We start from the raw sequence: 72,089 nt of genomic DNA on the forward strand, positions 1-72,089 counted from the left end.
GGATGATTCTGTCTCCTCCTTTTAATGTGACATTCATCTGTGGTCAAGCATACCCAGTTAATAAAATAAACTAGCAGCAAAACAATTCAAGAACTGGAATGGATTCTGTTCTCCAAATGCTGGCAGTGGGTATCTGGTTCCCAGACAGGGCAGTACTGGAAATAAGGATTGAAGATGGAGTTTTCATGTTCACAGCAAGGCTCCCATCTCCCTCCCAACATCTCTGTGTCAGTTCTGTCTTCCCCCCATGCTCAGTGCTATTCCAAATATTATTTTTCAGCTTAGTTTTTCCAGTGTTACAAAAATAGGATTTTGCTTGCAGCACTGAATTGCTGTGTGTGATAATTCCCTTCTCTGTTCTCTGTTTAACTAACCTACTCATATACAAGCATTTGTTTTTCAACCATAAATATATATAAGAAACGCCATGCAGTTAAGGAGTTTATAACATGGCAAATCTCTTAATGTTTACGCTGCCTTTATCCAACCATGTTTACTACGGGTATTATTTGCTGTTTGTATTTGTAGTTCTTAAAAGAGGTCAATACCATATCACTTTACAAACCATATGATGGAATTGTTTAAGTAGATTCCTTAATCCTTTTGGAATTGTCTCCTGAGTTTTAAGTTTGTTTTAATTTTGGCTTTAAACACTAACTACAAATGTCCCTTCCAAAAATTTCACAGCTGTAAGAAAATTATCAGGATCATGGGACTCAAAATGACTTTACAAATAGTGGTAATACAGCATGATGGTATTTACACATTACTCAGATTCCCTTTACAATCCCCATATCGGTGTAAAATATCCTCAATTCAAAAATTGTATTTATCAAAATGTATTTGTTTGGTACTGTTTTAATCCCAATTTACCTTGCATTCAAGTTTGTTAAACCCACTACCATGGCAACTACCTGTCATTGTTAATGTGCTATTAATTGGTTTATAATTCCATTATTAACAGCATCCTGGCCATTGGATTAATTATCTAGAGTCCTGGAACTATGGTGATTATTGAATATTCTGTTTGGCCATACAGATATTCTGGATTTCATGTTATGGGGCAGCTGATTGTTCTACAAACCACAATCCATCTCTAGAGAAGAGTGAAGAATCACTGGCTAAACCAGAAGCTCTGCAATAAGGAGATAAAATTAGTGAGAAAATGTCCATGCAGAGCTTTGAACACTGAAAAGCCCTGCAAAAATACATAATCATAACTGTAACAGCAATCTATCAAGATAGTCAAAGTGTCTTTAAAGTCAGAAATCCTGCACTTATTAATATATCAATTGCTTAGTGAAATTTCTTGTGGAGTGCCAGGGATTACACAACTGGGGGAGTCTGACCCGGGGTCAGATCCCAGCCTCTGTTCATGCCTTTTAACCCACAACCTTTAAAGCCTTACACGGTCTGGGACCCTCGTATCTTGGAGACCGCCTCTCCTGGTATACCCCCCGAAGAGCATTACGCTCTGCTGACAATAATCTGTTGGTGGTCCCCGGCCCGAGAAATGTGCGGCTATCCTCGACCAGGGCCAGGGCCTTTTCGGTCCTGGCCCCGGCCTGGTGGAATGCTCTGCCGAATAACATCAGGGCCCTGCGGGACCTGAAGGAGTTCCGCAGGGCCTGTAAGACGGAGCTATTCCACCAGGCCTATATGGCTGAGGACGGCCACAGGTGAGATTAAGTAAGATCTGCGCTGGCCTCCCTACTCCCCACCCTCAGTTTATGACCTATTTGAGGGTGGATAGCCGAACCGATTATATGCTATGGTTGGCCTTACCTGCTACAATATGCACTTATATACGGCGACCATCTTTTAAATTAATCGGGTTGTTCTGTGGTTTTATGGTTGTTATATATTTTATTGTTATTGTTAAATTGGAAATTTTGGTGTTGTAACCCGCCCTGAGCCCAGCCTCGCTGGGGGAGGGCGGGCTAGAAATACAAAAATAAATAAATAAAATAAAAATAAATAAACCCTAATTCCCTCCAGGATGTTCTCTTTCTCTACATGTGTTCATATGTTGCCACATGGATCAATCCAGCTCTTTTCTCCTGAGGCCACTGTCAGATGCAGATCCTAAAGCAGATCCTCAAGTACTTGCATTAATTTGGATTTGCACAATTGTGCCATAAGGCTAGCAGAGAGACCTTGGTTTCATAAAGTATAACTTGTAGACAGAAGAAGAAGAAGAGGTATTTATGTGCTGACTTTCTCTCTCTTTTAAGGAGAATCAAACCAGTTTACAAACTCCTTCCCTTCCTCTCTCCACAACAGACACCTTTTCAGGTAGGTGGGGCTGAGAGAGTTCAGAGAGAACTGTGACTAGCCCAAGGTCACCCAGCTGGCTTCATGTGGAGGAGTTAGGGTTGCCAGGTCCCTCTTCGCCACCGGCAGGATATTTTTGGGGCAGAGCCTGAGGAGGGTGGGGTTTGGGGAGGGGAGGGACTTCAATGCCATAGAGTTCAATTGCCAAAGCAGCCATTTTTCTCCAGGGAATCTGATCTCTATCGGCTGGATATCAGTTGAATTAGCAGGAGATCTCCTGGTACTTCCTGGCAGTTTGTAAGAACAAAACAGGGTCGGCTCAAATATCATATAACAACAGCTATTTTCAAAGTTAACAAATACAAAACACAAGCAATAGTGCAACTATATACATAGATACATGGATGTAAGGCTGTGCAACAGGACAGCAATTGCAAACAAAAGCTCAATGGCAGTCTCCAAAAAAGGAACGAGAAGCAAGTCAAGAATTGGAATGGGTCGAATATCAAGTCCAAAGGTGAAAACCACAATCTTGCCACTGCCAAAAACGAGCAAGGCGACACAACAAGGATGGAGGTTCTTTAAAGAATTTCATGCTCCCACAGGAAGTGGGCTGCGACTTCGAGTTGGCGCTGTCGACTGTAAGGGTGTATAAAATGTTTCCTGTTTTAAATCACATGATAGTATGTGCATGGATCGTCACGAAAATTTAAAGGGGACAAGTCAAATTATAAAAAACATGATAAATCAACTTCGTTATTCAAGCCGTGAGGGGTCATGGTGTTAAATAAATGGATAAAGCGCATCTCGTGTTGTAAAAGAGTTTTTTGTACGTCAGTGGCATTATGTGGACGGTCTTTGAAAGTCCACAGAACAAAAAATCTCAAATCGTTTTCAGAGTGCTTCTGTTCTAAAAAATGGCTTGTTAACGGGGCTTCTAAGTTCCGTGCGCGTATGCGGGACCTGTGTTCACTTATGCGCACTCTAATTTGGCGAATCGTGCTCCCGATATAAAGTTTTGCGCACTCACATGTGACCGCGTAAACGACGCGGCTCGTTGCGCAGTTGGAAAAGTGGCGCAACTTAAATTTAAAGTTGGAGGTGGTCGAGCTAAACTCTTTCACAGGTAAGCTTAGCGGGCATACAGAGCATCGTCCACATTTAAAATGGCCATAAGTTGAGGAGTGCTGTATAGGTCTAAGGATATCAGTGTGCACAAGGCGATCACGGAGAGAACTAGTTCTCCGCAAACCAAAGGTAGGTGGAGATTGGCAACCAGGAATTCCTTGAACAATGTGCCAATGTTTCTTAATTATTTGTTGTATTTCATTTGAGTGTTTACTGTAGGTTAAAGCACAAAAAATAGTATTGGGTTTATGTTGTGGCTTGTTCACAAATAAAGAAGCTCGATCTCTCTTAATGGCTTTATCTTTCGCTTGTAAAATTACATCTAAAGGATAATTCCGTTGGAGTAAAGAGGATGTCATTTTAACAGAGGCGGTTTGAAAATCAGATTCGTTAGTAGCATTTCTCTTAAGACGGAGACAATGACTGAATGGCAAATTCTTTTTCAGAGTATGTGGGTGATTAGAGGTAAAATGCAGCCCAGAATCTTTGGCTGATTGTTTGCGAAAGGGTTGTACATCTAACTTGCTGTTAGATTGAACAAAAACTTCAAGCCACCTCCGTGCGCAAAACTTTATATCGGGAGCACGATTCGCCAAATTAGAGTGCGCATAAGTGAACATAGGTCCCGCATACGCGCACGGAACTTAGAAGCCTCGTTAACAAGCCATTTTTTAGAACAGAAGCACTCTGAAAACGATTTGAGATTTTTTGTTCTGTGGACTTTCAAAGACCATCCACATAATGCCACCGACGTACAAAAAACTCTTTTACAACATGAGATGCGCTTTATCCATTTATTTAACACCATGACCCCTCACGGCTTGAATAACGAAGTTGATTTATCATGTTTTTTATAATTTGACTTGTCCCCTTTAAATTTTCGTGACGATCCATGCACATACTATCACGTGACTTAAAACAGGAAACATTTATACACCCTTACAGTCGACAGCGCCAACTCGAAGTTGCAGCCCACTTCCTGTGGGAGCATGAAATTCTTTAAAGAACCTCCATCCTTGTTGTGTCGCCTTGCTCGTTTTTGGCAGTGGCAAGATTGTGGTTTTCACCTTTGGACTTGATATTCGACCCATTCCAATTCTTGACTTGCTTCTCGTTCCTTTTTTGGAGACTGCCATTGAGCTTTTGTTTGCAATTGCTGTCCTGTTGCACAGCCTTACATCCATGTATCTATGTATATAGTTGCACTATTGCTTGTGTTTTGTATTTGTTAACTTTGAATATAGCTTTTGTTATATGATATTTGAGCCGACCCTGTTTTGTTCTTACATTTCTGGTTAACAGTGGTGTGAGTCTTTTTGTAGACTACCTGGCAGTTGGCAACCCTAGGAGGAGTGGGGAATCAAACCCAGTTCTCCAGATTAGAGTCCACCGCTCTTAACCATTACACCATGTTGGCTCTCTCTCACTACAGTGAGGCCACGTTCAAGGAAACAACGGGCAGTTTAAGTACCACCCTATACCCCATTCATATTTAGATGAAATTATTTATACTTTGGGGTTGGGACTTGGGAGCATCCCTCTATGTTGTTTATCCACATCTGCCATCTCTGTTTTCATGGCAACTGCTAGAAGAAAGGCCAGTAATGCAATTTCCAAGGCCACCATGGCGAGGATTGTAATTTTCAGAGTCAACAGCTCCATCTAGACCAAAAGAGTACATCATGAAGAGAACAGCCCTTTTGTATACTGCAGTGGTACAGCATTTGCTAAAATAACACAACCCTGGCCTTCAGGGAGTGCCTATAATATTTTACTTCAAGAACAACTGTGATCAAGTGTTGTGACAAGCTGGCACTCTGTTGTAGGCTGCCTCAAACAGCCCGTTTCTGTCTGCCCTATTATTCAAGGCTTTGCCTTCTTCTTTTTTTAAAAAGGGTACTGATTTTAATGTATTGGGGGGGGGGATGCAGCATGGCAGCAAGAGGAGATTGGTTCAAAGGAAAAAAAGAATGTTTCTCTGTGGACTTTCCTCTCGGCAGGTATTTATTGGGAGACTTTTGCTATCTTCGATTCTCAGAAAGAGCTCAGTCTGCCCTCTAGTTCCCTAGGCCTATCTCAGGCCAGAAGCAGCTTTCTGAAGAATACAGCACTTGTGTCGTGAAAAACAGTTTCATCGTCTAGATTTGTGGACTGTGAGCAAAACCATCTGGTTTCTTCACCCGTCAGCAAGCATTCTTCCCACAGATACCAGACAATGAGGCAAGATCCTGCAGGTGGAGGAAGCCAAAGTCAAAGGATTATGGGGAACAGGAAGTATGCAAAGTTGGCTGCTTATAAAAGCTGGTAGATGCATATGAATCACAGTCTTCTCTTTCTGCTGACGCTTGAAATTGTAAAGTTGGCAACATATTGGTGTTTGAGGCATGAAGGTACTCTGAAAGATCCCCAACTGGTATGTTATTCATTCATCTGTATTTTAATCTTGCCGCCATACTTAAGGATTCATGATCTGTAATGAGGCAGCCTGACTAGGTCTGGAAAACTCAAAAGACAAGTAAGGATTGCTGTTTGAAGAAAACAGAGTGGACTTTGAAAGAGTATGAAGGAGAACGGTAGATTTCACTGATTTTTTATCAGCCATGCACTTGGAGTTATTATCTTTGCCAATTTCTTTGTTTTACCTTGGCCAAAATATAAAATCAATGAGAAAGTGATGCTGCCTTCTGGACACTTTCCAGAGCTCTCAATCATTAACTCTTCCTCTGATGTCTTCAAAAAATTAGGTCTCTTTTTTGCAGTGGTTTCAAAGCATCGGTATTTCTCGTAACAACATCCTAATCTATAGTGTGCCCCACACCCATCATATCTTGATGCCAGAAATATGCTGGCCCTGGTGGTCCCTTCCAACAGTATGATTCTATGCAGTCTAGTTACCAAGACATTACAGTATTCAAAGATTATGCTGGGAGCCAGTGTGGTGTAGTGGTTAAGAGTGGTGGACTCTAACATGGAGAACCGGATTGGTTTCCCCACTCTTACATATAAGCCAGCTGGGTGACCTTGGGCTAGTCACAGTTCTCTTAGAGCTCTCTCAGCTTTGCCTACCTCACAAGGTATCCATTGTGGAGAGAGGAAGGAAAGGAGATTGTAAGCTGCTTTGATTCTCCTTAAAAAGGCAGAGAAAGTCAGCATATAAAAACCAACTCTACTTCTTCTTCTTCTTCTTCGTAATGCTGTTTCTTTCCCTCCATTACTGTATTCCAGGTTCTGATTAGAGGAAACGTTTGGTTTAAAAAAGTAGAAATGGTAGTGCTGGACCAAGGGATGTAACAAAAAGATTATTCGAGAGGGGTGTTGAGGGAAAGGTTGGGCCCACCAGTCAGTTTTGACACTGCAGAAGAACTCAGAGCATTCGATGCTCTCAGGGGAATTTTAGACCAGCTACTTCGGGGCTTAATTTTCTATCCTTAAAATGGGGGTAAAATTGGACAGCATTGAGATTCCATAGCTCCCCAAAGCAGGGATTTGCAGACATTTCAGCGCTATAACTTTTTATTGTACAGAGATCTTTTCCTTTTGAAAAGCTTTGCGGAGCTAATACCTAGTGAAGACCTGACATAAATCACAAACAAACAGCCAAGTAAAGGCTGTTGACTTTTCCCTCTTTTTCTTGGAATTGTCTCTTCGCAGCTCATCAGTTTTTATAGCCGAGATTTAGGAGAGTTAAAGACCTAACTCCAGATAAAAGTTGTGGATATTGTGTTAAATCAAGGGAGCTACTCTTACTGTACCCTTTGTTGGCTGAGAGTCAAACAGAGGGGATTTGGATACTTTATTTTCATCTGAAGGGCCGGTTGGCTTGTTGTTCAGTTATAATACAAGACAACTATTGAAAACATTTTCCCTACACTATCAAAAGGCTTGAAATAAATCCTAATAAGACATCCATCCTATGTTAAATGTCTGTTTTCCCATCAGGAATTTGGCTGACCTCCCCGACAGAGTAAGCAGCAACCTCAACACCCTACTAAATGTGCAAACATACACTACCCCACAATTTGCAACAAACACACAAACTACACATGTAAATGAGGCATAATTATTAGTGTTGCCAACCTCCAGGTATTAGCAGGAGATCTCCTGCTATTACAACAAATCTCCAGCCCATACAGATCAGTTCACCTGGAGAAAATGGTTGCCTTTGGCAATTGGACTCCATGGCATTGAAGTCCCTCCCTGCCCCAAACCCCGCCCTCCTCAGGCTCCACCCTAAAAACCTCCCACCGGTTGTGAAGAGGGACCTGGCAACCTTAATAATTATAGGCAGAGCGCTTTGTTTCTTTTAAGTCAGATATGTGTTTATGACTAATGCGAGTTGAATGGAAAATCTGAATAAAACAACTAGCTATTGTGTATATTTAGGGCTGTCAAAAAAAAAATCGGTACAGTTCGGATTCGGCCGAATTTGGCCCTTGTGGGTTCGGTACGTGCCGAAGTCCGAACTCCCCCACTTCGGATCCGTTCAATTCGGCGGGAATTCAAAGTTCGGAAACAAATTCGGCCGAATAAAGCCATTAAAAACACAACCGTGCCTTTCCGTGGCTCTGGGGGGGGGGCATTTTTAGGCTTAGAGGTCCCAAACTTTTGGCAGAGCTTCAAAGGACGTTTATTGAAAGACTCCCCAAGTTTTGTAAAGATTGGGTCAGGGGGGGCTGAGATATGGGCCCTGAAAGGGGTCCCCCCACCCTTAATGTTGTGCATCTCTCAGCAGAGCTTGCCGCCCACGCACAAAGCTCCCAGCCCGACAACAGCGGAGAAATTAGCAAAACAACTGCAAACACAACCTTGTTAAACAACACCTTTGCAGCACACAACTGAAACCTCCCCCCTCAAACCAGGGAGCGAGAGACTCGAGGGGGAACACACACCCCAGGCAGAACCGACGAAAGCCCCCTTTGGCTTCCCCCCCACCCACAGAAACTGCTCCCTCCCCACACACACACAGACTCTGCTTTCCCCCACACACACACACATACACAGGAGAAAAAATATAGATTAAAGCCCCCAAAGGGGTCTTACTGTGGCTGTCTTCTGTTCCATCAGGACGGGCTGTAATCCAAGATGATTCCAATTAGGCACGGAACGTTTTGCTCTGGAGAGATGCACACAGGATCGGATCGGCTGCCCCATTCATCCCAATAGGGGAAAGGGGAAAGGGGAAAGCCCATATCTTGGGACCCCCTGACCTAATGTTCACAAAACTTGGGGGGGTTCCTTAAGAAGCTTAATCTAAAGTTCCAGTGAAAGTTTTGTGTCTGCACCCCCAAAAATGCGCCCCCTGCAGCCATGGAAAGAGAAAAGGGGGGAGGTGATATTTCTGCCCCCACTGAACCCATCTTTACAAAACTTGGGTAGTATCTTAAGAATAATTCACTGAAGCTATGCTAAATGTTTGGGGGCTATATCCCCAAAAAAGCGCCCCCTGCAGCCACATAAATGGAAAGGGGGGGAGGGAAAAGGGGGAGAGCCCATATCTCGAGACCCCCTGACCCAATGTTTACAAAACTTGGGGGGTATCTTAAGAACACTGGTCTGAAACTCCGCTCAAAGTTTGGGATTTGTACCCCAAAAAATGCGCCCCCTGCAGCCATGGAAAGAAAAAGGGGGGAGCCCATATCTCGGGACCCCCTGACCCAAAGTTTACAAAACTTGGGGGGTACCTTAAGAAGCTTCATCTGAAGTTCCAGTGAAAGTTTTGTGTGTGCACCCCAAAAAATGCGCCCCCTGCAGCCACAGAAAGGAGCGAATGTGCACAAGCACCCCACACACACACACGAGGATTTCGCTCGCTCTCTCTCTCTCCCTGGCCGGGCCGCACATCAGCTGATTCCTCCAGTACTCAATCCTGACTGATTGGCCAGAAGAAGACCCAGCTTGCCCACCGATTGGCCGGGGGAGGAGAATGCTGCTTACTGACGGTTATGCTGCTTACTGACGGCCGAATTGGCCGAATTTATTCGCGAACTCCCGAACTCGCTGAATTCGCCCCCCCCCCCGGTTGCCCGCCAGTTTTGAGTTCGGATCCGTCCGAACAGAAAAGCAACGAATCAGGGGAAATTCGGTTGATTTTCAGTTCGGACTGAACCGAATTGACAGCCCTATGTATATTGAGTAGACTTTGGGGAATGAACACAAATAAATAGCACAAGATAGTTGTTTGCATACTGGCTGGTCAATGTGTATAATCTCTGAATCATGCTAGGCATTATAAAGGGCATCCAAGAATCAACAGGATATTTCATATATTAAAGACAATGTATATTAATTCGTCAATGTGCACAATGTAAACATTGTCCAACATGAGATGGAGATTACATGGATTGACCAGAGAATGTTCATAATTCTATTCATTACCCCAATATATGCACATTCTCCATAATGTCCAGTGGAAGTGCAGTTCCTTCCGGTATTGTCTGTCCTCTTTCTTTCCAAAAGCTTCTTGTCGTCCCTAAAATATTAATGAACAGTTTTACAGCCGGAGTCCTCCTGAGGCAAGCTAACTGCTTCTTCAGGCCCTGCAATCCCTCTAGGCTGAATTTGTTTTTTCAAACTTCTATGGAATCGCTCAACTCTTTAGCCCCCAGGTGGAGTCATGTTATACTAGCAGCATGCAACAGCAGCACAAAGCAGTGATGTCACTGCTCTATGTGAAGTGTTACCAGCTACAGTCTGGGGGCACCCTTGGCCTGCCTCCGGCTACCATCAAGATGTGGCTGCACGTAAGAAAAAGGTCTTCTCTTCCCTTCCCTTCATCACCAACTGGAGGCAGTGGCCAGGTTTAGGGTTGCCAGGTCCCTCTTCATAACCGGCAGGAGGCCTTTGGGGCGGAGCCTGAGGGGGCGGGGTTTGGGGAGGGGAGGGACTTCAATGCCATAGAGTCCAATTGCCAAAGCGGACATTTTCCCCAGGTGAACTGATCTCTATCGGCTGGAGATCAGTTGAAATAGCAGGAGATCTCCAGCTAGTTCCCAGAGGTTAATAAATCAAAGACAGTCACAAAACTGCACAAACACTTAGTTTTTAAATAATAAAGCATAGAAAACGCCAAAGATACATCCAGTATCTATATAGCCATAAACGATTTTTCAAATTGGCATAAATGTTAAACGAAAGTTTATACAATCCTGGCGTAGTCACTAGGAACTCATCCTTCTCATAAGGAGGTTCAACTTGACGACCATACAAGAGGTAAGATGAAATGCAACAGACTTCCGGTTGTTTTTCTGTTTCGGCTTAGATATAGCCTTCCTCAGGGGCCACTATATTGATAACATAAATAAAAAAATGCAGTACAACGGCATAAACATATGATATAGAATTTAAAAAATATATATATATATACTATATACTATAAAGATAATTACTTACACGCTTGCTGTTAATAACAAAGCTTCCGCGTTGGCAAAATAGCCATGTCACCGCCCCAATTAAATACAAAATATCCACGTGATACACTGATTCAGTAATAGACATATTCTTAAAGGTACAATGACCCAATGTTACAAGGCATAATAGAACATATACAGAATTACAATTATAAATAGCAAGACAAATCTAATGTGGTAGACTTATCTTTTTTTGTATTATGGCGCTTTGAAAGCTTACACAACCATGACAGGGTTGATCTGGAATTGTTGTTGAAGCGACAAGAGTCTAAATACATCCAGCTCTTTGACACTGTACATCCTAAAGGTTTAAATACCACATTAGATTTGTCTTGCTATTTATAATTGTAATTCTGTATATGTTCTATTATGCCTTGTAACATTGGGTCATTGTACCTTTAAGAATATGTCTATTACTGAATCAGTGTATCACGTGGATATTTTGTATTTAATTGGGGCGGTGACATGGCTATTTTGCCAACGCGGAAGCTTTGTTATTAACAGCAAGCGTGTAAGTAATTATCTTTATAGTATATAGTATATATATATATATTTTTTAAATTCTATATCATATGTTTATGCCGTTGTACTGCATTTTTTTATTTATGTTATCAATATAGTGGCCCCTGAGGAAGGCTATATCTAAGCCGAAACAGAAAAACAACCGGAAGTCTGTTGCATTTCATCTTACCTCTTGTATGGTCGTCAAGTTGAACCTCCTTATGAGAAGGATGAGTTCCTAGTGACTACGCCAGGATTGTATAAACTTTCGTTTAACATTTATGCCAATTTGAAAAATCGTTTATGGCTATATAGATACTGGATGTATCTTTGGCGTTTTCTATGCTTTATTATTTAAAAACTAAGTGTTTGTGCAGTTTTGTGACTGTCTTTGATTTATTAACTATTCAACAGCACGCTAACTTAAGTTTACTATAGTTCCCAGAGGTTGGCAACCCTAGACAGGTTGTGTGCACTGTTACTGGAGGGAATCATTGGGCAGGATGATATCAGGGAGACAGCAACATGGAGAACTGACAGCTTGTTCCTCAGCAAACATAGGTTCAACATAAACCTTAAATGGGCAGAATATACTATTTCAATCTGTTTAGGGGATACTAGTGCATGTGTTTCGCACTTCTTGGGGTTAGAAGGGCATAGCATTAGAAAGTGCATATCCAGTCACTGTCTGAAGGTGGTGTATTGCTCATTGTTTGGCAACTTATCTGTCATTTTCGCCAAGCCTTGAAAGACCATTAGGATAGTAATTAGTTTCAACATAAGAATTCTGCGTTTGAGATATTTTATCCAGTAACAGGGTACTTACCCCCCCCAAAAAAAAATTAACATGGAATTCAACAGGTGAAAGTGGAAACCAAAGCACCTCAGTAACTTCATCATAGTTCTCTGGTATGATAAAATGGACAGAGGGGAGAAGGCTGTAGAATTAGCAGGGTTTCTCGGGGGCAAAATCTGCATTTAAAAGACAACCATTGTTTCATATAGAAACCTGTGATGTTAATGGTGATTTACATTGCAGTGCAGAACTAGACCAGAGTTCAAGGTGCTACAGAGAAGATGTTCAGGCTTTGGTGGCAAGCCTTTGCATCTGCCTTGGGACTTGTGTTGTCCTGCAACCTCCTCCACTGGATGGCAGGAAGACAGTTGACCTGGCAACCAGTTCCTCACACATTAGGATTGACAGGACCCTCCCCAAAGGCATAGCAAATTATCTCTTCTTAAAGCCCCAGAGAATATGAGCTGTGCACTTTTCTTCTTACCAATGACAACCACAACCCAGCCCCTTACACACCTGACAATGCGGAGAGGTAATTCCTCCTCGACATATTTTTCAGCTGCTCCCTTTTCTGGATGTGGGTGTCCTAGATAGCTTTCATTAGCTGTTTTTGTTGGCATGTGTGGCACGTGGCTGTGCTGGGGCTAGGAGGTGGGGGCTGGTGAGGATGAAGGCTCTCAACAAGCTGGGCGTGGGGCAGGGTCAGGGTTGGCTTAACCATTAAACAAAACAAGCACATGCTTAGGGCATCAAGGGAAAGGGGCCCCCACATAAATTTTCCATTGCCGGATTTACCATGGACTGTATGGTGCAAAACTGCAAATGGGGCAGCTGAACTGGGGTCCACAAAAAGGGACCCCCACTATAAACGAAAAAATTACATATGTACATTGACTTAAAGAAAAACTCTGAACATCACAGTTTTTACTGCTATTCTTTAAAAAACACACATAAGGATGAAGACAAAGTGGGAACTGAGAATAATCACACTAGGCTCAATATACTTTTTATGGTTTATTATTGTTTATATTTTGAATTACATATGTATGGGGGCACCAAAACCTTTTAAGTGCTTAGGGCTTCTAAAGGTCTTAATCCAGCCCTAGGTGGGGTTCCATCCCCCTTCCTTACTGTATCAAATTGCTGACTTCAGGCTCAAGGGCAACAACAATAACTTTATTCTCCAGGCAGCTCACTGGTTACATGGCTGCAGGTCCCGCTACTCCCGCCTTCCTGTGCCTCTGCCTTGGATCCAGTCATCCCTTTGCTCTGGACTGGCCATCTGCCGAGTGCCTCAATCCCATGCTTCTCCCAATACCTCTGAACACCCAGCCTAAGATTTTTCCACAAGAATTAGTCTCACCCCCTCTACCGCAAGTAGGGTTGCCAACCTCCAGGTACCAGCTGGAGATCTCCTGCTATTACAACTGATCTCCAGCTGATAGAGATCAGTTCCCCTGGAGAAAATGGCCCCTTTGGCAATTGGACTAGGGCATTGAAGTCCCTTTACTCCCCAAACCCCGCCCTCCTTAGGCTCCACCCAAAAATCTCCCGCCGGTTGTGAAGAGGGACCTGGCAACTCTAACCACAGGTGCTTGGGCTACCTCTCCGGTTCCTCTTAAATCTCAGCAGTATCTCTTCTCCTTTAATGGCCGCCATGTGAATCAGCCGTCCTCTCTGTACCTTTGCTGTTCCTGGCCAGACCTATCATTTCGTTAAAGTAAGGTATATTTTTTTTTCAGTTTCTCCTTATGTTGTAGTTGTTACGGTATTCTTTAAAATAAAATAAAATATATATATTAAAAAAAATTCTAAATAAATTATTTCCAGATTAGAGAGTGCTTTAACTCTGGCACATTTCACTTTAGAAGTTACCCATGTACTTCACTTGGGGACTAACTAAATTTCTTATGAGGTTGCTTTCCCTTTCTCTCCTTTTACCCACCACTAAGGCCCCCTACTGAGCCTTATCGTTGGGTCTTGTATAATAATAATAATGAAAAAACTATGCAGGATATTGAGATTTAAATCTAGCTGAACTGTGTTGTGAGGTAGTGACCCACAGTATGAACTCGCTTGCCATTTACAGCTATCTATAAGATGTACCCATCAGCTAACGCACTAGCAACCTGCATGACTCACACGCCTGATTGGGACTGACACTTGTCAAGCATCACTCTTCACCTCCCGGCAAGTCAGCACCCCAGCCAAACACTCAGCCATCTGCACGGAGCACTTCATACAGCCAGTACCTTTGCCCTGCTCATGCAGTGCCTTTCATTTAATTGCTCTCGGCTAGTTAATGGAAAGGAGGCAAGCAAGATCTGTGCTCCAATATTGCCAGTTTCTTCAGAAAATATAGGAGGTGGGAATGAAAAAAACTTCTTCCTTTGGCACCTGCTCAGTTGCACAGTTGATTTACTAGGATAGAAGACCAGCACCAAATCCGTTGTTGATGTACGTGGTCAAAGTTTTGTCCATTCTTTCTATTAGGTAAAAATCAGGTCATTTTTTTTTGTTTTGGCATACGTCTCTGCATTTTGAGAAATCAAATGGCTTATGGGCAATCCATTCCTGAATGGGGAGGTAGATCCGCAGCATCCGGGAGTAGCCCAGCTGCGCTGCCTCCTCAGAGACTTACCGGCTGCCGAATAGAAAATAAAAGCAGTTACAAAAATAAAAAAGGGGAAATGCCCCCATAACAGACAGCGAGGCTACGCCACCAAAAAAGATGCTGCTGCTCAAGGGGGTGTTCCCAGGGTGAAAGAGGTTAGGATGCTGACTGACATCAGCTCCTTGGAAAGCCCCTTGGAAAGCCCCAGGAATGCCCCCCCCCCATGCCGGCATGGGCTCCCAATTTTGGGATTTCACTGCTGGTGTAGCAGCGGTGGTTGTGAAGTCCCGCACAGTGGCATGGCTTGCCAGCACCAGTGTGAATCCCCCCCCCGGCATAACCCAGGATAAATGGGCATTTATGTCAGCGTGGGGTCACGCCAGCTCCTAAACCGATTCAACCCCCCCCCTTCAAGATCGCAGCCATAAAACTTTCTAAATGTTGTTATAATATGTGTATTTTTGCATTCATCTATTTCCCCTTAAACTGGAAACATCTTTACTATGTAGTAACACAAATCAATCTGGTTCAGATGGCAGATTCCGGACCAGATACTGTTTTCCTAGTTCCAGTTTTCATTACTACGTGTCATAACACTTGAAACTTGTCTCATTTTTTAAAAAACAAAATCCTGCAATTTTTAATACTGCAATTCTAGCCATGTTTGTTTGTAGGTAAGTCTTACTAATGCGACTCATTCCTCAAAAAGTACATCTCTGTCTTAGTTGAGTCATCATCTGGCTTTAAATCAATTTTATGCTTAATGTTTCTTTTTATATGCCTAAAATTGTTACATTTTCCTGCATAAATCTTACTGTTGCTTCACAGCTCTCCCCATATTATACTAAGTTCAAATTAGGCATGAACTACATTGTTAGGCTTGCCAACCTCCAGGTACTAGCTGGAGATCTCCTGCTATTACCACTGATCTCCAGCCAATAAAGATCAGTTCACCTGGAGAAAATAGCCGCTTTGGCAATTGGACTCTATGGCATTGAAGTCCCTCCTCTCTCCAAACCCCGCCCTCCTCAGGCTCCGCCCCAAAAACCTCCTGCCGGTAGTGAAGAGGGACCTGACAACTCTATTGGAAATGGGTGTGCTATACATTGCATAAATACATAGTGTTTTCTGGACAGGATAACAATATATGCCTCCATTTCCTCTTAATGTAAAATGTTGATAATCTGCTTTTTGTATCTCTATCCTCGACATCTAATTGGCACATGCCTCCTGATTTCACTTGTGTCCAGCCATATGTTAGTTTTTTTTTTCCTGAGGTTACCTGTCACAGATAGATCTTTCAAATGGAATCTGCAGCACATATGGTTTTAAGCTAGACATTAATTGGAAATGTTTAGAGTGTCAAGCATGTGATTAATGCTCAGGATTTTAATTGAAATGAATCAGATTTCCTACAATCGCCTTTCCTTCCCTGGTGTAAGACTTTGGGATGGATAAAGGGATTTAGGAAATCGGGAAGGGGGAATAAAATAAAACTCGGGCCGCACTGTAACTAGGTGTAAAAGAGCATAATTAAATTGAATTCATCTTATTTACATCTCGTGGAGAAGTAGTCTAAATACAGCAGGCTATGATAAAAATAATAAATAATACTGTAAGAGTGACCTCGCATGGCTCCTCATTAACAAACATTGCTGCAAGGATTTAACAAAGACGATTAACTCTGCTCCCTCTTATTATTCAGCATCATGTTTAATGTCATTTTAATTTTGCTAAGAATAATCCTAGTCAAAAATTTCTTGGCTAACTCCTCCATCCTTCTGCTTTCAGCGTGGGCTTGGATTATCTTTTAACTATTTCTAACCTTTCGTGAATTTCTATCCTTTCACCACTGGGTCATGGCTCATGGCCCAGGCACATCATTCCCCTATTTACCACAGCCTCTGCAATCCCAGCTGCGTGACTGTGAAAGAGAAAAGCACAGACTGGAGAGTCTGTTTGGCTCACTTGTACATAAGTGGTGTGCATTTCTTCATTTCCGTCCATAGTAGAGGAAGGCCTAGTGTTCCTGAGCCTGTAGGGTTGCCAACGTCCAGGTGGTGGCTGGAGATCTCTTGCTATTACAACAGATCTCCAGCCGATAGAGATCAGTTCCCCAGGAGAAAATAGCCGCTTTGGCAGTTGGACTCTCTGGCATTGAAGTCCTTCCCCTCCCCAAATCCCGCTCTCCTCAGGCTCTGCCTAGGCTTGTCAGGCCCCGTAGCACCACCAGGGGGAGCTTTCCGGGGCTGTGGCTGCAGTGCGCGATATGCGCTTGCGCACCCCACACGATGCGCCTACGTCACTTCTGGGTTTACCTGGAAGCGATGCGGACGCTCTAGCGATCTCAGCCAAAACTCTATGGTTTCCATCAGCTGACTGTCGGGCAGCCCGGTGGATCGGCAGGATTTTACCCGCCACCACCGGGCACGTGGCAACCCTAGCTCTGTCCCAAAATCCTCCTGCCGGTGGTGAAGAGGAACCTGGCAACCCTATGAGCCTGGGATCTTGGTACATGCACTCTTGGTACATTGCCATACTCATGAACGCATCCCAGGATGGGCTCACCAGATTCATTCAATTATGGTAAATTCACCTAGAAGACTCAGGGCATCTCTAGTGTTCATCCGTATGGAATAATTATTCTCCTCATTCTCTGCCTGCTTACCCTCTAGCTCGGCTAAGTGTTTGATCTCTGCGTGGATGAACAGCCAGGCCAGTGGGTGAGCGGTTTAAGCACAGCCTGAGATCTTTACAAGGGAAGAAAAGATCTTTATTTAACTAGAAAACTCTCCTCTCTCTCAAAACACAAAAGCAATAGGAATACATACAACAAGGCTACAGGTGTTACAGAAACTAGGAAAAGAACGAAAAACAAGCACCACCTAGAATTCTCTGGTCACTGAGTTTGCCTTGGCATTTCTCTCTATGAAATTGTCATAAGACAGCTGGAACTTTGCAGACTTCACTCAGTTTTCCTATCAGTTACTGTCCCCCGTCCTGGTTTGCATCCCTATCTGGATATTTAAATGGTCCATTTTTGTATTTAAAAAATATTTTTCTTCTTTCCTTGATGAAGATGTTTTTGGAATTTTGTTCATTATCATGTAGTGCTTGCATGCCATGGTATAAAAATGTTAAATAAAGATTTTAAAAAATGGAACACAGAGATATTGGTATTCTGCCCACTTGCATCTGTTTGTATGTATCTAAAAGGGATATTTTACAGCTCTTTAGAAAATGCAGTTATTTTAAGGAACCACAATCTCTCAGTACTGACTACCTTCAAATTACTATAATTGCAATAGCTGAAAAATTTCCCGTTTTGACTACATTTAGCCCAGCATTTTTGGCTGGAGAAGTATACCTATAAATTCATGCTAGGAGCCCAGTACTGTAGGCTATAAAGTGTTGTGTTGACAGGCCAGAGTGACTGCATAATCCAGTTGCCAGGATCCCTTTTTCTAAATTCTGGGTCAAGGATATCAGGTACAGTGCTTTATATCAAATCAACAACATAGAGCCAGTGTCGGTATTGGTTAGGGTGTCGGACTGTATATTGACATCCCCAGACTGCCACTCCCTCTCTTCCAGGCTGATCTAACTCAATGAATTGTTGTGAGGATGAAATGGGAGGAAGGGATACAACTCAGTGAATGTAAACTGAGTGTGTAAAATACAACTCAATGAATATAATAATCAAAATACAACTCAGTGAGTTTAATAACCAATCAAAGCTATGATTTATAATATTTTTAGGAGATAGAAGTTTAGCCATAGTGGCTGCAATATTCTTTACCAACCTCCAGGTAGTAGCTGCTACTACCTGCTATTACAACTGGAGATCTCCTGCTATTATCTCCATCCGATAGAAATCAGTTCACCTGGAGAAAATGGCTGCTTTGGCTATTGGATTCTATGGCATTGAAGTCCCTCCCAAAACCCTGCCCTCCTCAGGCTCTGCTCCAAAACCCTCCCACCTGTAGTGAAGAGGGACCTGGCAACCCTAATCCTCCACGATATTTGCTTGCTACTATTCCAAACTATCTCCTCTTTCCTGCTTACTTCCATTTGTTCTTCTGGCATTGTAATTCTTTGGAACAGTGGTTCCCAACCTTTTTGGTATGGTGACCCACATGTCCAAATTTTCTTCATATGCTGATTCATCCAGGGCTGGCCCAAGGTACTTTTGGCACCCTAGGTGAACTATGACCTTGTCACCCAACTAGTCCAACATTCAATTTTCTATAGTGCCCAACCAGATGTTTGTGAGAGAAACCAACAAACATCACAGAAAGGGCATAGCTGCCCCTACTATGAACCCCAAGCAAGTGGCATTCAGAACCACACAATCTTTACATGTAGCAGTTTTTTTTCAGACCCTTTATGCTGTTTTATAAACTATAGCATTACTTATTTCACTACTCTCCCACATCTAATCTCCCATTTTTTTAAGTATTCAACTTTTTTCCTTAACAGCACATTATATATTTGTTTATACTTTATAAGTTATAACCCTATACCGTAAGCATGAAATTAATCAAAGGGAAGATAACTAAATCCTGTTACTAAAACATATATGTGTTCTAATTGCAATATTCTAACTCAGGGGTGGGGAACATCAGGCCCAGGGGCCATTTAAGGCCCACATAATCATTTGGTCTGGCCCTTCGTAGGTCCTGGCAGTTCTCTAGCTCAGAAGGATCTAAGACTGGCGATCCGCCCCCTCCCAAGGACAGGAATAGCCTCTATTCAAGGCGGATGTGAGTTTGTTTTGCTGAGAAAGGAACCATTTTCCCCCTTGCAGAAGAGTTGTTAGCTATGGAGCTACTAGGACTGCCCAAGAAACTTTGTTAACCCTTTCCCACCCGGGCCATGGAGAAACGTATTCCCTCTGTACTACAAGAGGGCTGGGGGCGGAAGTGGTGGCAATGGAGGGGTTAAAGGGTGCAGGGCCAGAATGCGCGCGGGGGGGGGGCAGTTCTTAGCCAGTGTGTCCTCATTTCACCCTTGCAGGCAGAGGTAGCAGGAGCCGGCTGTAGAATCCAGCCCCGACCATGTGGAGCAGGAGCAACTCTGGTGTGTGGCTGGAAGGCTACACCTGGCTGGTGCAACAGACCATCCTGTACCACCAGGTGGGCAAGTGCGCCACCGGTTGGATGCCTGCCTGTTTGCCTGCGCCGGGGGGGTCATCTGGGGCAGCTGCCTGCTTGGGGCTTGGTCAGCTAATTTTAAAGTTGATAATATTGTATGGCCCGTGAATGATGTTATAAATATCCAAATGGCCCTTGGTGGAAAAAAAGATTCCCCACCCCTGTTCTAACTTAATCCCTTTCCAATTGTTCTGCTACAAAATACTGAAGTTACATTTACGCATAAGCATAGTGGCGTTTCCATTTCCTCTGCCACTCCCCAACAGGTCTTCTGTTCAGCAAGTTAGTTAGCTTTGCCATCACTGCATATCCCGCCATTTTATCTCTCCATCTTCCCAACTCAGGGATTTCATCTGCATTTGACGCCGCGTGACTACCTAAATCGGGTATCGCTTACTGATTCACCAAGCCACTCTCAATCTTTCTACTATTTCAGCACAAAAAAGCTCAAACTAATTCTTAAATTAGAAGAGAAAGGAACAAGAAGGTTCCCCTGCTGCCTTTTACCCTCTGTCCCTTGTCGTCTTGGCTCTTTGTAACCGGTTCTTTGTTTCATTAACGCAAAAATCACGATCAAAGCACAGATTTTTTTAAAAAGGCAATCGTGCCAATCTGTAGCCAGCTGAGTAGCTCATGGGGCAGCTCTCTCTCTTGCCTTCCCCTTTTTCCTGGGAAGGAAGGATAAACATGCGATACGCCTTGAGAAGAAGCATATGGTTTAAAGCAGCAGTTTTAATTTAAAACAAATATGGTGTCAAGTTTGTGATTAATATCTTTTCCCAGTGAAATGAATATGAAGGCTGGTTATTATTTTTTGGTTTCTCTCTGTTTAGATGAAGCTGAACCTGCACCGTAAGTGAATGAATAATGGTGATGACGGAAGGCAGTTAAAATAGCTGAATGAAATGGTTTGGATTTTGTCCAGGGCAGGCTCCTAGTATTCTGACCTGAAACGTGAGCTTTATTTATACTACGGACTTCCGAACCTTTCTTGTGATTGGCTACTGCCATCCCACCAATGAAGATGTTTTGCATCACTGCCATGTTACAATCTGGACAGCTACGGTAGGATCAGGTTACGACTCTGAGACAGGCTATGCGACACATTCATCTCTAGGGAGAAAGGAAATGCCAAGTTGGGGACTGAGTGGGTTACAACAAACCATTCTGAATGCACTGTCATGGTTGCACGTTACAGCTTGTAAACATCTTCCCCAGGACATGGGGAAGTCTGGACCCTGATGAGTGGTCTAATAGTAACAGCCATTTCTTCGGAGCCCAAGGACAATGCACGTTTGCTGAATCAGCTGAATTTATATAATGTGTTCACATTGCTTGGAATTAGTGCTGTACTGTTTGAACCAGGATAAGGGTCGATGATAAAAACAGAGGAAAGGGTTAAAAACAGAGGAAAGGGTTAAAGTTTAAGAGCTGAGGTGAGAAAGAGATGGAAACAAAATGTGGACATCTGTAAGCCCTTGGCCCACTTGAACCAAAAACCACATCAGAGACAGTCAGGTCCAAAGAAGCTGGTTTTACTGGTCAAAATAGGTTAACAGAGCATAAGGAAAAGGTGACAGCAATGGCTTTTGCTGGCTTGAACTTGGTAATATAAAAGCATGGAAAAAAGCAAGAGATTACAAAATACAAACAGCGCTGTGGTTCACACAGCTTCAAAGGCATAGAGGTATGCATAACAGTTCTTGAGTCTGATCAGTGAGAACATGAAATGAAACAAAAGCAACTGTGATACAGGCCTGACTACATCTTGCAGGGGCAATTGTAGCTTGCAAAGCCTCCCTGGTCCCACTTTTCCAGGAGATCTAGCAGCCCATCTTAAACATTTCTCATTCCCATTGACTTTAGTGGTCAAGCAATAAAAAACATGTTCAACTCTCTCATTAAAAGCAATGGGACTTGGAGGGGCTTTGATTTGGCTGGGTTGTTCCACAGTACATGTTGTTATTGTAGTTTGGACACTGCATTAATCTAATCTAGATGTTACCAGGCCCCATACCACAGTGGCAAGATCTTTTTTTTCCAAGAAAGGGCTGCGGCTGTCTCACCAGGTGAAGCTGATGAAAGGCACCCCCAGCCATCACTGCCGCCTGTTTATCTAACAGGAGGTCCAGGCCCAGCAACACTTCCAAGCTACAAACCCGCTCCTGTAGGGGAGTGCCACCCCATCCAGAACAGGAGACATCCCAGTTCTACGGTCAGACCTTCCCCCCACCAGCAACACCTCTGTTTTGTTGGGGTTAACTTTCAGCTTATTAGCCTTCATCCATTCAAAACTCCCTCCCATCCCTTGTTCACAGTCTCCACAGCCTTCCTGGGATCTGCTAGAGGTGCAAGTCAGAAATGACTATCATCCACACATTGGTGGCAACTGAGCCCAAATCTCCGGATGACCTCTCCCATCTCCTTGATGTAGACGTTAAAAAGCATGGGGGGGGCAAGATGAAACTATGGGCAAAAACGCATCGTCACTTTAGCCTCCTTTATTCCCTGTTTCAGCCAGGATTCAGCCAGGATCGAACGCAGTTCAGCAAAAATGCATGTGTTCAATCCTGGCTGAATCCTGGCTGAAACAGGGAATAAAGGAGGCTAAAGCGACCATCCGTTTTTGCCCTATGTGGGAACCCAGAGGCCAAGGGGTGCCGCAGCAGTAGGGTTGCCAGGTCCCTCTTTGCCACCAGCAGGAGGTTTTGGGGGCAGAGCCTGAGAAGGGCGGGGGTTTGGGGAGGGGAGGGACTTCAATGCCATAGAGTCCAATTGCCAAAGTGGCCATTTTCTCCAGAGGAACTGATCTTTATTGGCTGGAGATCAGTTGTAACAGTAGGAGATCTCCAGCTAGTACCTGGAGGTTAGCAGCCCCAAGCAGCAGTCCCCCAAGCATCACATTCTGAAACTCCCTTTGAGGTAAGACTGAAACCACAGCAAAACAGTGCCTCCCAGGCCCAACCCTGAAAGGTAATCCAGAAGGATAGCATGATGGATGTTATCAAAAGTTGAAGCTGAATGTGCGGAAATAGGCAGCTGAAGTTTTTCTTGGCTTGGAGTTAAATAACACCATTTGATAAATAACATCCTATTATGCCTCCGTTAAAGGGACAGGTCATTTTTCCTCCATGTATTTGGCAAGTCTAGTTAGCTCTCTTGTTTCTCTTTTGCCCTTTAGTTTCTGATATCAGGATTTGTGGGAGTGCACATCAATAAAACCCTTATGCACAGAGGCAGTTGCTTGGCAAAATCAATACGACTTCAGTGGGGCAGGAAAAAAAGTTGATGTTTCTTATCATGACGAAACAGATTTGGGCCGTAGTTTGAATAAAAGTTTGAACGTATGCCTACACTGTACGTTTGAGCTCAGGTAAATTTGCAATTAGTCCACGTGCCCAGGCCCCACAAGCTGGCGATGTGCCTCTTCTCAAGCAGACTGCAGACCGGGCAAGTGCTACAAGCTGCAACTGATCTGTTATTTATGACCAAGACTATGAGCAGGCCCTGCAGTGGCTACTGGGAAGGGACAAAACTGCTCAGCGCAGTGGAAGTATGACAGAAAATACCGAATGACCCGAACAGGAGCTCACCTTGTACTTACACGAGGAAGTGTGAGCATGGTAAATTCACCTGGTGAACGTGTTCATGTTGATGTTCTCAGCAATACTACTCAGTGTTGTCTACTCTGGCAGTAGCTCCCCAGTATCTAGGGTTGCCAGCGTCCAGGTAATTAGTACAGGAAATACTGATATCAACAATGCAAGTCAATTTGTATTGAAATGCTGCAAGACAAATAATAATAAAGTGCTATATACAATGGGTGAATAATCAATTGCAATATATACAAAAGTTAATGATAATCCATAATGTATGTCAAATGATGTCCAAGATGGTAATCATCATGCTGAAGAATAAGATGGAAAGATGGGATACGATCGCCGGCTGCTACACTTTGTATCCCTTGTGGGAACATTACACACTTACTGTAAGACGCTGTGTTATTTAGCGTGCGCTGCAATATTTGAATCTTATGGAACTATTGATCATTGCAAAGAAATATTGTGCGGCTATAACTTGTATCCCCATGAGGAACTTTCCAATTCCCCTTGTGGGTTATGACAATGAGTCATGATTGAAACGAGTGCATACACTCTTGGTGATATAACTGGGACTGAAGAAGACTCCGAAACGATTGTATCCCATCTTTCCATCTTATTCTTCAGCATGATGATTACCATCTTGGACATCATTTGACATACACTATGGACTATCATCAACTTTTGTATATATTGCAATTGATTATTCACCCACTGTATATAGCACTTTATTATTATTTGTCTTGCAGCATTTCAATACAAATTGACTTGCATTGTACTAATTTCTAAACCTATGGTAACAGTACAGAGGTGTTTTTTTTATGGTAACCTCCAGGTAATAGCTGGAGATCTCCTGCTATTATAATTTATCAGCCAATAGAGATCAGTTCACCTGGAGAAAATGGCTGCTTTGACAATTGGACTCTATTGCCTTGTAGTTCAGCCACCCTCCTCAGGCTCCGCCCCAAAAACTTCCCGCCGGTGGTGAAGAGGGACCTGGCAGCCCTACCAGTATCTCAGGGAAAGACAAATATTTCCCAGTGCCTCTTACCTGGGCATTCATTTAATGACGATGCCAGGAATGAACTAGGAGCCTTCTGCATGCAATGATGCCAATCTACCAATTACACACAGCTCCTCCTGTTCTAGGCATAGGATTCATCTACCCTGATTCACCCACTGCTATATCCATGCAATGGCCTGGTAGCAAAACTAAATGCTAACTGGGGTGCGAAGGTTTCCCTGGTATCCTGCTGATCATACTCCTGCTTCGTCAGATGGGAGACTATCATGGAACATCAGGGTCATGACACAGAGGCAGGCGATGGCAAACCACCTCTGAACAGTCTCTTTTCTTGAAAACCCCATGGGGTCGCCATAATTCAGCTGTGACTTGATGGCAAAACACACACAAGTATACATATGAGAATCTCCATGGCTTTCTACCTCTGCCATTTCCCTGCCTGTGAGCTCGGTACTTTCCCAAACACTTTTTGTACAGCTTCCCATAAATAATCAATTGACTGGAAGAACCTAGACTGAGTATCACTTCCCTTAAAAATAAAAGGGAGAAGCCTGAAGAAGGAAATCATTCTGCCTATATAAAAAATACCTAACCCTGTATTCTAGCCATTAGTCCTCCTCGCCGCAGAAGACCTGCCTGAATGCTGTCTCTTTTCATTGTTTCATTGCTCCTGATGCCACTCTCTAAAGTTCATTAAAATTGCAGCCGTTATCTCGCTGCAAACGTCTGTTCAAGGCATCAGCGTCACACAGTTGGGAAATTTATGCTTTGAAGTTTCTCTTTTGTTCACTAGTATCAGCTCTCCCCCCCCCTTCTCACAATGGGTAAACCAGTTTTATGCTTTTTGCAGTTATTCAAAAACCATTTTTCTCCTGCCATCGAACCAATCCGTTTTCCCCCAATACATTGCCCCCCCTTTTTTTTGCACAGTACTTCACTTGCTTGCTTTGGCTTTCTGCTAAGTTCATCACAGCTCTGTTTTTATACCCTTGGTGGTGTGTTTTGTAGCTCGGCAAAACGGAGAAAGCCGTCTCAGAGAAGCATCCACGCCAGCACTTTGATGTGTGCATTTTGTGTGGCAGCTTGCTGAAATTTGTCAGCGCGCTTATGAAGACAAAGACTTCTGAACTTCTCTGCTGTTAAGTCAACCGCTGCCAGACATCATACTGTAAAGGAGCCAGCTATGTTACAAAGGAATAAATCATTAAAAGCAGCAGGTGAAAAGTCACCTTGTTAGGCCAAGTGTGTCCTTGACTGCAAAGAAAATAACAATTTCTGTCTCCAGTTGTTCAAAATCTGTCCTTCACATTTCTGATGGACCTATTGGGAGGTGTGGGCAATCCTCTCAGAAGAGCCCAGTGTTTACAGTGGTCAAAACACAGTGCTATCAAAGGATGCTACATTTGTCCTCTCCCCTCTGAAGCTGCATATTCCACAGAAGGACAACCTTCATGAGAAAAGGCCCTTTCTCCCATGCCCAAGTGTCACACAAGCTTTATTCTCGTTCTGTGTGCCCGATTTTGTAATATTAGATTTTGTAACACACATGAGAAAAAAGATAATACTAACAGATGGAAGGAGCGATATATATTTGACAATGAGTGTCTCTGGGGTGTAGGGAGGTAACAAACAATTTTGAATTAAAGAATTAAGACGTGATAAAAAGAGATTATCTACAACTAAAATATGCCCAAAGCATACCAATGATCTCTAGAGGAACCAAAGAACAAAGCAGGAATGATTCATAAAGTATGTGGTGAAGTGTTTATGAGCAGGTTATTTTATGTTGCCCCTTTGGTTTTTTTACCTTGGTAGTATTCGGTAACCTTTTATTCGTTTCAGTGGTGTGGTGCAGACCAAAATTTTAGAAATATGAGGCACTTAATAGCTCTGCTGCTCCACTCCACAGAACTGAGGTGTATGGAAACATGGAGCATGCTTCGAAATACTGGATATCCGATAGCCGCATTCTGAAGAGATCCTTGTAAAACCATCATGGCACTCTTACATGCCTGGGCTCCAGCATAGTTCAATAAAACCTCGCACCCAATATCCTATCAAAAACCTGACACCATAAAATCAGACACATGCTCTATCTTCCCTCCCCATAATAGCCTTCTCATATGTTGAATGACAGAGTCCAAAACTCACACTCTTCAGAGGATATGACCTGGCTACTACCACAAAGCGCTCTGAGTTACTTTCTTAGGAAACATGGCTCCTGTCATCACCTGGCTTAGCTTAACTGCTCATGGCAAGAAAACATTTGCTTTAGGGATTCTGAGATCTTGCACCAAAGCAGTCCCTCAGGTAGGCCTCAGACAGGAAGAGACTGAAGACCTGCTCTCATTCTCCTGATCTGGGTCCAGTGTGGAGTAAGGAATGAGATGTGCACCAAAAATAAACAAACAAACAAAAATTCCATTTTGGCTCCATTTGATCCAAATATTGTATTATTGTATTGTATTATATTGTATTAAACCGGAAGTGACGTGCACATGCGTCGGTGTGTCGGCGCGCGTACACGCGAAATCCCCCAGCTCTGCCCCAGAAGTCTCCTGCCGAAGGAAAGGGGGGACCTGGCAGCCCTATTGGAAAGACACCCATCAATACAATGATGCGATCTTGGGCTGCATCAACAGAAGTATAGTGTCCAGATCACAAGAAGTGATGGTATCGCTTTACTCTGCTCTGGTTAGACCTCGCTTAGAGTATTGTGTTCAGTTTGGGGCACCACAATTTTAAAAGGATGTCGACAAGCTGGAGCGTGTCCAGAGGAGGGCAACAAAGATGGTGAGGGGTCTGGAGACCAAATCCTGTAAGGAAAGGTTAAAGGAGCTGGGTATGTTTAGCCTGAAGAGAAGAAGGCTGAGAGGGGATATGATAACCATCTTCAAGTTCTTGAAGGGTTGTCATATAGAGGATGGTGCCAAGTTGTTTCCTGTTGCCCCAGAAGGTCAGACCAGAACCAACAGGTTGAAATTAAATCAAAAGAGTTTCCGTCTAGACATTAGGAAGAATTTTATAACAGAGCGGTTCCTCAGTGGAACAGGCTTCCATGGGAGGTGGTAAGTGCTCCTTCCCTGGAAGTTTTTAAGCAGAGGTTAGATGGCCATCTGTCAGCAATGCTGATTCTATGACCTTAGGCAGATCATGAGAGGGAGGCATCTTGGCCATCTTCTGGGCACTGGGTGTGTGTGGGGGAAGTAGTTGTGAATTTCCTGCATTGTACAGGGGGTTGGACTAGATGACCCTGGTGGTCCCTTCCAACTCTATGATTATATGATTCTAAGTCCACTGCTGACAGGAAAGCATGTTTCTCTTTTCACTTTCCTGCCCCTCCCTCTGACCTTATTGAACTCTAAGCCCCAGTAACCAAGCACCAGAGCAGGGGTGTCAAACATAGGGCCTGTGGGCCAGATCCGGCCCCTTGAGAGCTCTTATCCGGCCCACAAGCCAGCCGAGGCAGCTACCCCTCCTCTATAAAACTGGGCTGCCAAGGCATGGCCCAGCCCGATCAAGTGACATTTATGTCCTATCCAGCCCTCGTAACAAATGAGTTCAACACCAGACTGACAGTTCTGAATGTTGCTGAATATATTACTGACTTAATTCAATTCCCAAATCAGATTAGTTATAACAACTGTACTAATAATGAGAAGGATTCAGTTTGGGTTTTGATTTGACAGAATCATGTTCCTAACATTGAGAGGCCAACTGTCTGCTTCCTCACTATTCTTCCATCATCCTGTGCTTTTTCTGAGCCTTGCAACCTTTCCAAGGTCTAGGCGTGTATTCTGAGGACATGGCATCGGAAAGTCAGCTCTCTCTCCTGTCTTCTGGCCTGATTATGCTCACGTCCATCAGAAGTGATACTTCTGGGAGAGTTCCAGCAGGGTTCCTGATGTAGCACCTCGCACCTCCATATCAAGGAAAATGTGCCACTATAACAACATACCACTTATTACTTGGCTAGGAATGGAGCTAATTCAACTGTACTCAGTGAGAATTGAACAGTACTCAGCCATGCCCAAGAGGGTATGTTATTTTTGCAAGTCTCTCAGGATTTTAGGTGTCAAAATGTTTATGGTGCATTCACGGTGCATCTCAGCTCCCTGGCACATGTCCATTGCATGTTTACTAATATGCATCATCACTTCAGACATTCTTCACAGCATGGCATATGGTGCACACCGAAAACATAACAACATAAGAGCATAACAGATGCTGTGCTTTATCAGACCAATGGTCCATCTAGTCCAGCATCCTGTTTCACACAACTGCCAACCAGTCACCCTGGATAACCATCTAACACCTTGTATAGCCAAGGCCTTCTCCTGATGTTGCCTCCTAGAGCTGTTTCTGAGGTTTACTGCCTCTGAATATAGAGGTTCCCTTTACCCACCATAGATATTAGCCATTGATGAACCTCTTCTCCATGAATCTGTTTAACTCCCTTTTAAAGCCATCTGTGGTCATGGCCTTTGCAACCTCCCCTGGCAGTGAAATCCACAATTTAATTAATAATTGAGTAAAGAAGTATTTCCTTTTGTTTGTCCTGAACAAATCTGCAAATAATTTTACTGGTGCCCCCAAGTTCTATTATGGGGGATGAAGAAAGGCTCCCTCTGGGCGAAAACACATGGTCGCTTAAGCCTCCTTTATTCCCTGTTTCAGCCAGGATCCAGCCAGGATCGAATGCATGCGTTTCGCCGAACGTGTGTTCGATCCTGGCTAAAACAGGGAATAAAGGAGGCTAAAGCGACCGTGCGTTTTCGTCCTTTGTCTACTTTCTCCACCTCCTGCATAATTTTATAAACTTCTATCATGTCCCCGTAGCCATCCTTTTTTCTAAGCTTAAAAGTCCCAGACCTTCCCGACTTCCCTTCTTATTGCAAAATACATTTGCTGTGTTAAATGTGAGGAGATGCACAGACTTTGCTTCCATTAGCCTTACTCTATTCATATTACTACATCATCCAAGAAGGTTGCATTAGTGCAGCAGCTCTTTGGCAGTGAAATTGCTTATCAGGAACTACATAGTGATACTATCACATCATGTGCTAAGAGGCATTTAACCTCCCAGCCTTGAGACTCAGAAAATTAACAGTAATTTCTTGTGTTGTTCCAGGTGATGCAAAGTTTAATGAATGGCTGAAGGGCTGTGATTTCTTTATAGCCACCCCTAATAGTCCTACTGAAAGGTGGGACATTCGCAACATAATAATAATGCTAGACAGCTTAATGAGTAGCCATGATCTATTCCGGTGTTGAAATGTTTCATTTTTGGTTATTGTCATCTCTGCTGTCATTAGAATTTTTTTTTGGTCCTAAATGTTTATTTCTTACTTGCAGTTTAGGTTATTTCAGTATGCTCATAACTCTTGACAGACATATGAGGACTTCCCCTGATTATTTATGTTCTAGATGGGAGTGAAATAAATCTCATTTCTGATTTATGTGGAGTTCCCGAATGGAAGCTGTAGGCATAGAGCAAATAGAACTGCACGTGTCTGCCCGATCTTGCTTATTCCATGTCAACACTCTGCAATGTGTTGCCCTCTCCAAACACTGCCATACAAAATTGTCTGTGTAATCATTCACGTGGAGACAACTCCTTTTTCACTCGATGTAATGCGATCAAAGAGTAAATTTGAGGCTGTTGTGAATGAAAAGGGATTAGAAGAGCCCTTAGATAACCACCGCCTCTTTTGTGGCTTCTGCTTCACCCTGAGGTAACTAATCATATAGATAATATTGCACCTGTAGTAAGTGTCTTGAAAGGAGTCTCCAATTTGCAGCATGCTTTCAAGAGTGACCTTAGATGTAAGCAGAAAGATTGTGACTAAAAACATCATCCGATTTCCTGCCCAGAGCAAATACATATATGGCAAAGTAAACATCTGGATTCAGGAGAATAATGAATTTACAACCTTAGAGGAAACCTCGTGATCATGCAGACAAGTGTGGATGGATAGATATAATTTACAGTGACAAATATATGTACATATGTTTGAAATATATGTATATAAGTTATAGCTGGGCAAAGTTGTTAGGTATAGAATCTGACCTGGATGGTTCACATTTGTGCTCCTTATTGTATCATGAATGTACATCATAAAATGATGCAAGGGAGTTGGATATTTGCCATATGCATTATCAGTGCAAACAGATCAATGTTCATATATCACTATCGTAGATACCATATTGTAGCCCCTGGTCATGGATACAAATGACAGATGGGACCAGTGTAGGCAGCACAATTAAAACAGGAGGATCTGATTAAAATTACCCAGGTCAAATGTCCCACCTCTATAAATAAAGTTGCAGTCCTTGACAACAGATCTGAACTCAATACAACCCTAGATAAATTTTCTCTAGCTTCCTAGGAAAGCGAACTTGTAATTTTAGCTCTGTGAACAAGTCCATTTCTGGAGTCTTACCACAACATTTCAAAACCCAAAGCATGGAGTTAAGCAGGGTATATCTCAAGAAGATAATCTAATAAAAGATAAGCGCACTAAAAATATGGAATCCATTTAGGGCTGAAAGAAGAAGCAGAAGAGTTGGGTTTTATACCCTGATTTTCTCTACTTTTAAGGAGTCTCAAACCAGTTTACAATTGCCTTCCCTTCCCCTCCCCACAACAAACACCTTGTGAGGTAGGTGGGGCTGAGAGAGTTCTGAGAGAACTGTGACAAGCCCCAGGTCACCCAGCAGGCTTCATGTGGAGGAGTGGGGAATCAAACCTGATTCTCCAGATTACAGTTTGCTGCTTTTAACCACTACACCACGCTGCAGGCTTTCTACAGATTGATCAGACACAGTCATGGCACAGAAAGACTTCTTTCAAACAGGAGCCCTGAACCTCCATATTGTGAGCAGCTTCTGGGTGACCTGAACAGCTATTGTTTCTGACAGCCATGATAGCCCTTTTCAGCCCTCACTCCCACCTGCTCATGTATTTCCTTACCTTCAGGTAACTAAGGCTTCTTCTAGCACAAGTAAAGAGGAACAAGGGTAACAAAACAACTTACCTGTCCTCTGCTACTGCAGCTGATGCAAAGTATTGCTGAAGGGTAAGCAAGAAGCAGTAGCACTGAGAGCAAGGAGTTCCTGTGGCTGTATATGTTCCTGCGGCGGAGATAAGGCACCAACTGCCTAGCCCAGCAGAGGTGCTCACCAGTAGTAATTCCATCTTGTTGGGATTAAGCTTCAGTGTATTAGCCTGCGACCACTCAAAAATGGCCTCCAGGCACCAGTTCAGGGTTTCTACAGCCTCCCTGAGATTGGCCAGAAGGCGAGATAGAGCTGAGTGTCATCTGCATGTTACAACTCAAACCAAATCTCCAAATGGCCTCACCAAATGGCCTCCAAATGGTTTCATACAGATGTTGAAAGGCATAGGGGACAAGATAGAGCCTTGCAGGGCCCCACAGACCAAAGGCCAAGTGGCTGAGGAGCAGTACCCCAGCACCACCTTCTGCAACCTACCCTCCAGGTAAGACCGGAACACCGCAAAATGGTCCCTCTCAATCCCAACCCTAGGGTTGCCAGGTCCCTCTTTGCAACGGGCAGGAGATTTTGGGGGCGGAGCCTGAAGAGGGCGGGGTTTGGGGAGGGGAGGGACTTCAATGCCATAGAGTTCAATTGCCAAAGCGGCCATTTTTCTCCAGGTGATCTGATCTCTATCGGCTGGAGATCAGTTGAATTAGCAGGAGATCTCCTGCTACTACCTGGCAGTTGGCAACCCTACCCAACCCAGAAAGGCAATCCAGAAGGTTACCATGATTGATGGTATCAAAAGTCACTGAGAGGTCCAGGAGAATCAACAGGGTTGCACTCCCTCCATCCATCTCCCAATACAGGTCATCCACCAGGGTAATGAAGGCTGTTTCAGTCTCATAATCAGGCCTGAAACCAGACTGGAAAGGATCCAAACAAACCTTGTAGCCTCAGGAACATTTCTGAACTTCCAAGTGAGAGCTATAGCTGGCAGTACATAAGAGAACATGCCCTGTTCCATTCATACTACTTCTCAGGTTGCCAACCTCCAGGTGGTAGTATTCAAAAAAGTAAATTCAACTGTACAGTAAGTAATATTCAAAAACACAGTTGTAGGCTATTCATATGATTACAATATTTCTCTCTATGTATAAACAAAATTTTATTTAACAAGTGGTATGAAAGAAATTTCAAAAGCAGCTATTTTTGCTGTATATTCATCATTTTATGTGCATAATGCAAAATATCAACATAAATATGGCGTAAGTAATATCACAACGTAATATAAATCTTCTACTGATTATTATACAAGTTCATATTTGAAAAGAAGGCTGTTTTCCACTATCAAATGGAATATACAGCAAAATAGCTGCTTTTGAAATTTCTTTCATATCACTTATGAAATACAATTTTGTTTATACATAGAGAGAAATATTGTAATCATATGAATAGCCTATGACTGGGTTTTTGAATATAACCTCCAGGTGGTGGCAGGAGATCTCCTGCTATTACAGCTTATCTTCAGCTGATAGAGATCAGTTCCCCTGGAGAAAATGGCTGCTTTGGCAATTCAACATGGCATTGAAGTCCCTCCCTCCCCAAACCCCGCCTTCCTCAGGCTCCACCCCAAAAGCCTCCCACCAGTGGCAAAGAGGGACCTGGATTTTTCTAAATGGAGAAGATGGGGCATACCAGAACAGCCTTTCCTTCCTCATCCTGAGACATGCTTGTCTGCTTATTTCACACCAGCAGCCTGAATTTTTGGCGATTCATCATTATTGCTTAAATGGCCCAATCACAAAGTAAAATTGCTGAACATTTATAGCATTTGGAGTTGAAAGGTGACTGACTTACAGGTGATTAGCTTTCCTTAATAGGCTGCATAAGTAAGTGAGTTCACAGCATTACATTTGAAAATGTTCTCTGGCCTTTAATGTTATTGCTACTATTAATTTTACCATTTTAAGCATACTTCTTTTTTGCCATTAGAAGGTCTTGGCCATAGGATGAAGAAAACTAGCATTCTCTTGCCAAACAGAAAGTTCCCAGGGAATAACTGTATTAAAAATGATTAAAAGGTTTTGAGAGTATGTTTGCCTATATCAGGGTCATTTTAAATGTTACAACCCCTGTGTGGAGGCTGCTGAAAAGCACTTCTGTACGGCAGCACTCTATGTTGCAAGCATAACCTTGGAAATCTGCCTACCACATCTACCTGTATGATGTCCCCATGCTATAGACCACTGCCTGTGATGTATGATGATGTTGTCATGGAAACAATGCATGTGACTGGACCACAATGCAATGAGGGGTCTTCAACAATCATACCCATAACACGAAAGCTATTATTGGCAGCCTGTACAAGAGATGGGGAGCTGTCATTTTTAATTGGCCTTTGGTGCCCGAATATTGAGTAATCATGTGATTACTGAAAACTAACTTTGAATAATAGTTTTAGCAGAGTAACCACTACCTACTATTTCTTGCATGGTGTCAAGTTTGTGGCTAAGGCTATTTAATTCACATCTTGTGGAAAAAGAGGGACAATCTTCTGTATGAGTTTTTAAGCGCACTTTCACACAAGCCAAATAATGCACTTTCAATGCATTTTGCAGCTGAATTTACTGTATGAAATGGCAAAATCCACTTGCAGACTATCGTTAAAGTGGATTGAAAGTGCATTATTCGGCATGTATGAAAGTGCAAAAGAGATCCTAGCACTCTATGTCCGATTGACATTTTGCCCCAGAACATGTTAATGGTGCACATCAAAATAGATGAAGTACAACCCACATTCTTTTGTTCCTTTTCAATGTTGGGACTTCACTGAACTTTTAGCCCTAGAGATGATGCATACTTTGAAAACATAGTTTCAAAATCGGAAGAACCAGGTAGAACTCAGTGTTAATCCCAGTATCACAGAACCTACCTCAAGGGTTTATCCACCCTAGATTCACTGAGTAAACATGATTTCACAGTCCTATACGATCTTTCGTTTGCTCTATATGTATCCATTTTAAAACCTCCAGAAGATGAAGTTCCAAGTCTTTCTGTATTCAGCCCTAACATGAGATACCCTGGCACATCTTTTCTGTTATCATTTCCTCATGTGCAAATACTAAAGAGGGAGGGAAGCATCTGTTATTCTTTACCCATGGTAACATGTTAGATGCTTGGCTGTAATCAGATCTTTCCAACTAATGATGTCATGTCTACAGCATGCAACAGATGCCCATGCCTCGTTGCCACATCTTAATATCTATATTCAGTGTGGTGACATTAGCCATGCATGACAACACTTGGTTGCGCTCTGGCTTAATCATGGTCCTTGTCAAATGTTTTAAGGTATTCAACCCTTTAGCCTTCTGTCTTACGCTATAACAACCAAATACTACCAGGGCCACCCAGGCATGTGGCGCCAGTTATGCTGTATTGTACAGCCAAGGAGGACTCAATGGGAAGAAATGCCGGCCTTGATTTAACGCAGGAGGAGGCTGAGCTTTGAAAACGATCTTCCTTCTAAGTTGGTGGCTACATTTCTTTGCAACGGCAAGCACAGGCTGGTTTCAGCATTGACGCGGAGAGCCAAAAGGAGGCTCCAAACAAAACAGATTTACTGCACTGAATTTCTAGTTCTATCTTTGCCTCTAGGAACACCAAGTTCCCTGATTAAGCAAAACCACTGAGATTCAGTGGATAGACTTCCAAATGTGGCTCTTATTGTCAAACTAGACATTACTTTTTTTGGAGAATTGTTTCTGTGTTTCCATTATCCAGCTTGTGTTCTTCATTTTTTTAAGATCAGAGGGATCCCTTTTGTCCTTGGAACTGTGGCATGAGGGAAGGAGAGCATCTGCCTTTTCCCCCAGGCCATTTTGCGAAGCAGAAACTACCAAGGAGGGTGTCATTTACATAACTTTGGAATGGGGTTAGGGTTGCCTGGTCTCTCTTCGCCACTGGCGGGAGGTTTTGGGGGCAGAGCCTGAGGAGGGCAGGGTTTGTGGAGGGGAGGGACTTCAATGCCATAGAGTCCAATTGCCAAAGTGGCTGTTTTCTCCAAGTGAACTGATCTCTATCGGCTGGAGATCAGTCGTAATAGTAGGAGATCTCCAGCTAGTACCTGGAAGTTGGCAACCTTAAGTAGGGTTGCCAGGTGGGTGGTTTCGGTGGGCAACTGCCCACTAATCCACCCTACTATTCCGGAGCGGGGATCACACATATGCGTAGCTGTACACGATGCAATTATGTCCCTTCCAGGTTTACTCCCAGAAGCACCACATCAAGCCCCTTGCTAAAGCAGCCGCAGCGATGCAGCACTTTTGGGGGTAAACCCAGAAGTGACACGATCGCCCAGGCCCCGCCCCTAAATCCTCCCACCAATGGAGAGGGAGGACCTGACAACCCTACTTTGGAGCAATATGTGCTGTGTTTGGAATACTCCACATGTTGCTTCAATGTAATGTCAATAACTCTCTACCAGGGTCTTTAGCTTCTCAAAATGGACTCTTAATGTACAAATAGTAGCACAGGACCCACTGAGCTACAGAGGAGGAACAAAACTTATGAACTCAGCAGAGGGGAGGGAGGACTCTACATGGCAAGCATGCGCAGAACATTGGGGAACCAACTGGCAGGGGATTGTGGCCTGGCCAAAAGAAGAAATACAGGGTAAGAGTGACAGAAGAAGAAGAAGAAGAAGAAGAGTTAGTTTTTATATGCCGACTTTCTCTACCACTTAAGGAAGACTCAACCCTCCTTACAATCGCTTTTCCTTCCCCTCCCCACAACAGACACCCTTGTGAGGTCACCCAGCTGGCTTCATGGGAAGGAGTGGGGAAGCAAATCCAGTTCACCAGATTAGTGTCCGCTGCTCATGTGACGGAGTGGGGAATCAAACCCGGTTCTCCCAATCAGAGACCACCACTCTTAACCACTACCCCACGCCAGCTCTCAGATTCATCTCCTCCCCTTTGCCAACCTGCTGCATCTCTTACCACTGGTAGGAAGAAGCAGAAAGTGCGATACCCTTGCTCTCTTCCTATGCACACGAGCAGCGGATGCTTCTAAAAACAGTAAAAATAAATGCAGGTCTACAGGGGGCTTGCAACACAGCCACTTGAGGGTTCAGCCCCTGGGCTGAAGACCAATGTGCTACAGTATTGAAATCCATGAGGAATTCCACAGGAAGAAATTTTTTTAAGCATTTTGTTTATTATCACCAGTTACTGGTGCATTTGGGTAAGGAATAGAAATACCACTGCTTTTATGTAGATTAAAAACTGCTCATTGGAACACGGCAGGTAACTCTGACATATGGTAGAGGCAGACACCTGTGGAATATATTGATCATGATTTATAAATCGCTGCATACATTGAGGTAAGGTAAAAAAAATGCACAGCAAGTCTCCTCTTCTTATTGAAATGTACAGATGGGGAGCCTGATATAAACAATACACAGAGAAACTTCAGTACAATTGGGAATTTGTCAAAACATGGGAAACTTTTAACATCTTTAAAAACTCCAGAGCACTTCCTATCTAAACTCGATGCAACATTAAAAATATTGAACAATATAATTTTAAATATAAGAGCAATCGAGACAAAGAGAAATATGTGTATCAGAGATGCAACAGAATGATAGGTACAACCTGGGCTAGAGTATTTGCTAATTTTGCATGCCAATTACGATAAAGAAAATGCATGGCGATGTTTCAGCCAGGTGTTGGCATTGTTATCCCGATGAGTCAAAATTTATGCACATATATAATGAAATTACACATATGCCATTATAGGCTGGAAGAATGGTGCTGGAGAATTTAAAATGTTATTGATTATGAAATATCTTTTGTCACCACTTTTAATTCTTCTGGGTTATTTAAATGTTAATGTCATTAAGAAACACAGAGCTCTGGCCAGGAATCTGTTCATTCCTCTTATATATATCTGACCTTTCCTCCAAGGAATTTAGGATGATGTAATCCCAATTTTGCCCTCACAGGAACCCTGAGGCCATTTTCAGATGTCACAACAAACCTGTTTCTTCCTGATGGGCATGACCATTGATTGTTTGCCATGTTCATGCACACCATCTATCTCCCTGTCATGTGAGGAGTCAACAGAAAGCTTCCTCATGTGGGAAGTAGGGTTGCCAACCTCCAGGTACTAGCTGGAGATCTCCTGCTATTACAACTGATGAAGCTACGCAGCCATCCCCAAAGCAACAGAGAGGCACACTCCTTGTGAAGCAGGGGGAATGGCATCACTGTAAATATCTATATATCTCATAGAAAGAGCACCTATTCAACTGGCATAATGAATTTCCAAGATTGATGAAGCAGCAAAGCGAAATGGGACAATACCGGAAGCCCATCTCTGTTTAAACCTTGGATTCCATTGTCATTGTGACTACTACAGACAAAATCAAATGGTGCAATATCTGTTTTGATGGAATATTGAACTTCATGTATGCAAAACATGGTATGTTTGATAATTGTGCATAAGCAACTGGCATCACAGAATGCATGAGCAATTGTAGATTGCAAGTTTGTATGATATATGCTTACAGAATATAACTACATTGAAAAGCACTAGTTTTTGGTCATATGTGCTGATAATTTTGTAATACTTTCCATTGGCAGCACATTGGCGGAGGGAGGGTTGGGGTCACTGGGGATGTGGGGGGAGGTAGTTGTTAATTTCCTGCATTGTGCAGGGGGTTGGACTAGATGACCCTGGTGGTTCCTTCCAACTCTATGATTCTATGATTCAGTGGTTTCTCATTTTAACCTCCAGGTACTAGCTGGAGGTCTCCTGCTATTACAAATGATCTCCAGCCGATAGAGATCAGTTCACCTGGAGAAGATGGCCGCTTTGGCAATTGGACTCTATGGCATTGAAGAGTCTCCCCTCCCCAAACCTCACCCTTTTTAGGCTCTGCCCCCCAAAACCTCCTGCCGGTGGCACAGGGGGACCTGGCAACCCTACTCCCCTGTCCTCCATTTTATTCTTAGAACAAGTCTGTGAGGTAGGTTAGGCTGAGAGCATGTGACTGGCCCTAGGTCACCCAGCAAGCTTCCATAGCAGAATAGGGATTCGAGATCCCCACCTGACCCTCTAACCACTACACCACACTGGCTCTGAAACACAGAAGGTCTCAAAGAGGGACCTGGCGACCCTAGTGGGAAGCCTTCAATTAAACTTTACCCAAACTTGTTCTTTATGAAAGGTCAACAAAATTAAAACCTCACCGATCATATTGCGGACCTGTCCTTCTTTCAAGCATGCTTGACTGTCCCCTCTGAGCAAGCCTGTGAGATAGGTTAGCCAGAGAAAGAGTGACCGGTCTAGTGAGTTTCATGGCTGAATGGAAATAGGAGCCCGGGTTTCCCCACACTTCTAGTCTAACACTCTAACCCCTACTCCATACTGTTTTCCCATTAAAATAAAGAGGTATCTTTTATGTATTCCCTTTTAATCCAATCCAACATCCACATGACACATGGTTCATAAGCCACATAAGAATTATTTTTCAAGCTGTACCTTTGAAACAATGTTTTTTCTGCTTTAAAATTATCCTCACATTGTATAAAAGGAACCATTCTCAAACAGCGCATTCCTAAGAGGAATGCCTGCACCAGGCTTAGGAGGCAAACTAGCAGCGTTGCCTCCTAAGGAGGTTTCGGCACTGCCAAAACCTCTGCGTGGCGCAAGAAAACTGTGCTCCCCTCATAGGGTTGTTGTTGAGATATGCCACCAGGGGTATCTCCTGTGCTACCCTCATACGCCTGGTGGCATATCTCAACAACAATAAAAGGGGTGTTCCTAAGCCGAAACGGCTCAGGAGGCTGACTAACGTTGGCCCCACCCCCATCCGGTGCCGGAACGTCCCAGGAACGCTTCCCTGGGCGCCGGAAGGCCTCCCGGCTTGCCACCACGGCCTGTGCCGGCAGCCGGGTGCCGGCGGGAGGCTCTGGCAGTGGCCGGGTCCAGCGCTGCGGCGGCGGCTGGGGCCAGCGGCCGGGCCTGCATGTCGGCGCTGGGGCCACTCATGCCGGCGTGCGCCTTCCGGGTGCTGGCGGTGTGGGCCCTTGCGCCAACGTGCACCATTGCCGGCCTCCTAAGGCCTTTCGGCACGGCTGCAGGCGCATCTCAGGAATGCGCTGAAAGGGACCTATAGGCATTACCAGATGACAAATTCTGTCATAGCAATAAGTTGTTTCTGGGTAGACACCCACACACAGAGAGAAGCTGGGCATTGGCTCCATGATCCTCCCAGCCTGAGCGAGGGATGACATGATGCTGCCAGAGGCTCCAGAGATGAATAAAATCCAGAATGCAGAGCAGATGGTTGTGAATTGTTGAGCAGAAGCTGAGCAGTTGCAAGGAATGGTTGAGGCAGGCATGGTCCTAGCAGGCCCCATGGAGGTAGCAGAATGATCAACACACCAGAAAGGGCTGGCTGTCCCTAGCCTAGCCCTCTAGGACAGGGATGGGGAACCTCAGGCCCGGGGGCCATATGCGGCCCCTGAGGACATTTTTTGTGGCCCTCGGGAGCTCCGGGACCCTGCCACGGAGGTGGGGCATAGGGCGGCCCTCCCCAAGGGTGTTCCTGGGGCCTCGGCTTACAGGGGCTCTGCAGTGCCCTTTGGACCTCCTCTCGCCAACTGTCAGCTGTTGGTCAGCGAGAAGGGAGGGGGAGGGACGTTTCCTCCAAGGCTGCCCCCTATAGCCACGGCATGCAGGAATGCCACGGCACATTGTAAGCCCCTCTCACTGCCTGTCGGCTGTTGAGCAGCGAGGGGGAGGGGGAAGAGGCTGGCAGCTTCCGGCGGCAGAGCATGCATGTGGGAGCCGATTGGGCTTCAGGGGGGCCTTTTATGGACTCGGGGGGGAGAGCACGGAGAATGGGGCCCAGTTGCTCGGGACTCCATGTGCCGTAGTGTGTGTGTGGGTGTGGGTGTGGGTGTGTGGGTGTGGGTGTGTGGGTGGGCAGGGGAGGGGAGGGGAGGGGGGAGGCCGGGGCCCAGTTGCGCGGGCCTGTGTGCACGGTTGTGTGTGTGTGTGGGAGGCTTTTCTCTCTTTTCTTCCTCTTTTTCTGTCACTCGTTCTCCTTTCTCTCACTTTCTTTCTCCCTCTTTTTCTGTCTCTTTCTTATTCTCCCTCTGTCCTTTTCTTTCTTTCCCTCTGTCCTTTTCTTTCTTCCTTTCTTCCTTTCTTCCTTTCTTCCTTTCTTCCTTCCTTTCTTTCTTTTCCCCCCTCTCTCCATTTCTTTCTCCCTTTCTCTCTCTTTCTCCCTCCCTCCCTTTTCCTCTTTCTCTGTTTTCTCTGTTTTCCTTCCTCTCTTGCCGATTGACTGCGGGCTGCGCCCCCCTGGTGCCTCATTTGCTGGGGCCCACAGCTGGCTGCCCTCCCGCCTGGGAGGGGGGAGCGAGGGTGCCCTGCAGGCCTTCTCTGTGTGGCCTCCCCTGTGGTTGCCAACCTCCAGGTGGTGGCTGGAGACCTGGCAACCCTAGACTCCCCCCCACTGGGAGATCTACACCTGGTATGGCCCCCGAATGATATTATAAATGTGCAAATGGCCCTTGGCAGGAAAAAGGTTCCCCACCCCTGCTCTAGGAGTTATGAAGAAGAAGAAGAGTTTGTTTTTGTATGCCGGGTTTTTCTACCTTTTAAGGAGAATCGAACCAGCTTACAATCTCCTTCCCTTCCTCTCCTCACGACAGACACCTTGTGAGGTAGGTGGGGCTGAGAGAGCTCTAAGAGAGCTGTGACTAGCCCAAGGTCACCCAGCTGTGCTTAGAACATCTGGAAGCTGCTGCAGATGAAACTTCATCATGGATTTGGGAAAGTTTGCAAATGGGAACTTGTAGGCAACAGTATGAAAATGAATCTCCTGTGGAAGCTTTCACAGTTACCTCAGCCTGTAACACACCCAGCAGATGTTCTCCTTCACGTGGAGGAGTGGGGAAACCAACCCGGTTCACCAGATTAGAGTCCGCTGTTCATGTGAAGGAGTGAGGAATCAAACCTGGTTCTCCAGATTAGAGTCCACCACTATTAACCACTACACCACACTGGCTCTCAGTTTTGGGCACCACCATTTATCTCTTTATCCTGAAACCTCTCCCATCTCAATGACCCTGCTAAGAGGAAGAGAAACAGAGACTTTCCTGATGGACATAGCGGTAAAGGAACACACAGTGATTTACTTGACAGACTTTCCAGCGCATCGCTGACTGTACCTGATTGGATGTGATTGGCTGTGATAAGATCCATTCCTTGGCATCTTCCAATAGACCAGAAAGGCTGTTGATGCAGCAACCGTGCTGTAAGCCCTCCCCTGTTCCTTTGGTAAAAGCTCACACTGTTGAAAAGAAAAATATGTGTGGGCATACTGTGGAAAATATGTCAGAGTTATCCTATGACCATCTGTGTATATGCTTGCATTTTTATTTCAGGGTATCCTTGATAAATAACAGTAGTTTGAAATGCACTGGGTTCTCTTCAAGGATTAAATCCATGTTCTGATGCTCTTTTGGGTGTTTTCATCCTGCTTTTTCTGTGGAATGATGCAGATTTCCTGTTTCTGCAGCGTCGATCCAACCTGAATATCAAAAAATGGTAGTCTAAAGCCCCACACAATCTAAGCACCTTCCATGTCAGATGACTGTGGGTTAAATGACATGATTTCTCAAACAGAAGTGCCCGTTTTTACTCACCTACCTCCCATATACTTCAAAGGAATAGGAGACCCAAGAACAATAATTAAGCAAGTTATTTTTGGTGATATTTTAATCTAAGTTCCCCCCCCCCAATCAACAGCTGTAAAAACACTGAAGAAACCTAGACAAAACTGTCTGGCGAGGAGAAAAACAGCCTTGGGGAAATAATTATAACATTACTCATGCAAAGATGGCACATACTGTCATAGAATTTATAGAATCATAGAGTTGGAAGGGACAACCAGGGTCATCTAGTTCAACCCCCTACACAATGTACAAAATTCACAACTGCCACCTACCCACACACCCAGTGACCCCTACTCTATGCTCAGAAGATGGCCCAAAAAATCCTCCAGGATCCTTGGCCAATTTGGCCTGGAGGAATATTGCTTCCTGACCTCAAAGTGGCAATCGGTGTTACTCTGGGCATGTAAGAAAGGGCCACAAAAGCCAAACACTGACGCAACCCTTCCTGCCCTCCCTTTCACAATCTGCCTAATTTTACAGAATCAGCATTGCTGACAGATGGCCGGACCTTCTGGGGCAACAGAAAACAAATCCACACCATCCTCTATAAGACAGCCTTCAAGTACTTGAAGATGTTTACCATATCAACTCTCAGTCACCTGCTCGCCAGGCTAAACATACCAAGCACCTTCAACCTTTCCTCATAGGACTTGTTCTTCAGACTCCAAATCTTCGTTGCCCTTCTCTGGACACATTCCAGCTTGTCTACATCCTTCTTAAATTGTAGTGCCCAAAACTGAACACAATACTCTAAGTGAGGTCTAACTAGAGCAGAGTAAACCGATACCCTCACTTTGCATGATCTGGACACTATACTTCTGTTGATACAGCCCAAAGTCACAATTGCCTTTTTAGCTACCACATCACACTGCTGGCTCATGTTCAGTGTATGACATACTATTGTCAAGACAATTCTCCAGCCGATAGATATCAGTTCACCTGGAGAAGATGGCCGCTTTGGCAATTGGACTCTATGGCATTGAAGTCCCTCCCCTCCCCAAACCCCGCCCTCCTCAGGCTTCGCCTCAAACGCTTCCCACCGGTGGCAAAGAGGGACCTGGCATCCCTACTTTGAAGGGAATGTAACAGTAGTCTTGAGGGGAACTCAGACCAGCAACAGAATCTGCTGTTTATTCTCTTTCTCAAGTTCTTCTTACATCCATCTCTAAACTCAGGTTTATTACTTGAACTTTCAGCTATATTTTCTGTCTTCGTGCTTAAATTGCAGCCTTATTGGTGCCGTTTAGTTTTAATACGCTGTCCTGACCTTGAACTTCATAGCGTTTACACTTTAAACCCATCCACCCTCTTGGCTCAGGTCTCTAGGCTTTGGTCTCTAGACTCTGGATGACATCCTGGATTGTGCTGGATATGTTCCTGCTCAAACATATGACAGACAGTTACCCTGAAAAATAACTGTTTGTGTCCCAGTCCTAAAAAGAGTAACTGTGGGACTGAAGTATATCCCTCTGGTCTGTCCAAGTCTCACTTGGTGTCAAATTGGACAGCTGCCATCAGCCCACACAGGTATCAACGATGAATAAACACTGCATTTGGCAGCGCAAACTCATTCTGCAGCCCACCATCTGAGTTCTCTATGAATAGAAGTCTATCGTTCTCACAGCTGGAATCCCATGGAATCCATTAATCATCATAATGCCACTTCTCCAGATTTTGGTGCAGTCTCCCTTAGCATGCCCTACATTTCAATTTTCCTGTCCACCACAACACATCCAACCTTTGATCTGTTTCATCCAGCCTATGGGTCAAGCATTAGAGCCGTCAGTATATGACAGTACATTCTTTGCCTGGTAATAAAACGTCTGTTTTATTCGGATGATGCCCCAGCAATGATCATTCATCCTTAAGAAGGCCTGACATCTCCCACCAACCTTCTTCCTTTCTGCTGTCTCCAATACACTGGGAGGCAAGCAGGATCTTAGCAGCCATCCACAGATGCACACCCTCTCTTTCCACCTATCACAGATTGAAAGAAGTGGGGATTGGGGTGTCCTGTGGAGTTATCCATGCAGTGAGACCTGTCACTAGGTGCATGGCTTGTCTGAAGAGAGAAGTCTTCTTCCTGAGGCTCTTTGGGACTTGTATTTTATTTATTTCAAACGTTTCACCCTAACTTTCCACCAGAAAGCGATATTAAAAAAAAACAGGAACCCATGCTGTCCCCCCTACCCTGCACAGGCCCTTCCCCTGCTGAATCATTCTACCTGGAGAGCCAGCGTGGTGTAGTGGTTAAGAGCGGTGGTAAGGAACGGAGAACTGTGATCTGGAGAACCGGGTTTGATTCCTCACTCCTCCACATGAGCGGCAGATGCTAATCTGGTGAACTGGATTTGTGTCCCCACTTCTGCGCATGAAGCCTGCTGGGTGACCTTGGGCCAGTCACACTCTCTCAGCCACGCCTACCTCACAGGGTGTCTGTTGTGGGGAGGGAAAGGGAAGGTGATTGTAAGCTGCTTTGGTTCTGCCTTAAGTGGTAGAGAAAGTCAGCATATAAAAACCAACTCTTCTTCTTCTTCGGGGATGTGGAATATAGCAGGCTTTGCTGGCGCCTATATATCACACCAATTGCGCCTTGCTGGATAATATATTATTGCTTATTGATATACGGGCTGATTTTTAATCATTGATTTAACTGTTGTATGGTGTTTTATGATAATTATATCTATGTGACTTGCCCTGAGCCTGGTCATGGCTGTGGAAGACAGGTTATTTATTTAATATAATAACGTCTAACATGTTTGTTTGTTTGTTTGTTTCTAGTCCATCTTTGTCACTTGGACTCAAGGCAGAGTGAGTCAATAGAAGCCACACAGAGTGAGTCAATACAACCAACAGGATGGGGCATTCAATAAACAATACCATAAGATTAAGGTGGTAAAACCAACCAGAAATCTAAAAATAGAACTGAAGCAAAACCTAAGTATGAACATGACACATTAAATGAAGCACAAATTGCATAGTAGGATCCTACTTACAGCAAGCTACACTTAGCAATATAATCACAATATTTAATACATTCTCCCAGTAACTTAGTGAATCATTTAGTACAGTGGGACTCTACTGCCTGAGTAGAAAAGCCCTCTTGAATAATTCAGTTTTGCATAGTTTGCAGAAAGCCAGGAGAGTGGGAGCCTTCCTGACCTCCTCAGGCAGGCCGTTCCATAAGGTGGGGGCCACAACAGAGAAGGCACATGTATGGGCATTTGTTGATTTTGCCCATTTGCAGGTTGGCATGGGCACAAGGCCCTGCTCAGATGAGTGAAGCTGCCACGGCAGAGCATAGAGGGAGAGGCAGTCTCACAGAGATGAGGGTCCAAGGCCATAAAGGGCTTTGCATGTGACAGCCAATAGCTTAAATTGAGCCTGGTAACTGATGGGCAGCCGGTGGAGCAACTGTGGAATGGGAATAATACATGTGTTCCGTGTAGCTGCCAATAATAGCTGAGCCATGGCATTCTGCCCCAGCTGGAATTTCCAAATTGATTTGGAGGTTTTGTTCTTACAAACTGCCAGGTAGTAGAAGGAGATCTCCTGCTAATTCAACTGATCTCCAGCCAATAGAGATCAGATCACCTGGAGAAAAATGGCAGCTTTGGCAATTAAACTCTATGGCATTGAAGTCCCTCCCCTCCCCAAACCCTGCCCTCCTCAGGCTCCGCCCCCAAAATCTCCCACCGATAGCGAAGAGGGACCTGGCAACCCTATTTGGAGGTGAGATCAATGTACAGTGTGTTACAGTAGTCCAGCCTCAATGATACTGTGGCATGGATCCAGGTGGCCAAATCTTAAAGGGCAATTTAAGAACAGGAGTGGAACAGGAACCAAAACTCCCCATTACGGACCAGAAAAATACCCCCAAACTTACCCCTCCTCCAAGCATTGGAGTACTGGACATACTTTGTTTGCTGCTTAAAGAATGAGCACCAAATGAACCTGGCTTGAGGGGAGGATCCGCAATTGATTACAACCACAGAAAATGCCCTCTCATCAATAACCACCTGCCTAAAAGCCGAACAGAACCTCCAAAGGGTATCTATACTGGAAAGCAGGTTTATACATAAGATGTTGGTCCCTCAGATGTTTGCATATGTGCCATTTCTTTTTTAGTTTCAAGGAAGGAAGGAAGGAAGGAAGGAAGGAAGGAAGGAAGGAAGGAAGGAAGGAAGGAAGGAAGGAAGGAAGGAAGGAAGGAAGGAAGGAAGGAAGGAAGATCAAGCCCTACGAGGAAAGGCTGAGGGAGTTGGGAATGTTTGGTCTGGAGAAGAGGAGGTTGAGGGAGGACATGATTGCTCTCTTCAAGTATTTGAAGGGCTGTCACTTAGAGGAGGGCAGGGAGCTGTTCCTGTTGGCAGCAGAGGATAGGACTCAAAATGATGGGTTTAAATTGCAGGTGGAGAGGTACCGGCTGGATATTAGAAAAACGTTTTTTACAGTTAGAGTTATTCGACAGTGGAATCAGCTACTTAGGGAGGTGGTGAGCTCCCCCTCACTGGGCTATCTTTGAGCAGAGGCTGGAAAATCACTTTTCAGGGGTGCTCTAGGTTGATCCTGCATTGAGCTGGAGGGTAGACCAGATGGCCTGTATGGCCCCTTCCAACTCTATGATTCTAGGAAGGAAGGAAGGAAGGAAGGAAGGAAGGAAGGAAGGAAGGAAGGAAGGAAGGAAGGAAGGAAGGAAGGAAGGAAGGAAGGAAGGAAGGAAGGAAGGAAGTTGTTCCATTAAAGCTTGGATTGATAACCTCATTTCCATGGGTGTTTGTGTGTATAGAAATAGCACCTACAATAAAACCTGGTTTTCACTATAATTACCAAGATTTATAGGATGGCCGGTCCTGCATTTATTTTAATTCCAAGGCCTCCATCCTTTTCTAAAAGAACTCTGTCAGGCATATAGCAAAATGTAGCACTTCAACTTGGGCTAATTTTGTATCTGCTTCTAGACCCACCTGGAGTAAAACTAACGCTGACTTCTCCAATCTGACTGGAATGGCCCTTAATGGATTTTTCCTTTGAACCCTTTGAGGTCAAAGCTCAGGTGTTATAAGTCAGCATGGTGCTGTGGAACTCAATAGCCAATTTATATCCTCTAGGGATTCAGACAAAGTTTTTATATTTGGGGCAGTTTGTAAATGGAATATATAAAGTGTCTAATTCAGGCTCTTAGCATTCAAACAGACAAGGTTAACCCTCTTGAGGAAATGTAAATGTGGAGAGATTCCAAGGCTCCATTAGAAAGAGGAAGAGAGGGTCAAAAATTACAAGAAGAAACATGTGTACTGCGACCCGACCAACTAAGGAAAGAAAACATGCTGAAGTGGGTGCCAGTTAATCATTGTCACAAGTAGACAGGTCATTAGGGGATATTCGTAAGGACCTGACCCAAAAGCTGCTGTAGTCAGTGAACAAAGTCCCAACAGTTTCAGGCTGAGGTAACTGTGAAAGCTTCCACAGGAGATTCATTTTCATACTGTTGCCTGCAAGTTCCCATTTGCAAACTTTCCCAAATCCATGATGAAGTTTCATCTGCAGCAGCTTCCAGATGTTCTAAGCACATATGGTGACGTGTGTAGGAGGCAGTGGAAAGCAGAATTATTGTGTGAAGCTCCACTCCCTACCCACAACAACCATTTTTCCAAATCCCTAATCATGTGGGGAGAACCTGACGCATATGTATTTGTTCACACATAGGCTCCATAAAAGTCATTTTCAGAAGTTTTGATTACATGTGCTGACAGTCCACCAATGGGAGTACACAGTTCCTGTAACATTCCTGGTACACATGGTCACCATTTTGTGTAGTGTAATGGTTAAAAGTGGGGGCCTCTAATCTGGGAACCGGGTTTGATTCCCCACTCCTCCACATGAGCGGTGAACTCTAACCTGGTGAACCGGATTGCTTTCCCCACTCCTACACGTGAAGCCTGCTGGGTGACCTTGGGCCAGTCACAGTTCTCTCTGAACTATCTCAGCCCCACCTACCTCAAAAGGTGTCTGCTGTGGGAAAAGGAAGGGAAGTTGATTGTAAGCCGGGTTGAGACGCCTTCAGGTAGAGAAAATCAGGGTATAAAAAACCAACTCTTCTACATCTTCTTCTCAAGAAGGCAATGCATAGATTTCTTATAAGCATACAGCTCCAGTGCACCCTACATGAAACCAGGGATTCATGTAACGTATGTAGAAGCTGTACGCACACACAAAATCTGCATGTTGCTATTTCACATGAAACGGTGAGCCCCGCCTATTGGGAGCACCATGGGTAGCACAGGCTCCAGTTAGTGAGCTCCCAATGTGCATGTTTGTAACATCTGAAAAGGGCAACTGTGTTCCAGTGAATGTGTGTAAGTTGTGCTGGAGATTGTACCACCATGGTCCTGCACACTCCCACAAGCCCCCCCATGCGTAGCTGCTGTAAGCCTTTGAAAAGAGTATGAGTGTAAAATGTGCACACAGGAGTCTGCAAAGCCCTGACAATTCTGGCGATAGCAGTGGAAGAGTGAGGAAGCAGGAAGTGCTGCAAATGGAGGAGTGCAGAGGAATCTGTTGGGAGGCATCCGGAACTCAAAGATGCTTCCTGTGGCCAAAGATCACAACCTCTAGAACAGGGCCTGAAGACAAATAGCTTTCGAGAACTTGAAGATTATGATAGTAGTCTTGTGAATAGATGGAGGGGGTAGCTATGACCGCTGCATCAAAATTTCAACATTAGACAGGGCAAAGATTAAAGGAAAATTGTTGTGCGTGGCTCTGCCCCCTCCCCACGCCGAAAAAAAACAGGGAGAATATAGTGATCCTGCTATTCCAGCAGTAGATACTGGCTCTTCTTATTTGCTAAGTACTATTTAAAAGTAAGTGCAGTGCAATGCAAATAGCTTTGCTGGCAGGATAAGCCTTAACAGTAAAAAGGACAATTCTCATTTTTGAACACCATTAATTTGAGCTGTCAATTCTAACAAGTAAAGTATTTTTCCTCCTTAGTATAAAAAAAGTCTTATAAAGTGGCATTTAGCATTCTAGGTGGTAGTTTTCCCCTGGTACAATTCTGAGCGTTTTGCTATATTTTTTGTCCCCCTCCTCACTCCATGGAAATGCTCTTCTTTCCTTGGTACTTTATGTACAAAGCTACAGCTAGAAGTTATCTACGGAGGTTTGATGGTTATGCACTGGGAGCCATCTCATGCGGAAAGCATAAGACCTCTCACTCTTGGCTTAACCTGCTCCATAAGATTATTGTGAAAATAAAACAGATTTCTGCACACTGCTCTAAGATAGTTAAAGGAAGGGTAGGATAAAAATGAGCAAGACAGACAGACCACTAATACCAAAAGGGTGTACTCCTGAGACATACTAGTGTGTGAGAGAACTCCTCATTTAATGTATCTTAACAAATAAATTAATCAAAGTATTAAAGCCGCCCAAAAGCTCAAAATCCTAAGCCAAAGAGGAGGCTGCCTGAAGTGTCTATTGCCTGATTCACTTCCTTGGCCTTGCTTCCACTAAAAAAGGTAAAGGTCCCCTGTGCAAGCACCGGGTCATTCCTGACCCATAGGGTGACATCACATCCCGACGTTTTCTAGGCAGACTTTGTTTATGGGGTGGTTTGCCAGTGCCTTCCCCAGTCATCTTCCCTTTACCCCCAGCAAGCTGGGTACTCATTTGACTGACCTCAGAAGGATGGAAGGCTGAGTCAACCTTGAATCGGCTACCTGAAAGCGATTTCCATCGGGATCCAACTCAGGTCGTGCTTCCACTATGGGCCTGCAATTAGAGTTGCCAGCTCCAGGTTGGGAAATACCTGGAGATTTTGGGGGTGGAGCCTGGGGAGGGCGGGGTTTGGGGAGGGGAAGGACTTCAGTGGGGTATGATGCCATACAGTCCACCTTCCAAAGCAACCTTTTTCTCTAGGTGAACGAATCTCTGTCACCTGGAGATCAGTTGTAATAACAGGAGATCTCCAGCCAGGACCCGGAGGCTGGCAAGCCTACCTGTAATGCTGCCCTGTTTCTGCCGCAGGTGTGAATGGATCATTCGGGGCCTGTTTCAGGGGCCTGTTTTATCTCGAATTTGAAAACGTGGGCAAAACGCAGGGAAACGCAGGGAGAGAGGGAGGTGACCTCTGACGGTTGAAAATGGCATGCATAATCGAAACAAAGACCCGAAGTTGACAGCCATGCAAAAAAGGCCACTGTGGTGTATAAGCCTATAGATGTCTTTATGTATAGGAAACCAATTTTGTAGTTGCATAGAAATGTGGCTCCCCCATCACCCTTACCTATTAAAACATCCCAGGGAAACAAAATGTACCCCTTTCTTCTGGCAACAGGCCATCAAGGAGCAGGTCTGCCACAGTGCATACTATACGATATATGAGACAATGGCACAATAGCAGCAATTTTCTGGAAGATAATTATTATCAAACACTGTAGGCTTCAGTTTGTTAACCTGTGCATTGTCCTTCATTATCTGATGCATGATTCCACTGTGTCGCTACCCTAAACTATCTATAACAAACATGCCTGTGAGGGATAGAAATAAATGTAGATCTAAAAGCTATGCTTGACAATAGTTTGTAAAACATAAATAAAACATCAGACATGTAGTACTACACCCACAAGGAAAGTATCGAGGCTCAGATGATTGAATCTTGCTGTAACCTAAAACTTTTACATTAGAAATGAGCACTGAATGCAGTTTCTTAGAATTCACTACTGTGAAATGCTTAATATTTTTTTTTAAATAGTAGATCACCAGTGTCTTTACCCATCAAAATGCAGCACTGTGCACTCCAGTTACAGCTATGATTAAAGTGGTCAATTTGGCTAAAGTGGATTTGGAAAAACGAGAAATGAAAAGCAAGTCCTATCGTCTACATCATTATACCGTTCCTAAGACATGCTAGCCCTGACCTGGATGGCCCAGGCTAGCCTGATCTCGTGAGATCTCAGAAGCTAAGCAGGGTCGACCCTGGTTAGTATTTGGATGGGAGACCACCATGGAAGTCCAGGGTTGCTATACAGAGGAAGGCACTGGCAAACCACCTCTGTTAAGTCTCTTGCCAAGTAATAAAAGAAATATTTAAACCTTGCTAATCATATGATATGATAAAAATGATCGCCTTATCACATCAATCGAACACATTTAATACCTCTGCAATCAAAAAACTATTTAAATATAAAATTAAGTTATATATCTACCCTCTTAATTTATTTTTGTTAACATTGGGCCTCAATATATTTATAGAATAGTTTCCATTTTTCATGAAACTGCTTTAGATTCATGTCATTGCCTGAAATTATCATGTTGGTCATTTTTGCCATAATTGCATATTCCATTAATTTTTCTTTCCATTCTTCTATGTCCAGAAGGAGTGCTTGTTTCCATTTCCTTGCTACGACTGTTCTGGCAGTCATTGTAGCATATTTAAACAAATCTTTGAATTGTGAGGGTAGTTTTGGTGGTGTAATACCTAAGAGCATATTCTTGGGACCTAATGGAAATTTTTGCCGAAGCATCTTTTGGAGTTCCTGATGAATAGCTCTCCAATACAGCTGTAACTTCGGACAAGTCCATCACACATAAAAGTAAGAACCTTCTTCAAATGTCTAAGCATTCAATGGTTTGAAGAGGTCCCTCAGGGTACCAGATGGTTCCTTTGCCCTTAGCCCCAAACTGCTTGCATTTTTGCAAGAATTTCTGTCCAGTTTCTATTAGATGGGAATTTGTGAGCATTCAATGGGATGTCCACAAATTGTGTGCCTCTGCTTCACAAATACACACACACACACACATCTAACAATGACTTCCCCCTCCCCTACCAGTTCCTTTTCTCCCCAAGCCACAAACCTTGTCTTTGGAGGAGAATAACTCAATGGCTCAAAGTGGGAATCTAGTTTTCCTATAAATCACTACTCAATCTGCCCCAGTAAAACTTCCTGTAGGAATTTATGGAAAGTGTAAAGGTGTCCCAAAATGAATCAAAAGACACACACCCCCCCCGGGCCAAAAAAAAAGATCTCTAAAATTTCCATCAATTCCAAAAATCCAGTATAATCTGAGCATGCACAACAGCAGCCCAAAGCCTGCCTATGGGATGATGATGAAGATGATGATGAAGAAGAAGAAGAGTTGGTCTTTATATGCTGACTTTCTCTACCACTTAAGGAAGAATCAAACCGGCTTACAATCAACTTCCCTTCCCCTCCCCACAACAGACATCCTGTGAGGAAGATGGGGCTGAGAGAGCGTGACAAGCCCAAGGTCACCCAGCTGGCTTCATGTGGAGGAATGGGGAAACCAACCCAGTTCACCTGATTAGCATCAGCCACTCATATGGAGGAGTGGGGAATAAAGCCTGGTTCTCCAGATCAGAGTCCACTGCTCCAAACCACCACTCTTAACCACTACACCACGCTGGCTCTGCAGATAAAAGCAGATACAAGCACAGTGTGGTAAGAGCCAGCATTGTGTCATGGTTAAGAGGGGCAGACTCTAATCTGGAGAACTGGGTTTGATTCCCCACTCCTCCAGATGAAGCCTACTGGGTGAACTGGGACCAGTCACAGTTCTCTCTGAACTCTCTCAGCCCCACCTACCTCACAAGGTACCTGTTGTAGGGAGAGGAAGGGAAGGTGATTGTAAGCCGCTTTGAGACTCCTTAAGGTACAGAAAAACAGGGTATAAAAACCAATTCTTCTTCTAAATAATCAACACAAGTATATGAGATGCTTGACTCAAAAGAAAATGGGCAGTGCTAGCAGAGTAAGTTCAATTTTCAAACGCATTGTATGTGAAGATCAAGGTATCACTCCTTCAGTGTTGTCTGGCCTCTGTCTTCTTAAAGCTCCAGTATAAGATTTTTTTCTCCCCTGATGAGAAGAGAAACTGTGCTCCAATGGCACTAAAACCATAAATGTAAGTTACAAAGGGAAGTCAAGATCCAGCCAACGATAAAAATCATTTTAGGCCCCATTGATTCCATGCCAGAATTAACCACCTGCTTAAATGTCTACCACTGAAGACTCGTGGAAAGGGCAGGACAAGCTTTTAAAGCACACCTGCTCCCTTTCCCTGATTGGATTGGAGGCCAGGCTCCCAGCATGCCCTGCTCAAAGGTCTTGACATCTTCCTTATTTGAAAGAGGAGGGTGGGCAAAGGCAGTTCCTGAGCCACTGAAGGTGGAAACTGGACTGGTACCAAATACTTCCTCTTTTCTCCTCTTTATACCATACTCCAAAAATAAACCATGACAATGTTTCTGGGAAACATATTGCAGCATTTTTTACCACAAAGTCAGACATCAACCAGCCAGCCCAGTATAGTCTACTCTGACTGACAATGGCTCTGTGGCAAAGAAAGGTCTTTACCACTAAACCACACAGACATTAATCTGAAGGGTTGTTAAATAGCCAGCCTTGTGATGGATGACTAAAATAAAAATAGGACATCTCTGCTTCATCAAGGAAGAATGACACATTAGAGTTACAACTAGATTAATTTAGGACACCGTCAGTAGATCAATAAGTGTATGAATGTTGTTACGGTGGAAAGAGTCGTTTTAATCCCTCATTTGGCTGGATGAACTACTGCCTATTGGCAACTGACTGTTATGGGCTTGAAGTCAGCGTTGTATTATGGTTGTTTTATTTAATTTTGCAGCATTTATAGTCCACCTTTCTCAAGAAGTCTCAAGGTAGATGTTTAAATACATTGACTGGAAGCCCAAGACGTGTTAAAGATTTGCTCGATTACAGCTCATTTTGTGACAATTCATAATCTATTATAATAAATGCTTTGTCAATCACTTATGGACTTACATTTCATGTGAAAATGAAATATTTCAGGTCACTGTTAAGTAGTGAGGTTCTCAGGTAATTCAGGGTAGGTAAGGTAGACTCTTGTTTAAAACAAACTTGCAAAACAAAATTAATTCTGTATTCTCTTCTAATCATATGCAGGAGAAGAATGTGTCTTATTGCTCAAGAATGCAAAAAGGTCACAATATTCTTTCCTTTCAGAACAAGAGATACGGTCAATGGGAAGAAAGGTTGTTGTTGCTAGGTCAATACTACAATCAACCCTGATGACCAAACTCCCCTGTAACATCTTGCCATGTGGTAAGAGGGATTTACCACGCATCACATATAGAATGTGGTAAAATGTGTGGTGGAAGTGATAAAACCGTCATCTGTATATCCTCAGTATTTGTAATTACCTGAATAAGATGCAGGGTTGAGACTTTGGGGGAAGTTTAGGGGAGACAATCACCTCAGTGGATAGGAAAGGGGAAAGGTGACTGGAGCAATTACAGAGGTGACATTTGTAGAGGTATGGGTTGGATGGATCCAGCAATCCTCAAAAGCAATGTTCACAGACCTTTCCTGCATTCCCCTTCTTTCTTTCCAGCTCCAGGAATGCTTATTCTAGTATCATGAGACCTAAGAGAGCCAGCATGGTGCTGTGGTTAAGAGCGGTGGAGTCTTATCTGGAGAACTGGGTTTGATTCCCCGCTCCTCCACATGAAGCCTGCTGCATGACCTTGGACCAGTCAACAGTTCTGAGAGTCCTCAGAACTCTTTCAGCCTCACATACCTCACAAGGTGTCTGCTGTGAGGAGGGGAAGGGAAGGTGATTGTAAACCACTTTGAGACTTCTTAAAGGTAGAGAAAGGCGGGGAATAAAAACCAGCTCTTCTTCTTTTACATGGAATAATAATCATGTGGGTCAACAGGCTGCAGTGGGGATGGGGAACAGGCCCTTCCTCTTTTATCATCAGTGCAGAGGGGGACACGGGAAAGATCTGCAGCCATCAGTGCCTTCTGCAGGTGGGTCACTGGATCCAACCCTATGGCCATCATCTTTATGAAAAAGGAGAACCAGTGTCTTGGCTACAGAGCTCGATCTCAACTCTTTTCTTGTTGGTATATTTGGAAACGTCCCTGGAAAAGACATGGTCGATGGAAAGAGCATTTTGAGGTAGGAAATCGGTCCCACTTTCCTGGGGTGGAAATCATGGGAATAGGAGGTCAACCTTAGCTGCAGTGTGACTGCCCCCATGCCATGTGAAAGGAAGACGTTAATTTATTGCCGGTAGGATGTGATAATCACTTGTGAGCTATTAGAATGAAATATGCTTCCTGACACATGCTGGTTGCCTACTTTCTGTAATAGTGCTATATTCAACCATTGAATTAATTTGCCATGAGTCAGGCAGAAAAAAACTACTCCTAAATCTCGGAGTGCTTAACTACATCATTGACTGCAGCTCTTTTTCTTTTCTTAACAAGGGACATTTGCTTTAAACAGCCAGTCTCTATTGTGACTGGGAATAAAAAGGAACCCGCTTAGTCACAGTTTATCTCTTAGGCAAATATTTTGTTGCACGCTTATCGTCAAGGGGGTCACTCTGGGTTCCTGGAGCTCCAGCTTAAACTATTACTTCCCCCCATTGCTTTTCTCATGAGCCATAAAGCTGAAGTTAGAAATACAGGATCCCCACTCACAGGTGAGATTGTTCCCTGGGTCTTGGAGCCAACAGATGCTTAGCCTTTGATGGATATTGTGGCAGACCTCTGAGGTCTCCCAGAGCCAGATAAAGATCCTTTCAGCCTTCTCGGCACTCAGAAAGTGAAACCAAGATAAACAGTTTGTGCTGTACATTCAGCCTTTCTAAGTTTCAGATCAGATGAATGAGAACATTTTAAATCTTTGCTCCCGATGCCAACTTCAAAAAGTACTTTTGAAATTAACAGTAACAATAATAATCATGTAAATTCAAGGGGACTCCCTTCTTCTACTATTGAATTATGGCCGCATGGCTTGCTAAAAGGTAGATAGATACTGAACATATGCTTCAGAGATAGGGCTGCCAACTCCGGGTTGGGAAATACCTGAAGATTTTGAGGGTGGAGTCTAAGGAGGGCGGGGTTTAGAGAGGGGAGGGACTTCAATGCCATAGAGTCCAATGGCCAAAGCAGCCATTTTCTCTGGGGGAATTGATCTCTATCAGCAGGAGATCAGTTGTAATAGTGGGAGATCTCCAGCCACCACCTGGAGCTTAATCACAATAATTACTTGGGGACTGGGGAGATCCAGGTACAATCCCCTACTCTGCCATTATGTTCACTGGGTGACTTTGGGCCAAGCGCTGTGTCTCAGTCCCACTTATCTCAAAGGGTTCTTGCAAGGATAAAATAGACCAGAGGGGACCCAAGTATGCCACCCTGAGTTCCTTGGAGAAAGCTCTGGATAAAAATGAACTAATACATAAACCCACAGTCTTGCTGTTTTCTCTAATATTGTATACTAATCTTCGGCATTCACTCTACAAGACTGAAAGCCGCACACATGGTTATTTATCCTCTGGTGCTTTTCTCAAAAGGAACCCCCGCATTTGCCTCACAATTTCATTTTAGGTGACTTTCAATTAAAACTTTAATACTAATGTTATTTATGAATAGAGTGGAGAATAACACACAGTAGCTGTATTGGTTGGCTTTGGGAAAGCTACCATTTTCCTGTTTGTTTGTTTATTAAAATATTTATATCCCACCTTTCTTCTTGATTCAAGAGGAATAGTTAAAACATCCCCAGCTAAAATCAAAGAAAATAAAAAGTCCCCAAATCCCTCCCCCTTGACCACCCCTTAAAAGATGCCCGCTATTCAAACCATCTCAAAAGCCTTGGCAAACAGGCAGGCCTTGCAGCTCCTCGTGAAGATCTCCAAGGAGGGGGGGACCTCTCACCTCTTCAGGAAGCCATGATGGAAAGGTCCTGGGCTCTGGTCCATGCCAGATTGACCACACTAAGTGGGGTGGGGGGATAGCTAACAGATGGCTTTCTGATGACCATGGTTGGTGCACCAGGGACATATGGAAGGAGGCGGTCCTTCAAATATGTGTATCCCAGGTCAGGAAGGGCTTATGGGGAATTTACCAGATCCTTGTTTCACAGGCTAGGTTCAGGTCCTATCTAGAGCCTGGGTGACTTACAGAGCAATTCTATGAACTCTTCCTGAGAGAAAGCCCCATTGAATAGACCTGAGTAGGATCTAGGGTTGCCAACTTCCAGGTAGTAGCTGGAGATCTCCTGCTATTACAACTGATCTCCAGCCGATGGAGATCTGTTCACCTGGAGAAAATGGTCGCTTTGGCAATTGGACTCTATGGCATTGAAGTCCTCCCCCTCCCCAACCCCGTCCTCCTCAGGCTCTGCCCCCAAAACCTCCCTTCGGTAGTGAAGAAGGACCTGGCAACCCTAGTAGGATCCTGAGTAGAACCACTTAGGACTGCTCTGTCACTCTCTTAAGACAGGAATGCTTTTGTCTTTCAGACATCACAGAGGTCTTTATATCTGACAGATAATGATGCTACCACCAGTACTTACAGGGGTATAAAGGTCTTTACAAAGGCTTAGACCTTACAGCATCTGATGACTTCTCCAGATTTTCTGATGATATCCACCACCAAACCTTGAAGGGAAAGCCAGAATCAACCATGGAATTCAAGAAGCTATTTTTGGGCATTTCTGTTTCCATTCAAAATGAATGCTTCCTGCACATATTGAGCGTAGGCTGCACTTTACTTCCTCCTTGATTTTTTTTTTATGTCCTGCATCAAAAGATCTCAGAACCTCTGTTTCAGATGTCTTTAAAAAGGATGTTTGATGGCTTGGTGACACTTTAATAGATCAATATTTGTACAGAATTTTCTCCCCTGCCATTTAATCAATACTTCTTCAGAGATGAAATAAAAGAATTATCCTTCTGGTCACACATGTGTAACATCACTTCATGACTGGAAGCTAAATATGCCCCCTGCTGCTCCATAAACCTTCTCAGGCTCTAGCTAGCCTTAAACAAAGAGCTCCTGTTTGCTCAAGAGGCACCGCCAGGGTCAAAGAGAGGTTAGGAGTTCTCCCTATCTCAAGGTCATATTGTATCTGAAGGGCCAAAGCCGTCTTCGCGATCCGATTGCAAAGACTGCTGCAAATGCTCGTTCAAACTCAATCATTTTCAGCAGGGAGCCAGGTAACACCAGGAGCCTTGGGGCTTTGCCCACTTCCAGATGTGAATTGAACTGCTACCCTAGCCCTTGACCACTGTAGGGCCTACTAGGCTTTTATGATGAATCCTGTGGGACAAATTTGGAAAGACATGGCTGTCAGCCTGCACGATGCATTTCATGCTATAGGAATGTTCCTAAGGGCCACTGATCCATCTAGCTAAGGAATACATTATTTTTTTCATTTTAAAAATTTATATCCCGGCCACAATCCCCTGCCCAGGCTGGGCTCAGGGCGGCTAACAGTATAATCCTCATTGAGTAACACCCTGTTGTTAACTATGTGAATTCTAAATTAAATGCTAAATTAAGAATACTGAATATTCAGAGATTGTTCAGATTAGCCAACCCAAGCAAGGGCACAGTTTAGACTGGAGTCTCTTTGCTGGCACATGTCCAACAGAGGACAGTAGAGACCACTGCAGAGTAAACTTGAGAAGATCATTAAGAGAATTTGTGCTGGGCTACACAGCCTCACCCAAGTCAGGTGTGCATGATTTTCTTGTGGGATTTATGATACTGATATTTACATTTGACGCGGTATTTATATTGTAGCACTGAACGGCACCTTGAGAAAGATAGCTGAGAGTGTGGGATATTAATGGCCTAAATAAATAAATAAATATAATAATAAACCGTGCTTCATTTGCATGCACGTTCATTTTACAAGTGGAGGGTACCACAGCCTTTTCTCCCTTGCAAAGGCTCTTGATGGCCTTTTTTTTGTCCAGAAGCTTCTTTCCGGTTTCTAAACCATCTGGGGGAAAACAAAAATGGCTGGGGAAGAGGGGAGCATTTGCAAGGCAGAATCTGTGGGAAGGAGAAGAATTAAGCATCCGGACCTGCACCCATCTGCCAATTCTCATCACCAGATGGCTTCCACCTCTGCATTGGCATTACAAGGAAAACCTCTGGCTGGGGACACTATATCCCTCTTCAGATGTTATATCCTCACGAAGTGGGACTCTGGTGGCTGCATCTATCAGGAGACCGTGATCCCTGCTATGCATCTGATACGTGCAGTCAGCAGGGTTGCCATTTCATGTGAATTGTGCAATTTCACACATTGTCCAGCAAAACAGTGACTGCACATATTAAGGCTGCATGTTCCCCAATGCATGTGGTTGGCTTGCCTCCATTTTGCATGGCTGTAATGTCTGAAGAGGTCTTATGTTTCCTTCATAATACATAGTTTGGCCCTGGTCCAGTAACTGGTGCCAGCTCACCAGTTCTGTGCACCAAATCTGTGAGTTTACCATGAATGACAGGAAAAAATGGAGCAATCGATCTGAAGTAAAGGAGCAACTTTATGTTTCAGATTCAGATAATGGCCATTTATTCAGGACTGTTTCCTCATGGTCACCTCGCCTACTACTTCAAGGCTTTGCTTTGATTGTGTTCGCATTCTCCAACTGTCAGAAGCTCGCTCTCCTCATGCGTTTCCACGCATTTTGTGTTTAGCCAGCACCCAGAAAACGCAGGGGAACTGCACTGAAATGCACAGGGAGTGCGAGGCAACTTCTGACTGTTGGAAAATGCAAGCATAAGCAATGCAAAGCCCCGAAGTAGTTGGCGGGGCAACTGTGAGGAAACAGCCATGCATAAATGGCCATAATGTCTTATCAGTTATCATTTGTCGGGGGGGGGGGAGTGCTGTTGACTTGAACTCGCTTCACGCTGAATGCAGAAGCTGGCTGTCACAAGGGCTCCCCTGCATAAAGGGCAGACGTGAGTCCCTTGCCACACAATAAACCAAGGAGCTATGATCAATTAGTGCTTCCCAGCGCACATCTCTGGTTAATCATGGATGTGCCCGCACTGCCCTTTATATGTATATGTTAGGAAAATGCCAGAAGATCTAGGAATGCCTCCCATCCAAATTTCCTCTTAGATCTGGGGATTTCCAGTTACCTGAAATTTAGAGAAGATCTCCTGCTATTACAACTGATCTCAAACCAATAGAGATCAGTTCACCTGGAGAAAATGGCTGCTTTGACAATTGGGCATTGAAGTCTTTCCTCTTCCCTAACCCCGCCTTCCTCAGGCTCCACCCCAAAAACCTCCCGCCGATGGTGAAGAGGGACCTGGCAACCCTACTGAAATTGTTTCTGAAGCAGCACTGGTGCCTTAATAATCCATGATTATTCTACTTGCAACGTATTTGTTCAGATAGCTGCTCATTCACACTTTGATGCAGTTTTCAGCAGAGCACACAAAGGCATCTAGATGTGTCTTTACGATAATACTGAGAAAATGTTTTTTTCATTGTAATGCAAGAAACGTACACAGGAGCAGACATACATTGGTTAAATCACAGTTCAAAAAGTTACCCCTTTGAAACCTTGGGTCAGCATTCCTTTTTGTGCTACGCGTTGATCAATAAACGGGTGCAGGTTCATCCTGAGAGCTGTGTGAAAGAAGACATGAACTGCAGGAAAACACAACAACTGAGAACTTAATTTTAGAAATGCTTAGGGTTGCCAACCTCCAGGTACTAATCACAAACGGCTACAAGTGCTAATTGGAAGTTATAGCAACTCAAAGCAAAAGCACCAGTAAATATTGTTCAAGCAAAATAGTAACAACAAAGTATTGCTCTTAGAAAATATATATTCAAAATGGTTCTAATAAGCACAACCCAAATTGAGCAAAACACCACAATAATATACAAGATGGTCTTAAAAAGACCCAATGTGAAAGCGCAAAGCGTTACAGATGAATAAATATCAGGCACAGTTGCTCAGTTCTTATGAGTCCATAAAGTGCAAATGCAATAATTTAGGCAATAATTTAGGCAGCAAAGACCGGACATAATGCGATGGAAATCCGGTATAATTCCATTTCATGCGATATTTTCTCAAGCTTCATAAGTCCTTCATTGCATCATTTCATGAAGGGATATACCTTCCTTATATGCATGGACGGCAAAGTAAGACGTCATGAAGTGGGACCTGGCGACCCTAGAAATGGTCCTAGTTAAAGTGGAAAGCAGAATGCAGACCAGACTAAACACACAAACAAAAGGGGGTAGAACAGAGGAAACGTACTCATCCCTAAGTGGAATACCTATGCAACTCACCTCAAAGTTGTGCTGTGCAGCAGCACTTAAATTCCAGGAAAAACAGAAGGCTCACTTGGTATTTGCACAAAGCTTTGTATGGAAGATGCAGCAAGCATTTGGGCAGTTGAAGTCAGAAGGGAAATCAGCGACAACTGATGCTATCTGTAATTTCTCTAACTTCTTGGTAATTACTAGTGGAGGAGGGAAGGCAGCATGGTACAGCCCGATCTCGTCAGATCTCGGAAGCTAAGCAGTTTCAGCCCTGGTTAGTATTTGGATGGGAGACCACCAAGGAATACCAGGGTTGCTGTGCAGAGTAAGGCACTGGCAAACCACCTCTGTTAGTCTCTTGCCATAAAACCCCCCAAAAAGGGGTCACCATAAGTCGGCTGCGACTTGACAGCACTTTACACATACACACACAATTACTAGTGGAGTAGCCAGAGTTGATAATGACTTGGTTCGAAGTACAAACTGGTCCTGCTTATAATAATGCATAGAAGTGTGTGTGTTTTGAGAAATTCTATAGCTTGGAAATTGAAAAAGAGAGAGAATCTGAGCATATGCAGTTACCATTTAGCAGACTACATATCTGACACCAGCTACCTTGTTGACACATACACTACCAGTGTGGTGTAGTGGTTAAGAGCAGTGGTTTGGAGCGGTGGAGTCTGAACTGGAGAACCGGGTTTGATTCCCCTCTCCTCCACATGAGCGGCAGACGCTGATCTGGTGAACTGAATTTTTTTCCGCAGTCCTCCACATGAAGCCAGCTGGGTGACCTTGGGCTAGACACAGCTCTCTCAGCCCCACCTACCTCACAGGGTGTCTGTTGTGGGGAGGGGAGGAAAGAGGATTGTAAGCTGGTTTGAGTCTCTCTTAAGTGGTAGAGAAAGTTGCGGCTCCTCCATAGAGATACAATGTATCTCTTTAATGCCCAGCTCCTCCATTGAGATACATAGAGAAGTTCCCTCTAAAGAATCTGAATACAGTCAGCCACTTCACTATTTTCTATGGAGGAGGATGTGGGATGACCCCTTCCAGACCCCATAAAATTGGACCCCCTGACCCAATCTTAACTAAACTTGGATGTTCTTGCAAGGAGAGTCCCTTGCAGCTATGCTGCAAATTTGGGGGCTCTACCTGCAAAAATGCTCCCACAGGAGCCGCGGAAAGCCAAAAAAGGCAAATTTGGCTTTGCCTTTCTCCCCAGGCTTTGCCATTTGGTAAACCCAAAGCAGAAATTTACCGAAATGGCTTTTTTCTGTATTTTTTCAGTTCATGTTTATCGATATGCACACCCCTAATTCTCAAGTCTCTGGATAAAACAAATTTTACCTCTCCCAAAGCCAAATTCAAATCAGGGATGCTGCAAACTTCATTACAAATCCAATGGCTACTCAAGCTTACCTTGCTTTCAATGCCCATTTTATGTTGAGTTTGGTGATTTGCTCACAGGTCACAATGAACAAGTTGTTTGACATAATCACAAGTGCAGCGTTCTGCATGGCGACTAGCCAAACAGCTGCTGCTGGTGCATGTTCACAATTTATGGGTTTGCTTGGTTTATGGATGCCTTTGGATCATCACGGGCAGATCATGCACCATTAACTAAGTTAGCATATATGTGCTGCTTTTGTGCCTGTGTAGTCAGTGGCATTCTTTGGTTGATGGCGTTCATTACATTGGTGTGTGCACAGAGAGTGCCTTTGGCCACCAACCCCATTCCAGAGAGCTTACCCTCCCCCAACTCCCTTGTGTCAGGCAAAGAACTGAACTAACTTGCCCAAGACCATTCAATGAATTCATGCTTGAATAACGATTTGAGGCCCAGACACTATTTATTGTACAATATTCCAGCACACCAACAGCTCTGCAATATCTGAATATCCCCTGAACAACTGTGCATATGTCAGCCAAGTATGTTTGGCATACAGAAAAAAAGAAAATTATACCTTTATATAATGCCAGCTGCAATGGAGATTACTTGGCTTCTTTCCGAAACAATATATAGGACCCGATAAACTTATAATTTTCTCTTTCTTGCAAAAAAAAAAAAAAAAGTAGGAATCAAAGAGAGAAGCTGTTTAGTCTATTATAATAGGAATAGCTATTACCTTCTGCTTCTCCATGAAATGTCATTCCTTTCCATTCTTTTTCCTGAGATGAGAGAAGAAGAGAACAAACTGCAACAAATATCAATAGCTTCATTCCCAGAAGCCATCCATCAACCATCAAGATTACAGAAGGGCTTTAAAAGAGAGAAAAAAGCAAGTCTCAGATATGGAAATGTCTGTCTGTTATGGTGAAATATACTGTAAATTCTTCTGAAGCTGGGGAATTTAGACAAGATTTAGAAGGCGATAGGATCCCAAAAGCTCACTTAACATCACCTCCAGAAACATTACACTAATGTGTTTTAAAATATGATTTACAGTCTGAGCGCAGTGTGTGAGAGGAAGATGGAGAAATGCTCCAAAGTCGTGAGATATGTTGCAGGAAGCAGCAGAATTCTACCGCCCAAGGGAAGCACACCTAGAAGAAAGAATAACATCTACTGTCAGATACACACACATTGAAGAAGAAGGGGTCAAGGATCTGGTCTCTCTTCTTTTTCTCTGATCGATTTGTTTGTGGAGACAGTGGGTGATTTAGGCATAGTCACTACCCAATCAGGAGTCAGCCTTACGCCCTAATGCCCATCCCATCACACTCTAGTAGGTCTAGCATCTTTGGCTTACATCTGTTCAAGGGTGGGAAGGAGCACTCACAACATTACAGGCTAGGGCTGCCAACCTCCAGATACTGAGGTGAAACATAGACCATATACGTGACATATACACAACACAATTATATACAATATGTACAGTTCACACAAAAAATGTAGAGAAATTTCCAAAGGTCTCAACTGAGTACCAAAAATATATAGAGGAAGATCCAAAGGTCTCAACTGAGTACCAAATGAATGCTAATATTGTAATCCTTGTGTAAAGTTCATATAGAGCCACAATCATCGATGGATACGGCCGTTTCAGATCCACAGCAGTGGAAATCTTTCTTCAGTCCTTAATACAAAAGTGCTGTTACATATTCATCATTCCTTCCCACACAGGGTAAGTATAAGCAATTACAATCAGACGTCATAGCTTCACTATGTGATGTACTTTACTGACGTCTGATTGTAATTGCTTATACTTACCCTGTGTGGGAAGGAATGAACTGATCTCTATTGGCTGGAGATCAGTTGTAATAGCAGATCTCCAGCTAGTACCTGGAGGTTGGCAACCCTACTTTCACATGCCGTCAGTGATCTCCGTATTCTGGTAGCAGTATAACAGACCTTTGCCACTGCATGTGAGATGGTGGCATACTTATCTTCAAGAAAAAAACTCACCATTAAGACACTAGCATTACTAGAATGGCTAGTATATCCAGAGAACCTGGACAGCAGGGGCAAAACACCACCACTCAAATCTCTGTCGTTCTCGTCCTTCTGAAACCTGAATCTGAACCCAGGAAATTTTTTAAAGTTTCAAATAATTGAAAACAAGCAGACTATTCTGGCACAAGCTTTTGCTCGAATAAAAAAGTAGTCTTTGAGGTACGATGATGATGAGACTCCTGTTTAATTTTGAGGAAACAAACCAACAAGGCTACTTGCTTTTCTGGAAATAGGATGACATCCTCTGCTTAGTGTCACAATGTAAATCACTGGATGAAATTGGGACTTTACAAATGTACTCTGGTAGCTGAATAGAAAAGTTATAGACGAGGTGAGTAACCTGAAATTAAAATATGGCCATTTTAGTTTGAGGATTATCATGAATGTTGGGTGAAGACAGATACACATAACTGTAGCAGTGAGCACACAGCAGAAGAATTTAGAAAGCCAGCGTCGTGTTGTGGTTAGGAGCGGCAAACGCTAATCTGGCAAACCGGGTTGGTTTCCCCACTCTTACGCATGAAGCCTGCTGGGTGACCTTGGGCTAGTCACAGTTCTCTCAGAACTCTCCCAGCCCCACCTACCTCACAAGGTGTCTGTTGTGGGGAGAGGAAGGGAAAGTGATTGTAAGCCGGTTTGATTCTCCTTAAAAAGTAGAGAAAATTGGGGTATAAAAACTCACTCTTCTTCTTAGATACATATGCACTAGGGTTGTGCATATCGATATAGTCAAACTGAAAATAAACCCGAAATTAGCCGTTTTGGCAATATTCGGGTTTGGGGTAGACCAAATAACCAAACATGCGAATCTGCCCGAAGCCAAATAGGTGATTCCTAAATAATTATTCAACCTTACCGGGTTCAGCTGTTCGCCTTTGCTCAGATACACGGCTCTGTGCTTTCTCCTATTTTTCTATCTGTGACTAGTTTTGATACCCTTTTGAGATAAGGGTTGTGTAATCGGAGCCAACTTGGTCTGACCAACCATCACCATTCAGTGGGTTAATCTGGGTCAAGCATTAGAGTTATTTAAAAGATGGGGCTCACCCAGTCCATTCCAGAGGGATATACCCTCAAACTAAAAAGAACCAGCTTTGACAGCTGCTCACACCACCAGGCTTCCGAAGGAGATTTCCTCACCCACGCGGATGAGCAGTCTCCTTCAACAGCCCCCGTGGTCGAGACTTTGGCTGGCTCCGATATTACAACCCCCCCCCCCCATGAAAACCTGCTTTTAAAAAGAAGGTCGCCCTGAGTAGTGGCTTCGTTTCCCCACACTGTGACCATCTCTTGAAATCAGATTTTGACTACTATAATAAAGGACTGTTCACGGCATATCATTTGCCACCAAAATAAATGTTTTCTGTGCCTTATTTTTCTTCCATTTAAGCCTTTTCCCTCAGTTTGTAAGCTAATTTGCATGGATATTATACTATGCGCCCCCGATATGAAGGGAGCCCCAGACTTTGAGGCACCAGCCTGCCAATCTGCTCTTTCTGCCAGTCCTCAGCAACAATGAACTTCTGAACCTGAAAACCGATAGACAGCTCAGTAGGCAAATGCCTGGAGGATGGGGGCGACCCCTTTGCTGGCCCATAAAATTGCACCCCCTGTCCCAAAGTTCACCAAACTTCGGTGACTGTCTAAGGAGAGTCCCTTGCAGCCACACTGCAAATTGGGTGACTCTACCTCCAAAAATGCTTTCACATGAGCTTCAAAAAAATCAACATAGACTATAATGAACCTGAATTTTTTTTGGTAAACCAGAAATAAAGCCAAAATACCCCTTTACCAGTATAGGTATTGGGCTTATTCCAGGTTTACCTAAAAAAATCAGGCCCAATAAACCCGAACCCAAAATTTACCGATTTTTGTTTTTGCACAACCCTGATGTGCACCCTTCTTCCCCAGATCAGATTCTGTGGAGGATCTGTTTGTCTGATTTGGCTGGTTCTCACAACAGCATCAAAGCTTTTCAAACCAAGCAGTGAACAGTGCTGACTGGCTGGCCCTTCTGTCAATCAGAAAGCCAACGTCTTACCTTCCCTGAACAGATTTCTAAAGAGTTTAAATATTAATGTTGTTAAAAAGACCTGAACAAATATTTGTGCAGGTTAACCTGCCAGGCATTTAAAGTTTTAAAAAAAGGAACGGAAAAGTGGACAACCCACCCGCTATGGAGGAATAGGAAGAGGCAATCAGGATTTGATCTATGGCTGTACATATTTCCTCGCACAAACTGGAGGGGGTGGTAAAGCATAACAGTCCATAGCCAACCCCCCCCACACACACACACACTCCTTTTCACAGACACATCTGTCTTCACCCTTAGAGTCCAAAATAAAGTGTCAGCTCAATAATTTTCACCTATTCCTGGTGCATATTTTTAAAACCTTATTTTAATTTTAAAAAAATACTGCCAAATGAATGCCTACTCAGCCGAAAGCGTCTGTTTCCAATCTGTGTCCATTATGTGCTAATTGAATACAATAAATAGAGATAAGTACATTCTAACAAGTTGAGAATGTGTCACTGTCCAATTCTTCTGACAGCAGCCTTTGAATAATTTTCAGTCTTTATAGGCATATTCATCATCACCTTTCATGTCAAGGTATTTCAAGAGGCACAAAGGTTTTAATGAGCTCAGTCCAAAACAGGGGGGTGGGATTCCTGGTGTATGCCTCTGTAATGGCCTCCTAATTAGTTTTATTACGTCTTCTGTATTAATCCTTCTGCCTGATATGATGAATTATGGATATAAGTGACACAAAACTTATTTACCCCTTTGCCGAAAGCATTATCTCCCTCAAATCTAAATAGGCAATGAAAGGAAGTGTATTTAGAATACTGTAGAATTATATATTAACTTTTAAAATATATACCGTGCAAGTGATCGCCTTTTAATTGTTTATTGATCCTTTTCCTCACATAAATCAGCACCAAGCTTCATCGATGGTGGTTTCTCTCACTAACGTAATATACAAGCTCCACTTCGGTGTTCACTTTGCTACACCTGGACCTCCGTGACTGTACTGCACATGCTGCATTCATGTGTCTTACTAGATCCTCAGATAGCTGTAAAAACTAAAAGAGATATTCTGACCTTAAGTTGTTGGTAAGAGTATTTTGAAAAATGTTACACAATTAGGGATGAAAGAAATGGTATTGTTTAGAAGTTCTGAAGGATTCCTCAGAAGTATGAAAAACACTGGGAAATACTAAAGCCCCTAAATTACACAGTTTACCAGGGTTTTACCTGTGTTACCAGGTAGTTTCAGGGATCAGCAGCACATACCAGCTGGGATTACTAGCAAATAAAGACAGGGCTGATTTAAAAAACACCCCCCCCCAAAAAAAAGGTAAAGGTAGTCCCCAGTGCAAGCACTGGGTCATTCCTGACCCATGGGATGACATCACATCCTGCCATTTACTAGGCAGACTATGTTTATGGGGTAGTTTGCCAGTGTCTTCCCTAGTCGTCTACACTTTATCCCCAGCAGCAAGCTGGGTACTGATTTTACCAACCTCGAAAGGATGGAAGGCTGTGTCAACCTTGAGCTGGCTACCTGAAACTGACTTCTGTCAGGACAGAACTCAGGTCATGAGCAGAGCCCCCCCCCCCTAAAAAAAAAATCAATCCTAAAAGAGATGTATTGATGCCAGAGATCCCAGTAGCCCATGTAGATTTTGTAGGCTTTGTTGGAGAAAGCTGGCCTGAGTTCCTCGGTTTTCTTTTTCATCGCAGGCACGAGCTCATGGTTTACAACTGCAACAAAGGTAAGTCCAGCTGGAGTACAGGAAAATTACTTGCAATGCAATTAATTACCCGGGACAGCTAGAGATAAACAGCAGCCTCTCCAATTAAAATTAAACTAAAATGAGATAAAAATAAATGCTAAATCTCTAAAACTCTGGCAGGAGAACATAACACAGCAGCGTGCTGGTCGCCATCTTTGGTGCTTTCCCCCAGTAGCCCATGTTTCATTACTGCCATGCATTTAATAAACAAGAGTTCTCTCATACCTGCATAGACTTGAGAAAGCCAAGAGGCCAGCAGTGATACTGATCATTGAACGGGAGAAGAACAACATCTGCCACTTTTATTTTAGTTCCTCACATTGAGATCCTATATCACTGAGCTGTGGTTGAAGCCTTCCATATTTTATTCTCCTCGCGCTTTGAATTGCTTTTCTTCGCCCCCTTTGTCCCTCGTTCTGGGAAGATGAGCAAATTCTATCTGTCCGCAAAGGATTTAGCTAGGGGTCACGTATCCTGAACTGTGGCTTGACCGCTAAGTCATGCCTTCAGAAAATACTGCGGGCCTTCATAAATTACTCAAGATGGCACCTCCAGCACAGGCTCTTAAATTGTAATTTAAAGGCATGTCTAAAAAGCAGGAAAGGCAGAAATTAGAAAGTAATTCATCCAAACAAACTGCCACTGCTCAGAGCTCGGGGTTAAAGCAAACCTGGAAAATATATAGCAGAGCTTGCCATCGTGAACAAAGGTTTCTAAAATGGCTGTCCACTGCTAAGCATTCAACCTTTGGAAAGCTAAATCCTTTTAAAGCTGTCTTTTTTTATGTTTGCGGGCATAAATGGGTAGTTAATTTGGATGCATTGTCCCCCAAGCAGCTTACAATAAAAAAATTTAATCATGGGGAGAAACAAGGGAGGGGGGAGTAGGAAGAGAGGGATAGGGTAACACATAGCAGAAAGAGAAGAGTGTGAGAAAGGCAAGGGATGACCATTAGCTAGTGTGTGTGTGAAGTGCCGTCAAGTCGCAGCTGACTTATGGCGACCCCTTTTTGGGGTTTTCATGGCAAGAGACTAACAGAGGTGGTTTGCCAGTGCCTTCCTCTGCATAGCAACCCTGGACTTCCTTGGTGGTCTCCCATCCAAATACTAACCAGGGCTGACCCTGCTTAGCTTCTGAGATCTGATGAGATCAGGCTAGCCACCCTTGCATATACTTGGGCTGTTAATAGAGTGTGTTAAATCAAAGATATCATGGAAGAGCGGTGGGTTATGTGCATGTGTGTGCATGTGCTTCAGCAGGAAGAAACATAGGGTTGCCAACCTCCAGGTGCTAGCTGGAGAACTGCTATTACAATTGATCTCCAGGCAACAGAGATCAGTGCACTTGGAGAAAATAGCCGCTTTGGAAATTGGACTCTATGGCATTGAAGTCCCTCCCCTCCCCAAACCCTGCCCTCCTCAGGCTCCCGCCCCAAAATCTCCAGGTATTTCCCAACCCGGAGCTGGCAACCCTAAAGAGACAGGATGCCTCAAAGGTATTCTCAGGAAGTCCATGGAGTTTTTATTCTTTAATAAAATTCTCTCCCCTTCAGCAATTTGCTGTAGGGTGGTGGCTAAGAGACTCCAAAGTACAGCTTTGGGTCAGATCCTGCAGGGCAGTTCTTGTGTCCATAATGTCAGAAATATTATATCTGCCCGTGAAATGTGAATCCTTTTGTTCCCGTGAACTAAGAGGTTGATTTCATCTTTGCACCCGGCCTCTCTGATATCACAAAGAAAACTATTACCTTGTGTCACTTTCTGTGACTCCTTACGCATATATTCCTACAATGAAAACGTGAAATGTAACATCAGAAGTAGCCCTGACTGAAACTATTAACCTGGCCCCGTGCTCTAAGACAAATCCTCTCCAAGAAGCAGCCATGTGGAGGAAGGAATGCATAAGCTAGCGCGATCACACTGGCAAGAGCTGCTTTCCAGCGGAGATTCTTGCTATGGGAGGACTGAAGAATGTAATGCTGCACTCATACGAATCACCACAGGGAAGTAGCACCTGTCAACAGGGTCACACCAGCTCATACTTCTTCCATGAAGCTGGGTACCTGGGGCCACTCCAAACAGAGGATTTTGAGGTCACGTGGACCAGCCGTATCTATAGGTCATAAAGGGGTCATGATGAAAGGAAAACATTAGATGTGATCCCGCCGGACACTTTTAGGACCCATTGATTTTTCGGTGGAAAAGACAGGCATGTGCTTACCTCTCTCTCTCTCTCTCTCTCTCTCTCTCTCTCTCTCTCTCTCTCTCTCTCTCTCTCTCTCTCTCTCGTGGAAACAATGGCATTTGAAATGGCTTAAATGTTGCTGGTCCTTACCCACTAAGTGCTGAGGGGTCTCCAATGCAAACAGGCTCTACATTTGATCTCCTTTCCCACTCTCGCCACAATCTTCCATCCCTTTACTGTAGTCCCTCGAATCCCCCCCATTCTTATATGAAGAGAAGGTGTTTGTGAAATCTCATAATAATTGTTCCAGACAATCTAGCTTTAATTTCCGCTTTACTTCGATTCAGCGGTATCTGAAGCGAGTGTCAACAATGCTAGCTTTAGGGATTAGGGAAACAAATAACTGGAGGTAAGGAGAATCTGTCACTCATGTAAACGGGGCAAAGGACCAATGCTTCATTCAATGGGGCTTTTGATCTTTGGTGCTTGACCTTGCTATCGGTGACCTTGGGGGAGCCCGGAGGAATTGTTTTCCAAGAACCACCGCTGATTGATTTGCTTCCAAGAGGGTGTGTTGGGGATTGTCATGATAATTGTGGGTCCTGAAAGAAAATGGCTCATCTTGTCAGATGAACAGACCCCCTGCTGCTAAGTGCGCCCTGAATGGGTACCTCTTTTTTTTCCCCCAACACACCAGCAATCTGCCAGTCCAGTCTACCCCAGGAATGCAGAAACGAATGAGACCCGTCACCATCGCCACCTATATTATAATACGCAGCTGCAGGGAAATGTTTTCCCATCAAAGCATAAATGTGGACGCTTAATTTACTTGAACTAATGGGTCACTCTCTTCCCATCTCAGCTGATAAAATTAATGAACCTTTGGGCAGATAGATGGCCTTAAAGCTTTGATGGTCTTTATCTCTGACATTTCCAAGCAAACAGGTTCCAAAAGAAGGCTAAGAAAAGAGAGCAATAATACAGCATCCTACCATGTGCTTTTTACAGCTGCCTGCCTGATCGTCCCACGCTTCACCTTTCAATGCTACTGTATGAAATGTTATGATAACCATACTGACATTTGCAGCAAGGCAAAGAGGCTAATCGTTACAGCCTTATAATATACAACCTGGAAAATGTATCTATAAACCACTGCCTGGCTTTACAGTGATACCAATACTGAAGCAATTGTGGCCAATTTAGCAGCTCATTATTAGGTAGTGCCATATTACCTTCTTTATCCTCATTCTTGAAGGTACAATAAAATATACCAATGACTC

The sequence above is a fragment of the Euleptes europaea genome, chromosome 1 (genome assembly GCF_029931775.1).
Source record: "Euleptes europaea isolate rEulEur1 chromosome 1, rEulEur1.hap1, whole genome shotgun sequence".
NCBI classification, from domain to species: domain Eukaryota; kingdom Metazoa; phylum Chordata; class Lepidosauria; order Squamata; family Sphaerodactylidae; genus Euleptes; species Euleptes europaea.